The 72,089-nt window shown below is 38.9% G+C and overlaps 1 protein-coding gene across 1 annotated transcript; it reads left to right on the top strand.

Annotated features, from left to right (window-relative positions):
* Positions 1-32,935: 32,935 nt before the first annotated feature.
* Positions 32,936-60,057, top strand: HAS2 (hyaluronan synthase 2). The gene is made up of 4 exons (XM_033125761.1): positions 32,936-33,561; positions 45,503-46,129; positions 55,632-55,733; positions 57,156-60,057. Exons 2-4 carry the CDS (start codon positions 45,503-45,505, stop codon positions 58,083-58,085), a joined length of 1,659 nt encoding a protein of 552 aa, XP_032981652.1. The 5' UTR covers positions 32,936-33,561; the 3' UTR covers positions 58,086-60,057.
* The last annotated feature ends 12,032 nt before the right edge of the window (positions 60,058-72,089 follow it).

Below are 72,089 nucleotides of genomic sequence, written 5' to 3'. Positions count from 1 at the left end.
AGCAGGCGATTAGACGGAGATGTCTCTAATGCTGTGGGACCTGCAGAAGCAAACTAAAATCTAAGCCTGTAAATACCGCAAGCTTACAGAATCAAAATGCTAGGCACAACCAATCACAAACAGCTAAGTAGGCTTTAAGCTATAGCCAATCAAATAATTTCCTTTCTTTGCTTTCACATGTGAGTCTTTCCCTTGTGGGGAGTGATCCTAACCACTTCCGGTTTGGCCCTGCCCAACTGAAATCGATTTTTGCTCATATAAACTCTTCCCTTTTTTGATATGCCTCAGTTTATCTTTTCATACATTGTTTGAGTCTCTTGATCTAGCCATACTTGAAGAAAACCCTGGCTGAAATTTGCCAATACATATACAAGAAATTTTCCCTTTCCTTAAACAACTTTGAATTGGATTTTGTCTCTTTCACTCAAACAGGGCTGCCTAATACAGAAACCTACTAATAAAAACATAAAGTTTCCTTTGCTTGCTCTCTAAGCCCAGTCATCACTTCTCTCTGAAGTTTATAGGATTCCCACAGTAGCTCAGTCCTTTCCCTCGTCTGTGACTTTGCTGATTTATTCTCGGTAACATAACTAATCCATAACTATGTCACCTCCTCTTGTTTATCTCCAGGCCTCGGGTAAGAAGCCATTGCTCACAAAAAGCATTGGTGATGGTGCAGGAAGGGAGGGCAGTAGCAGGGAGTGTCTGTTCTAAATCAAATATATACTTATCAGTGTCTTCAAACTACACTATCCCTTAGGTCTCCTTCTGTCTGCTCTTCTCTCCGAATATATAGGTGCTTCAGTAGGGAGCAAAGTAATAAGATTCAGTCAATAATAATACCAGCCAGCACCCTAAGTTGTAATGTGAATGTTTTCCTAATAACGCCTGAGAATTAAGTCAAAGTAGCCAGAATAGGTTCTTGAAAATGAAATACAATTTTAAAAATAATAATAAAATAAACAAATAAAAGCAGCAACTTATTCACTTGAATAAAAATTTATGCTCTGAAGATATGATAAGTTTTGGAAAATGAGTAAGGCATAGTTTTCTAGAACAAGAAGATCCAAAGAGATTTTGCTGAATTTTTTTCTGTATCATGGTAGTTACATTCATGTTCCTACTCCACAACTAAAGCAAGGTGACCTAGAAGACATCTCCAGGCCATCAGTTCAACATGTCTTCTAACATAATCCCGTGGCATTAACACAGGGCATTGCCTTTAGAAGGATGTAAATCAGTACATTTAGTAAATGAGTACATATTTTCAGGAATGAAAGTATGAATGAATTTTTATGATGATTACTATCTCCTGAAAACTAATTATCCCTCTCTCATTTTTTTCCACATGGTACAAGGTCTACTGTTTGCCAAGAAAATTTTCCTAATCACAACTATTCAACCTGCCAGGACAATCCTTGACCCACTTTTCAGATTTTTATCTATTTTTATGACATAGACTTCTGTCCAGAGGTATTCTTGTCCAAAAGCACAACTTTAGCATCAAGTTTATGTGTAGCTATCCACCTTTTAGCTCTGTTTTAACAAAAAGTTTTAAAAGTTTATGCATACATGTATTATAATCGATAAAATATGGCATATAGCCAGACTGATTTCGTCGTTGCTAAGCTTGACCGATTTCTTTCCTTTCTGGATGGATCAAGAAATATATAGCACTCTGACATCACATGCAAAGATGAAATTCCTTATACCTTTCATCACCAGAGAAAGAAAAGCTACATAAAAAGTTATTTGCTAAATATTGACAAAGAGGAGCTTTAACAGAATATGATATAACACCACATAGGCTATTATATACCATTTTTACATGACCCAAATATCCCACTTCCTTTTTTCTGAGAACATGATCACTTTTACAATCCATGTCCTTTCAAATATGTATATCCATGTTTCTTCTGTCATCCAGCCCCAATTTGCTAAAATAATAAAATATATCTTACATTTTTTGCCCAAAATATGCTTACTGTAAAAGTGACAGAGGAGTCATGATGCTTCAAGTACCTGTTTAATTCAGTGGTTATATTTTTAAAGGTTTGGAAAAGATTGCTATATACTGCAAAATATTCCATTGTAAATTAAGTTTAAACATAGTGTGTGTGTGTGTGTGAGTGTGTGTGTGTGTCTATGTATGCCCATGTGTGCAAACTCAATTACTAAATGTCAAGCAGAAGGAGAAAAATGTATGTTTTTCCCCCATAAGTTGTTATTGATCATTTCAATGACTGAGGAGCAACAATTCTTTTCTCCTGGTGTCCTATATAATTTTCAGTGGCCTGAATTTTCTGTTTTTAGTAGGTGAAATATTTTATCCTATATACAATACATCTTTTCGGAAAAAAGCATTGTTTCATAAGGGATTAATATCTCAAATAAGAACTCATGCAACTCACTAGCAAAAGAAATAAATAATCTAATTTTTAAAATGGGCTAATGACGTTCATTTTTCCAAAGAAGACATACAAATGGCCAATCAGTTATGAAAAAATGCTCAGCATCACTAATCATGAGGCAAATGAAAATCAAAACCACAATGAGGTTATCACCTCACACCTGTTAGGATGGCTATCATCAAAAAGACAAGAGATAACAAATGTTGGTGAGGATGTGGAGAAATGGGAACTCTTGGTGGGAAAGCAAAATACACAGCCATTACGGGAAAAAATATGAAGTTTCCTCAAAATTTAAAAATTGAAGTACCACATGATCCAGCAATTCCACTTGTAGATATATATCCAAAGAAACTGAAATCAGTATCTTGAAGAGATATCTGTACCCCCATGTTCATTGCAGCACTATTCACAATAGCTAATGTGTGATGCCCGTTTCGAAATTTGTGCATGGGTAAATAATTTCACCAAAAGTTTTTTGAAAAGTGTGCCAGCCAAACAGTTTGAGTGCCAATGGATTAGCTCAGTTGAGTAATTATTACAGTCATTCACAGGAGCAGTTATTAGCACTTCCACTAAGGCAATTAATTACAATGGGAAAAGGAAGGTAAATACTTATTTATTCATCCATAAACTCTTAAAAGTAAGTCCTCAAGAAATGTTTGTTAAATAAACCTTGAAAAAGACAATGACGTCTGAGGCAGCTTCACGGCAGATGGCTCACTATCCTACACAGAGTAATTACCCTGGGAAAACATCATTTCATGTTTAAAGCAGAAATGAAATGTGTAGATTTTCTCAAATAGCTCAGCCTTCCTCTTTAGTCAATGCATTTGCTCTCTTTGTCTTAGCAATCTTTTGTCTATGTTCCCTAACAAGTTGCAAAGAGGACTGTTTAAAGATGATCTATCCATCATTTTTTGTCAGGTGGGATGTGGATAAGAAGGAAAAGGACCTAGAAAGGAAGTGGCCCTACTTTGATCATTTCTAGTTTAATGACTCAGTCTTCAAATAATGGAAATATACAAAGAGGATTTTAAAAGAAAATGGAAGAGAGCCTTGTTATAATAATTACTACCACTCCCTGTTAGTCACCGGTAAAGCAAAGGAATTCCTGACTGCCCCATGCCTACCTCTCCAATTGCAAATCAGCGAGAAAGCTGTGTTCCTCAATAAACTGCACGAGAGGGCCTTTGTTTAGGGAGAAAATTATCGCAGGAATAGGGGCATGGCCATCACTTTCCTAATATGCAAGTAGGATTGAAAAATCTATTATTGAAGTGCTGATATACTGCATGTTTGCTTATTAATTGGTCATGAATAGCAAAGGTAAGATTCAACATTTAGGACTTCACCTGGAAGACTTAGCAGTCATGAATTACTCCACATATTATTCCATGAGTGACAGAAAGGTTGCTGTTTTGGGCAAAATGTATGGTAAAGACTGGGAAGAATTCTTGTTCCAGTTTCCTAAACACTTGCTACAGGTGTCTGAAATCCTATCCTTAGAAAGCCATCCCTTTGTGTTAAAGAATAAGGCAGCACCTCTCCAAGCTTCATCTTTTCAAAGGCCCTGGGAGGTAGAAAATCATTAATACTTTATGATGCTAAACAATCTATCAACTTTTGACCACCAAGCATAAAGGTTAATCCTGAGGCCCACCTACAGTGTAATTGCAGAGAAGAAAAGCCATAGATAGAAAGCTGACAATGATTATATAAATCCCTTTATAAGAGAATCTAATATACGGGACAATTAGAAAGCTGACAATGATTATATAAATCCCTTTATAAGAGAATCTAATATACGGGACAATTGGTAAATGCAAAAAGACTACTCAGAGGCATGCTTTATTAACTTTTCCCTCTCTCATGAGGTATCAGTTATTGCATCTATCTGGAAACATGCAGTAATTTCTCCCATCTAAACAAACAAGTAACAATAACAACACATTCTCCTAGGACACTGCCATCTCCTCCATACCATTTCACTGTGACTTTACAACACTAAATTCCTTCAACAATGTAGTCTCTGATTCCCTTTATTCTACTTTCTCTCAAAATCATTCTAGTCCGACTACAAAGTCCCTGCCATGCCACAAAAGTATCCAGTGACTTACACAGCCCCAAGTCTAATTTTCAATGATACGTAATTAACTTATTTGATCTATCAGTAGCCTTTGATTCTCCCTTCCTTGAAATATTTTCTTAGTGTAGCTTTCCAGAAAAGCACTCTCTTGGTTTTCCTATTACCTCAGTGTCTAGTCTTAATTCCTCTTTTTTTTAGATCATCTTTATCTTGTAGATCTCTAAATACTGAATGTGTGGGAGTGGAATAAACTTTCCTCTATCCACCTAGGTTCTTTTATCTAGTCTAATCATTAAATCGACATGAGCCTGATAAAGCTAACAAAAGAAAATAACCAAATTTAATTACATATGTATGCATGGGAACCCCACATACATGAAAGGGGCAGAGACAAAAAGGGAAAGTGAGGTAGGTATATACGACACTCTGGGCTAAGGATGAGGAAAGGTGCCCTGGGGCTTCAGAGAAGAGCAGGATCATTCACAGGATTGTAAGAGAAGCAAATGTCCAGTAATTAGAGGTTTGCCTCACCCTATAGATAGGTCATAAAAAGTTGTTTCTGGTGATAACTCTTATTATGGGCAAGATCCTTAATATACATTACTCAAGAGAAAGGTAAAAGTTTATTTTGGGCCTAGAGGATCTCAACTACCTTCTGCTCAAAATGATCCACATGTCACGGTGGCACCTGTCAATAAGGCCTGCTCTGAACCCCATTAAAATGTGTTAGGCTTAATCCTATGGTTGCTTCTGTTCTCTCTGCAGTAATTCCTGAAAGATCTCATCTAGCTTTATGGCTTTAATCACCATTGTTGCTGACAACTCGCATATTTATATGTCCAGCTGAAACTTAGTGTGTTCATGAACAGACTTTGATTCTTCTTCCCCAAATCTGCCCTGAATCATCCTTTCAGTTGAAATCATGTTCGACTCCCGTCATACTCTCACATCCCATTTTCAATTTTCAATAAATCTTTCCATTTATAAAATTTATTCAATCCAGTTGAATAAACCTTTCAATGTATTCACTCTTTCAACTTAATCCATAAATCTTTACCAAGAAGACTAAATACACAAGGTCTATTACATTAAAGAGATTAAAGTCTGTATATGTGGAGAATCAGAAAACTAAATAAACAAGTATATGCAGTGTGTTAAGTTTTATGCCAAATGTATTAGGTATCATTAGGTTTGTTTGCATTTAAGAGAAAAGTCAATATAGCTTTTAAAAGATATAAATTTATTTATCTCTCATGGAAATAAAGAAAAATTCTGGTAGTAGAATGATACAGATCTGATATGGCACGTCCACAGAGTTCTCGGGGATCCAGGCTTCTTTTGTTTTCTATTCTATCCTTAGTACATGACTTCTATACTCAGGTCAACTTATAGTCCAAGATAGCTGTTGGATACATAGCCAGCACATCAACATTCTAGGCTGTCTCAAGCAGGAATGTGAAAGGGTGAAAAAAAAGAAAAAAATCTTCTTTCAGCCCAGTCAGCTCCCTTTAAGCAGCTTTCTGGAAGTCGCACACAGAACTTACACTCCCATTCTGTTGGCTACAAATTAATCACATGCCACATCTAGGTGCAAAGGATGATGGGGAATGTATTATTCTAGTGTATATGCAGCATTATCCCAAGTAAAATTTGGGGTTCTGTTACTAAGAAGGGAGGGGAGACTGGATATTGATTTTGCCACAAATACAGTGTGTTATAGGTGTTCAGAAAAGGAGTCATAAACCCACGTTTGGAAGGCCAAGAAAGATTCCAAGAGCAATGATTTCTGTACCCATCCCAGTTTCCCATGATTTAGAATTACCTATGTACATGTCTGTCTTCCCACTAGACTGTGAGCTCTGAGAGAGTAGGTAGTCTTTCCTCTTCGTTTTTGTAGAAAATCCCTGTAAGGGAGCTTTTTACATAGCAGGTTCTCAATATTTTTTTGGTGAATTGAGATAAGAGTGATAAAGTCTTTGGAAAGGAAGAGGGGAAGGCATGTCAACTTTGTTAGAACTTTCACTCACTTTCATCTTCATGAAAAATGCCCCAGGCTTTCCATCACAAAGGCAACTTATATAATCAATTCTTCGGAACGTTTATAACCTGGTCACCCTTAAAAGGTCTTCCTAATGGCTGATTCGCTTTTTACTCATCTGAATGAGCAGACCTTTCGTTCTCCCCCCCACTCCCACATGAACTCCCACCCTGGAGGTTAAAAAGCCCACAGCCTAAAAGACACGCTAACTTCAAAATCAGTCTAGATTATAGGTTTTATGTAGGTAAGGAGCAGTGTCTCAGGGTTGAAGGGACCATGGCGAGTCATCCTTTCACAGAACACAGTTCTTGGAATAGGTGTGACTGTAAAACCAACATTTGGACACAGGTCATCGTCATAACTGATCCCCAGATGAATCACATGCACTATTTCCGGATTTATGGGGTTATCTAAAGTTGAACATGGCAACGGCTACTTTAAAGATTCTAAAACCCAAACTAAGACAAATCCCAACATCATGGGAAAATTTAAGAGCAGCTGCTAACACACCTTCTCTTATTTCATCGCATTTGTTTTAGCTGCTTTGAGATTATACACAGAAAGAATGCCTCTGTGAGATGACTACTGATTTACCCAGAAATGAAACTCAAGCTCTAACAGCTAGTTACCTTCCTGTTTGGCTTTGTATTCTGTTACTAAGAAATAGCTGTCTATGTGCATGTTCATTGTGGCAAAGCTGATGGAAACTTGGCTGCCATGTCTAGACACTGGCTGAGCCCGGGTCTGGCTGGAGACCTGGTCCAGCTTGAACCAAGATTATATCTTGACCCTCTGAATTGCCTCTTCCCACTTTCCAATTCTGAGACAGCCTGATATAGGCATGCCGCCTGTTGCTTCAAATCTGACATGACTGCATTATCAGTTGGTCAGTTGGGTGTGGAGGAGAAAACGCAGACTGCACTCCCTTCTGATTCTGCCTGGTAGATACAGAGAGGTATGTTGGAATGCAGATTTCCGAGCTTCCTAAAATGTACTCTTAAGTACTTTTCAACAGACGAGCTTCTTAGAACTTCTTTTAATCTCTTAGGAAAAAAAGAGATAATTTTCTCTGTTACGTTTCCGGTTTTCACAAGTGATGATTTGTGAGGAAGCTATAAAGCCACAAAGTCCAACTTCCTGTTTAGGACAGTAGAACTATCAAACAGGGCAAACTGATAAGCTCGGGAAGTTGGGTAACCTAAAGATAACCAGGAGCCTTTCATTCATCTCTTCAGCCTGAGAAGCACTTTAAGCACAGCACCTCAAAGGAAGAAAGAGAGAAACTACCCTCGCAAACAAGGAAATGCTCCTTTATTTAGTTAGGTCTCCAGAAATCACAGGTTCAGAGCCTGAAATCCAGAACACCCACTTGGTTGAGATGTTCAGTCCTGTGGGAAATGGAATATGGAATCTAAGAGTCAAAGCATCACAGAGCTGTGATGGGCCTTAGATTTCTAATCCCACACTCTTGTGTTCCAGATGATGAAACCAAGACATGGAGCAATAAAGTCAGAGGTTTACATTCTAGTCCCAGCACAAAGATGTGTTCACAAATGGAATAATAGGAGGCAAATCTAACACCTACCTCAGTATCTCAGTAAACTCGGTCGTTTATTGCCACCTTTACCAGAAATAAGGCTGTGTGTTAACTGAAACAATTTCCTTTCCATTGGGATTATATCGGCTTAGTGTGGTCCACTAGTTTCCCTTGAAATAATAGCATCTAATAGTGCAGGATGGCCTAATGGAAAGAGTCTGAGTTTAATCCTAACTCTACTAATCTTTAGTAAATTAGACAACTTATTTAAACTCTCTGAGCCACAGCTTTTTCACCTATGAAATAAATATCATTCTCATCTTGCAAGGTTGACAAATATTCCAAATAACATACAGGAAGGGTCCAGTATGGTGTTCGGCATTGTTTGTGCTCCATAAATAGTAATTATTACTATCATTGTCCTTATTAAATATCAGGAAGACAAATTGCAGCTTGAAGTTGAGGGAGCAGCTCATTGAATCCTATCTTTGCGGAGAGTCAAATGCTCATTGCCAACTTAAACAGAAACTTCTTTTTTGTTTATAAGAAATCCTAGTTTTTCCACCTGGAAGCTCATATTTAAGCCTCCACGTAAGCTCTTGATTCCTTCAAGGAAGTGCCCCTCAATCCTTCTTGTCCGGAATGACACTGTGTCCTTGGACGCACGTCCCTCCCACATGTATATGCTGTATTCCACGTGGTTCTGGGGTTGCCATGGTTTCTAATACTCATTTCCAATCTGTAGTGGAATGGTTAAACTGAGAGGTGACCAGTTAAAAAGGAGACAAGAGGCACGGTCATATCAGACTTGAAGGCTTCCTATAACGTGGTCTCAATTTACCAGTCAAACCTTGTATTTTCCTTATTTCTGAAATAGGATTGTTATACCTACTTCACAAGTTTGTTGTGAGACTTACATGGACTAATACGTGTAAAAATATGTTGTTTTCAATGTATCAGGTGTGTGATACATATATTTATTCTTTATTCCCCAGGATATACTCCAGCATCAACACTACAACTCTGCCAGTCTGATTTGCTCGTCCTACATTTGACACACAGACATCTTTACCTCTTTCTTCTGCTCTTTTCTCAGGCAGATCTTCCTATCCTCCTCTACTTTTGAACCGCTTAAGTACATACAGTTGTAGCAAAATGTAAGGGCCCTTTTACTACTGGCTTTTTTTATTGCTGACTTTATTCCTCCATCTAAATTGACCTCCTGAAATCTCTTGAGGAACAAGCAGAGGTCCCAGGCAGGATGGACTGTGTCACTTTTAGTTATGTGTGTAACTCCAGTGCTGAGCCAAAAGCCTGGCATAAAGTGGCCACCCGCTCTGTATTAGGAGTTAAGCCTGTGGCTCTAAAACCTGAATTTGAGATCTAAAACTTTTCTTGCCTTTGGACTTCAGGCAAGTTCTGTAACCTTCTTCAGCTCTATTTCCTCATCTGGAAAGGGGAGATAAAAGTGGCACTGTCCTCAGTGGACTGTTGAGGATACAATGTAAAATGCATATACTAAGTGTTCAATGCATTTTACATATTGATTGATGGTTATAATTAGATAACTATTAAGCTATCACACGGAGATAAAAATAAACGACAAAAATGTACAAGTAAGGGGATAGTATTTGACCTGTAGATCAAGAGTTAGATGAAGAAGGGCCTAAGGACCCTCTGACTCTTACAAAAGGGCAACCCCTGCCTCTTTCTTTCCAGCATTTAACAATTGTATCCTTTCAAGATACCGATTGAAGGCAGAGAGCCCATGATTGTCTCCCTGGGTTCCCCCACCATCTCCCATCCATAGTCCTCCCCTCCCCACTCCTTCCAAATACAACAGGTGACATGTCTCCCCATCCTGTGTTCCTCGGGGAAAACTGCTCACACCTCCCTCACAGCACTGCGTGTAACTGCCTGATTGGCTTCTGTGGCTTACATCGGTTAGATGGTGAACTTCTGGTCAGTGAACTTCTGTGAATCTTTGTTTTTTATTTCCCAATATAGGCAACACAGGGGCGTCTGTCTCATCTGATGGGATCACACTGAATTGATTTCTTTGGAACTGACAGCAGCGTATGAAATCATTTGCCTTTGCTGCTTCTCACTTCCTTGTTAATTTGGCATTTTACTCTCTCTCTTATGGGGATTGTATGATCAGTTTAGTTTCTTGAGATGCACAATTAAAAAAAAAGTCAGAATTGAGTAGGATGCGGCTTCCTTAAAAGTTATCGTGGGCCGGCCTGGTGGCTCAGGCAGTTAGAGCTCCATGCTCCTAACTCCGAAGGCTGCCGGTTCGATTCCCACATGGGCCAGTGGGCTCTCAACCACAAGGTTGCCGGTTCAACTCCTCGAGTCCCGCAAGGGATGGTGGGCTGCGCCCCCTGCAACTAGCAACGGCAACTGGACCAGGAGCTGAGCTGCGCCCTCCACAACTAAGACTGAAAGGACAACAACTTGAAGCTGAACAGCACCCTCCACAACTAAGATTGAAAGGACAACAACTTGATTTGGAAAAATAAAGTCCTGTAAGTACACACTGTTCCGCAGTAAAGTCCTGTTCCCCTTCCCCAATAAAATCTTTAAAAAAAAAAAAAAAAAAAGTTATCGTAAGGGATTCAAAAGCAGTACTGTACAGACATTCAAACCAGTACCAAGAATCCACCCCACCTTATTCATAAAATTTCATAGTTTCTTTCTACTCTTTTCTTTTAGGAGTCAGTCTGATGAATTGAGCACAAGTGTTGGTTTAATCAACAAGCTGACTTCACAATTAAGTTCATGAACTCATCCTAGAAAAATTGCTGCATACCTCAATGCTGAACATCACTACGGTCACCTTCAAAGTACCCCCCTTGGGAAGCTATGCACCAATGCCAGTGCCTAGTCCACCCTTCAAAGCAATTTTGGGACTCTTTCTGGAATGGCCGTCAGAGATATATTATCCTTGATGTCCTGAATGCCATCAAAATGTCTTCCTTTTAATTCTTTTATCTTTGGGTAAGAAAGAAGTCATTGGGGGCTAGACTAGGTGAGTAGGGAGGGTGTTCCAATACAGGTACTTGTTTACTGGCTAAAAACTCCCTCACAGACAGTGCTGTGTGAGCTGGTGCATTGTCATGATGCAAGAGCCATGAATTGTTGGCAAAAGTTCAGATCCTTTTTGTTTAACTTTTTCACGCAGCCTTTTCAGCACTTCCAAATAGTAAACTTGGTTAAGTGTTTGTCCAGTTACAGATTCATAATGAATAATTTCTATGGGATTAAAAAAGGTTAACAACATCGTTGAAACAAGTTCATGGACTTCATTGTCAGACCTCATATGTACGAACTCCCCAACTCTCTGGATGTCTTTAATTCTTAAGGTGTCTTCTAGGAGAGCCTGGCCCTATCCATAGGCTCAGTTTTGAAAGCAAGCAGAATGAAAAGAAGGCTGCATTGTTCACATGGTTTGAGTTGAAAAGTTTTTAAAGGGCTTTTTAAAAAGAGCTTTTAATATGATAATCCTTTTAGGTAAAAAGCAATACTTGAAGAGAAAATGTTTAATGATTTTAAAAAATCTTAGAAAAAGGCTCTCCTATTACATTTTTAAAAAGTACTTCTACATTCAAAATATCTCAACGCACATTGGGATCATATTTTATTTTTTTTCCTGAAAAAAAATATAGACCTCTTCCTGATTTTTAATTGCCTTTAAAGCAAATAGACACTTTCATTCATTGCATGCAAACTGATATTTTAAAATTATATATATCAATTCTCATAAATTCTCATTTTTACATTGGAAAAATTATGAGCCACATTAAAATTATGAAAGTAATTGTAAATGAATTAATCACACCTTGAAAATGCCAAAGATTTGGAAGGCAGGCAAATTGCATGAGTCTGTGACCCTTCCGTCATTGTGGGTCCTTGGCCATCCTCTCAGTCTCTGTAAGCTTCCAAAACACTGGGTGAATCGTGGTACCATTCTCATAGGGCTGATGTGAGGATTAAAACAGAAAAAGCACATACAATGCTTACCATAGTGCCTAACCCCTAAAAATACACAATAAACATTTCTTTTTATTGTTAAAAGTAGATATTGCTTCTACTCTGTTTCAGGCATTGTACCAGGCCATAGTGGTATTGATGGAGAAACTGACCTAAAATCGTTCCCTGCCACGTGGAACTGACCTAAGATGGTGGCCCGAGCGGAGAGAGAAGTCCCCAGCCTCAGCCCCAGCCCACTTCCACATAACCCCTTCCAAGCCACACCCCGAGCCAATCACCAGAGGACACCTACCCCTTCCGCAACTGAAGGAAGTCCCCAAGCCATAAAAACCTGCTCAAAACCTTGCTAGGGGCTCAGTCTTTTGGGAAGGAGCCCGCTGAGCCCGCAGCGTAATAAGCTGACTCTCCTAACTCTCTGAGTGCCGCTTGGGGTCTTTTCCAGTCCTGGTGTCCGTAACAGTATAAAGATAAGAAAATGGTCCTGTTCTTACTCCCACTTTATGTAGAAGACACCAAGGAAACTGAGAGAATTAGAGCTATCTTCTGACTACTGACAACCAGGAAATGTGGGCACAAGAAGCATATAAAAATCTTAACGTTTCTGAAACTCCAGCTGACCAAAACATTCTGTTGATGTTAATACTTAAAAGGCTAGAGATTCTAATAGCTGTGGGGGAGGTAGAAATTTTCCTCTACCCTCCTTTAGTTCTTTCGACTGATCTAATAATTAAATGTACATGAGATAGATTAACAAGAGGAAAAAGACCAAATTTGATTATTTATATATATTCATGAGAGTCACATACATAAGAGGTTCAGAGACAAAAAGGGAAAATTAGGTATCTATGACTTCTAAGCTAACGATGAGGTAAGGCACCTCGAGGATTCAAAGGAAGGTTTGCGGAGGTGGGGAGGTCATTCTCAGGGTGATAAAAAGAGCAGACATTCAGTGTGGGGACAGAGCCAGGAGTGCAGTTTCCAGGCTCTCGGTCTCACGTGGAAAGGTGCTGGCTCAGGTAGTAAATGGCCATCGACTGTGATTGGATGGCCATCAGCTGTGGCTAGTTGGCCGTCAGCTGTAACCAGTGAGCCACTATTGGCCACTAATATAACTGCTGTGGCTACGCTGGCAGCAAATGGGGGCTAGCAAGAAGATGGTGGCTGAGCTAGCAAGTGCGGATTGCAGTTAGGATGGCGGGTTGCGGACAGTGTGGATCCAGCCTCCAGTGAGACTATAGTGTTGCCAGCAAGAATATAGCAGTGTGACTCCCCCATCTATGGCTCCGTGGGTGTTCCTTTTTGGCCTCATCATATCCTGTAATCTTATGTGGGGAGGGGAGTTGAGACCCCGCAGGCCGCTCCGCATGACATTCAGTAATTAGAAGTTTGTCCCACCCCAAAGATAGGCCATAAAATATTATTTCTGATGATAACTCTTATTATGAGCAAGGCCCCTAATTTAAATTCTTTAAAGGGGAGGTAGAAGTGTTTTTATAGGCCGCAGGGTCTCAACTGCCCTCAGCTGAAAATAATCCACATGCCAAAGTAGCACGTCTTGGGGAAGCTTATTCTGAACCCTTTCATTGCCAAAAGAAGTTTGCAGGCTTACACTAATCACATCGTCATGCAGGGTCACTGCTCCCGCTCCCCGCACAAGAACACAAGACATGGTGCAGCCAAAAAGGAACCGCAACAGAGCCATAGATAAGGGAGTAACACCACTATACTCTCACTGGCGGCTGGGTTGGAGACACAGGAAGCAGGAGCCACACTATCCGCAACCCGCTGTCCACTTCTCTCTGGCAACCAACCTCACTTGCTAGCCACAATCCACTGTCCACTTCTCTGCCAACCAACCAACCCGCCGGCATAGCCACGGCAGTTATATTAGTGGCTAATGGCTAACTGGTTACAGCTGATGGCCAACTAGTCACAGCCAATGGCCATCTACTACCCGAGCCAGCACCTTTCCATGTGAGGCCGAGAGCCTGTAAACTGCTCTCTGGGACTCTGTCCGCACACACATAACCTCCAGTTTGGAGCTCTGGTGGCCTGACGTTTATCGACAAGGAAGGTAGGCAACTTTTTCTTTGAGTGTGCTATCCTCAGTTGGTGACATAAACAAGTAGTTTTCTCAGCCTCAATTGACTTTCTTCTTTGTCTTCAGAGCCACTCCTATTTATCCTTCAAAGTCAGTTCAAAAGCTACCCCCTCTCTGTTTCTTTCTATTTGCTCACACACTCTAATTCCGCTGTCTTCAGTGTTTCTAAGGCATTCTATCATATATTTCTATTATAGTACCTATTTTCAAACAGTGATAGATTAATGTGCTTATTATTTAATTTTCTAAATATGAAATTTATGCCTGACCATATTGATATGTGTATCCTCATTAGAAATGTTTGTTGTTGCTGTTTTGGCATTCAACAAGGATTGTCTCTTGGGGTACCAGATGACCAAGTTGTAGGTCTGCCACTAATTGTGTGACCCTAAGTAAGTTGCTTATTTTCTAGAACTTAATTTCTTTAGCTACTAAATGTTAAAATGTAACCAACAAGATCTTTTGGGTTCACAAATTCTATGAGTTTGTAACATCAAGTAAATTGAAATGTGCATGTTTATTCTCCCTTTATTTAAAAAATTAGGAAACCAGAGCTCAGAGAGTTAAAGAGGCGTTAATTGTATTTAGGAAACAGCTTAGTATTCCAAGGAATGAGCTGTAGAGTTAGGGTGCCTGGATTTGAATCTTGTCTCCAGTGCTTGCTTGTTCTGTGACTTCAAGTGTGTGGGCAGAGTCCCAGAGAACAGTGTCTAGGCGCTCGGCCTCACGTGGAAAGGTGCTGGCTCAGGTAGTGGATGGCCATCGGCTCTGACTGGTTGGCCATCAGCTGTAACCAGTTAGCCGATTGGCCACTGATATAACTGCTGTGGCTGCGTTGGTTGGTTGGTTGGTTGGTTGGTTGGTTGGCAGGCAGAGAACCGGGTGGCGGATTACGGATCGTGTGGATCCTACTTCGTGTGTCTCAACCAGCTGCCAGTGAGACTGTGGTGCAGGAAGACACCTTGTTGGGGTACTGGCAGATGTTTGCTCCCTGTGTCTCCAACCCAGCCATCAGCGAGAATACAGTGGTATGACGCCCCTATCTATAGCTCCGTGGGTGTTCCTTTTTGGCCTCACCATATCCTGCATTCTTGTGTGGGGAGTCGGAGCTGAGACCCTGCATGACATCAGGCAAGTTGTTTAAACTTTCTGTGCTTCTTTTATTACCTATAAAATGAGTATGATAATAATATATACATGATAAGGTTGATATACACATTCAATTAATTAGCATATGTAAAATGCTAAGAACAGAGCCTGGTTCATAAGAAGTATTAAATGTCAACTCCCATCCTTACGCAGCATCTTGTTAACACCAGTTAACAAGATAGAGGGTTCTGGAACCAAGTCTCCTGGCTACACACACAATGCTTTTTAGACTATCACATACTCTCTAATAGAGACGTTTAATTAACTCTCAACATAATATACATATACAGAGAGATTGTGTCTATTAAAGATTCTACACTGTGGGAAGCATCTTACTATCTTTTCTTTTTAATTCTCACAATGATCTTATCAGTTGAGTGTTACAGATCTACAATACCTTACCGGTAATTTCAAAATCAAAGACGTTCTGAACACGGCAAGTGTTTCATAATTTATGGGATGACTTGACTTGAACTCCTTTGTAGGCAAAAGTCATACTTGAAATGACATCAGTTTATTTATAGGCTTTATTCCATTTAGTGTGAACATTTGTATGATTCACTAGAGAAATTTAATATTTTTTATAATAGAGTACCATCCCACATCCCCTGAGGATGTTAATAAAATGCATAGTGTTTGTACTGCACTACATTTTATCATTCAGCACTTCTAAATTCTACCTTTTTAAGGTGATGGAAATGTTTTATAACTATATTGTGGTGACAGTTGTATACCTCCGTAAATTTACTAAAATCATTGAATTGTACACCTGACACACGAATGTCATAGTATATAGAGTAGACCTTAATAAAACGATCTTCAAAAGGCCACTAAAAAAGAAATACATAATTATTAGGAATAATAAAGTTAATAAAGGGACACCTTTAACCTTTTAAGTTTAACATTACCACTGACTGGTATTTGCTGTTTTTGACTAAAGCTGGGCTTAGCTGATAAAGGTGATATCCATACAGGGTTTGAATCTGTAATGACATATTAAGAAGTATTATATTAGTTTTCACAAAAGGGAAAGGAAATCACACAAAAAAACGGACTAAAAAGAGTAGAAAGGGAGTTCATGAAAAATGAAATTGAAAATGTCCAAATACCACTTTTTTAAAATAATTTTTCCTGAGTTACCCCATTCTATCAGAATCCGTTTTCTCCCTCTGAGCTTCCACAGAATATTATGACTGTATAATGAAATTTTATAATACACTCTAGTCATCTGCATCTGTTATACAGAATAGTAAGCCCATATGCAGCAATGATAATTTTATTCATTTTTATATTATTCATGGTACATTAAAAATGCTTAAATAGGGGTCTAATGAATATCTGATTATATTGAACCACTTCCTCAATAAAAATTTATACGTTGAAAAAATGTTTTTCTTCTAAATTCCAAAACACATCTCAACCTGAGTTTTGATGAAGGAATTATATAGGTCATTATTATCACATCAGTTTTACAAAAACAGAAACCAAAGGTTGGAAATGTTAAGTTACTTGCTCAGGACAACACAGCTATTAAATGGTGGAGCTGGTATTCCAATCCATGTCTGGAAAACTTAGAATCCAAACCTTTATCTGCTTCTCTTGAAGATACTTATAATTGTGGGTACAAAATTAACAAATAAGGAATTTTGATTAAAAAAGACACAACCTTTTGTAATATCAATCAATGTTAGAGAAATGTAAAAATTTTCTAACAGAATTGGAAATTTAAAAATTTGGGGGGGTTAGAACATTAATCAACGTACTTTCTTCTCTTCGGAACATACCTGCTCTCTCAAAATACTCAAAACTGTTGTCTTTATTCTTTTTTGGGGGCCACTCTCTTCAAACTCTATGTGTGATCTGAGCTAAACTCCACTGATCTTATCCAAAAGGCCGAGAAGTGATGCCTAACTTGAGCTAAACTCAATACCCAGAATTAGGTAAGCTAGTAAAGAGAAGAACAAAAATGGAAATACTCATTATCAATTGGGCTTTTTTTTGTTGTTGTTGGTCAAGCTCTTTAACAAAAGAATTATCTACCAAAGCTCATCTTCTGATACAATTGGATCCCTCACCATGATCTGAGACCACAGGATGACCTGTCATATTTGAAAAGCAATAAATACAGTACAGTTCAGTTTCCTGGGAAAGATCAAATGTTTTGAATTTGACTTCCTCTCTATCCCTAAAAAACATTTCAGAAGGAAAAGACTGATGGCTTCCTCATTGGTCTTTTTACTTTGTATTTTTTGTTAGTTTTTTCTTTTCTTTTTTTTTTTTTTTTTTGAGCAGGCTGTGAAAAGTTGTTGTTCATTAATGAAACTCAGAAAGTAGTCAAATCCCTTTGAAGTTTAAGACAGCATCTGTTTCACTGTCCAAAGAGAGTAGAGAAATTAACATCTCCATCACATGGGTTTCAATGTAATTCAAGTATTGCCACCCAGAAGTTGCAGGTGCAAGGATATAGCTAGCTTTTTTTTTCATGAAGCATATTTGTGTGTGTGTGTGTGTGTGTGTGTGTGTGTGTACACACATACGTGCAAAATAAGGACCAGGTCTCATAAAAGGCATGTTATAAAAGATAAGTTACAAATGCATTGATATGAAGTTAAAATTGCCTTTCGGGTAGATTTTCCTCAATTACCTGCTAAGACCATTTAGAGTTCAGTCAATAATGATCGAGGTCCTGTTGTGCAAAAATGTCTAAACTTCCTAAGGGACAACTTTTCCAGTTTAGCTAACTGAAAGGACTATGTTTAAAAGAGAAATCAAATTCAAGCAGCATATAGAAGATGCTATCTTTCTTATTCTTCCCAATTAAGATTTTAAAAGTTAAATTGGATTATTAAAAATAATGATAAATATTATGTTTTAATTTTGCATATAAACACCTTAATTTGTCAGTCTGTTGTACAGTTATGGTATTTTGGGGAGGGGATGCGTAAGTCAACTGATCTGTGCCATCTATCTTTCATAAGCCTTGTTTGTAATACAACTTCTATAATTTCCAATTTTAGTTTCCTAACAGTGAAGTGAAAACTCTAGAAATGCTTGGAACATAATTTCAATGCAGAAACTTTCAATATTTTTAATAGTTTCTTATTCATACGTTTATACCTAGCTTGATAGCAAGTATTTCAAACATTGTTAATTTTTATGTATCCATTAATTCACCCCATATTACATTAATTTCCCAACAGGCACTATGATTTGTTAATGTATGTATAATTTAGTAAAGTAAGTAATCACAATAATAGCTGTCAAAAATGGAGTAAGCTTCTACTTCTAAGAAGGTAGAGTAGACACATTTTTCCCTATTCCTCCTACTACTAAGTACAGCCAGAAACCTGGGAAATTATACATAAGACCTTGAAAGGTGGACAAAAGAAGGTAGAGTAGCTAGAGGACTTGAGATCTCAGTAATGACACGGTGGTAAGTTTCTTGTGGTATCTTTTTGTGTCATATATCTCAGACATAGAGGTGAAGCAGCTGGCGAAAATGCCAACACATTCAGACAAACAAACAAACAAAAAATCCTCCATCGAAACCATCTCTCTTTAGCCAAAGGAGTAGGAAAGGGCAGCCTAGTAACATGGACAACTTGTAGACAAAAATTGCTCTACTCCATGGAAAACACTGTGATGATACCACTTCTAGCAAATGTTCAGGGCCAGCCCCAGCCTAGACTTCCAGGTTGTAGCAAGGTGCTCCAACTCTTCTACCCTCCTGTCAAGGGGATGCCAGAGAAGACTGAGCAGGAAACCAGTACTGCCTGCTTGGTGGTAATGAGGCCTTCCTCTGTTGAGATGATGTAGGGAACCAGGACCCCCACTCCATCTGCCAGTAATGAGGCACCCCTGTACTTCACACTAGAGTGATGTCAGTGAGACCCTAGTGGAGGTGTAGGACTTTCACCACTGTCCAAGAGCAAAGAGGCTGGCTATACCCTTCCCCAACCCATGGTGTCAGTGGAAGACAGAGCAAGAGTAGTAACACACTCACTACCCCACCCCAGCCAGGGAAGTATCAGTAGAGGCCTAAAGATGAGCCAGAAATCCCACCTGCACCAAGCAGCAATGAGGAGATAACCCTCAAATGTCAATGATGGCCAAGGGGAGAACCTGGACTTTTAGTCTATCCTGGTAGCAGTGAGGTGATACATCTTCTTCCCCTACCACAGTGATGCCAGAAAAAAAAAAAAACAACTAGAATAGGGTTTAAATAAAATCCAGAGTCTCATCACAAAACACCCCAAATGTCCAAGTTTCGGATGAGAATCAGTCCTCATATCAAAGCCAGGAAAATTTCAAAATGAATGAAAAAAGACAATCTGTAGATACCAACATCAGGATGGCAGATATGTTGAATTATTTGACAATGCCTTTAAAACAGTTACTATAAAATTGCCTTAAGGAGCAATGATATGAGCACTTATGGACACATTTTTTTAAAATGGAAAGTTTCAAACAAGAGAAAATTTCAAAAAAGAAATAGAAGACACAAATAAAATGGAAATATACATTTTAGAATTGAGAAATGCAATAATCAAAATAAAGCCCTCAAATGTAAAATTTCAACAGCAGAATGGAGGGACAGAGGACATAATCCATGAACTGGGGAATAGATCAATAGCTATTACTCAATCTGAAAAAACAGAAAAAATACAGACTGAAAAAAGGAAAAAATTAGCAGAGCTCCAGGAACTTGTGGGACTATCACAAAAGATCTAAAATTTGTGTCATTGGAGTTATGAAGGAAAAAAAAAAAAGGGCTGAAAAGCACTTTGTGCCTTCTCCCCAAATATCAGTAAGCACAAGCCTCAGCCATCTGAGAGGATAAATTTAACTTATTACCCATGTCATGACTAATAATTTTAAATGAAGGCTAGGAGTTCTCTGTTTATGTCTCTCTGTTTGTTTATGTGTGTTGTGTGGTATTTTCTGCCTCCAGGAGGTATTGCTAATTTGTAAAAGAGCTCTTTTTAATTGGCTTAGACAAACAATCAGTTTGTAACAATTCTCAAAAATATAATAGAAACTAACCCAAATGTAAATGGAAAAGTTTACTTTCATGTTGGAAAGTTCAAGGCCAGAACTAAGGAATTGGGCCTTTGCTGAGTTGACAATGGAAAGTGGTGATATTTTAGAATAGGAGAATGGTATACTCAGATTGCACAGGGGAACGATTTAGCCTTATATGGATGTCCTGGCATGGCCCCTGGCAGTGCCATCCTTAAATCCAGGTATAAAAAGCCCTTGTTCTGAGCCTATTTCCAGGCCAGCATAAGGTTCTACCCTGGGTTTAGAGGTCAGGGGCCCAAGGAATGGTGCAGTGGTGCCTGATTTTTAGGAACTGTGGATGAGCTTGGATGTGCCAGCTGGTATCTTTAACGAATGTGTGCAAGGCCCATCACATAATGGAAGGTAGCCAGCAGTGGGAAAAAAAACAAAAGGAAGCGTTGAGGACCAGAACAGGAAACTGGCACTAGAATGCTGGTGGCTGGCAGTATGTTCTTATACTAGACACATTGAGGTACTAGAGAATTCTCAATTTGAAACTCGACTTAGACATTTTTATGAAGGTATATTTGTCAAGGTAGAAATAACTAATTTTATTGAATACTTTAGCAACTTGATTTATGAATATTAGGCTAAATTTAGCCCGCTAAAATTCAGAACTGCTAAAACCCAAAATTCAACCAGTAAATTTGAAGGTCTAATGTGCTTTTTAAAGTGATACCTGAATGGGACAGCATCCCAATTAGCTACTAGAAGAGCGCTCTGAGAGGTTTTACAAAATGGAAGATTTTTATAGGAAGAAGGGTGGGTTATGGAGCTATTAACAAGAGAAAAGAAAGGATTGTTTTGGAGCCAGGACATCCTTTGGCGGATGGGGGCGAAGAACAAAAAGGTTTTTTTTATCATGCAGATTGCCTCTTCTTTCTATGGGGAATGGAGAGGGTCCATATGAAAGATGACCTTACTGATGCTTGGCCAGAAAATTCCAGACTGGTGATTAAGATTACATTTCTGGGAAAGGTTGAACTTGCAATTAGATCATGTATTAAATCTAGGTTTGATATCATGGGCTTTTAGCACAAGCCATGCTCTTTTGGGCCTGTGTTTTTATCTTTAACAAAATATATGGCGTGTGAGGGCTGGCCCAGTGGCTCGGGCAGTTGGAGCTCCGTGCTCCTAACTCCGAAGGCTGCTGGTTCGATTCCCACATGGGCCAGTGGGCTCTCAACCACAAGGTTGCCGGTTCAACTCCTCGAATCCCGTAAGGGATGGTGGGCTCGGACCCCTGCAACTAAGATTGAACACACACCTTGAGCTGAGCTGAGCTGCCTCCCAGGTGGCTCAGTTGGTTGGAGCACGGGCTCTCAACCACAAGGTTGCCGGTTCGACTCCCGCAAGGGATGGTGGGCTGCGCCCCCTGCAACTAACAACAGAAACTGGACCTGGAGCTGAGCTGCACCCTCCACAACTAAGATTGAAAGGACAACAACTTGACTTGGAAAAAAAGTCCTGGAAGTACACACTGGACTCCAATAAAGTCCTGTTCCCCTTAAACAAAACAAAACAAAAAACAAACAAATCAAAAAACATGTGCCGTGTGTCTCATTAAAAAATATATATATATGGCATGTGAGATTTTTTTAGTTATCTTGCACTGAGCACTGTACATGTCAATAGCAAGACTGTAGATGGTCCATGGTAGATGGCTCAATAAAATTTTGGTGAATAGGGGGCGGCCGAGTGGCTCAGTTGTTTAGAGCATGAGCTCTGAACAGCAGAGTTGCTGGTTCAATTCCCGCATGGGATGGTGGGTTGTGCCCCTGCAACTAAAGATTGAAAACGGTGACTGGACTTGGAGCTGAGATGCACCCTCCACAACTAGACTGAAGGACAACAACTTGACTTGGAGCTAATGGGCCCTGGAAAAAACACACTGTTCCCCAATAATCCCCAATTTAATTTTTTTTTTTAAATTTTGGTGAATGAATACTTGGCAGTAATGAACACAATGACTCAAAATGAGGAAAGATGGCAGAGAGGAGACCAAATTGACGAGAATTTCCAAAAAAAACCTCTTCTGCTATATTCCATTTCAATATAGTAAGTCAAACAGTATAAATTCAGTTATTTGGAAGAGAGTTGGGTAGCCACATTCAAGTTATTCTATTTAGAAATTTAAATTAAATTAAGACATGAAAAATAGCAAATGTGTCCTTCTCTTTGTCCTAAAAGCAGAGGCATAAGGATTTATTTTTAGTTAACTATTTATTTTTGGACATCCCTACCAAAGAAGCTTGCAAGAAGCCCTGACTCAAGAATACTTGATTCAATCTTCCATGAATCACTGACTTATTGTGTGTGACCTGGAGCAAGTCATTTGACCTCTGTGCACCTTAGAGCATTCAGCTGGAAACTTGGGTGTAATGGCAGAGTGTCCTGAAAACCAGGTGCCCCACCTAAGTTAGTTTCCCTGGGTAAATACGTTATGGAAGAAAAAGAACATTCAATTCTTTCAAAGAAGTATTTTAAAATTGACTTTTCATTCTTCTTAAACATAGGACTTTCTATAATTTAGGGAGATTTGGTGAATACTCATATAGCAAATTCCTTCTGAAGTACATACTGCTGGTACTCAATTAGTACATTAAATGGATTTTATTTAGAAAGTTTTTTAAAAGCTCGAGCTTTTAAGTCTTCAGAAAGACTTGAACAGTTTTGTTGTTGTTTTTTAACTTTTGAATACTGAGTGTAGAATGAACTTAGAGTCAGGAGGCTTTGCTAGAAATAAATGATAAAGATTTATTCAAGGGCCTTAGGGTTTGCAAAGTGGCAATACTAGTAGGCAATACCCAGAGTGTTCTGAAGAAGAAAGAAAAGCTAAGAGTTCTTATAGTAAAGTATGTATTCTTGAGAAGATTAAGTCTTACATTTTTAACCTCTGGATTGGTCAGACATGGTAATCCTCAAGACAACTGGTGGTCTGGATAATGTGTGTCCAGCAGCCATATATGAACACTCTTTCCTCAGTCTTTCAGGGGGCAATCAGAGGGCTATTTGGAGGATTGATCCAGGCATGGACACAGGACTGGAAAGTTAAAAAGTTTAAGTTCCCAGGCTAGTTAAAACAAGAACAAATTTGTTTCCCCATGCCTCAAGTTACTTGATTCTAGTAATTTAGCAGCTTGACTATAGTGACTCCATTTTATTTCTTTACTATATTCCTGATGAGCATAATCTATAAATATATAGTAGCAAGAAGGCCACCAGAACAAGGGAAATGGAACATCTCCATAGCAACGAAGGAACTGAGATCTTAGGCATTTGTTTTTCAACCTAGCAATGTTTTCAACAACACCAATAATGATGGTTAACATTTATTGTACACTTACCAGAACTTTAGATGGATAATTTTATTTACTTGGTATATAATCATACCACGTAATATATACGTGGTATATAATCATACCACGTGAACTTCCAAGGTATGATTTTACTACTAGTCCCACTTTACTAGAGAGAAACTAAAGATTAGCAAGAATAAGCAATTTGTCCAAGACCACACAGTTAATAAGTGTAGGGGTGACCAAAATAGGGAGTTTAGTCTAAAGCCTTCACTTTTATACTAATATTGCCTCCCCTGTGGTAGAAATCACTGGATTAATATGCCAGCAGATAATCTATTGATTATATAAACTTCAACACGTGAAAGACAAACATGAGGTCTGACAATTACATTCACGAACTTGTCCCCATGTGCTTACATTGGCAGCACTGTACACAGTTGGGTAAGGTTTCATAACCTTGGTATATCAGTGTCTCACAGCTGTGTTTGTATCAACGTGTGGCGGTGTCTTGCTGAGTGGCATTCATTATTGTTGTTGCGTTTTTGTGTGCCATCACGAGAATGTCTGAGTTTGAATTAGAGCAACTAACAAACATTAAATTTCTTGTTAAACTTGGCAAGAGTGGAAGTGAAATTGGGGACATGTTAGTCCAAGTTTATGGGGATAATGCCATGAAGAAAACGTCAGTGTACAAATGGATTAAACATTTTTCTGAAGGAAGAGAATGCATCACTGATGAAGAGAGGTCAGGGTGGACAGTAATGAGCAGACCTGATGAAACATTGCAAAAATTCGTTGAATTGTGCATCAAAATCGTCGGCTGACTGTGAGAAACATAGCAGACCAAGTAAACATCGATAGAAAAACAGGTAGGAAAATCTTAACTGAAAATCTTGACATGAGAATGGTGTGTGCAGAAATGGTCACGAAGGAGCTCACCGATGAACAAAAGCGGAGGAGAGTCCAAGTTTGCCAAGACCTTTTGGAAAGGCAAGACTATGTTTTTGGTCATGTTATCACTAGTGATGAAACATGGGTGTACCAATACGATACTGAAACAAAGCATCAAAGTACACGATGGAAGTCAGCCAATTCTCCACGACCAAAAAAGTTCCTTCAGTCCAAATCAAGAGTCAAAACGATGTTGCTAAACTTTTTTGATATCAGAGGGATTATTCCTTAAGAATTTGTACCAACTGGACAAACAGTTAACCGAGTTTACTATTTGGAAGTGCTGAAAAGGCTGCATGAAAAAGTTAGATGAAAACAACCTGAACTTTCCACCAACAATTCATGGCTCTTGCATCACAACAATGCACCAGCTCACACAGCACTGTCTATGTTGGAGTTTTTAGCCAGTAAACAAATAACTGTTTTGGAACACCTTCCTTACTCACCGGATTTGACCCCAGTGACTTCTTTTTTCACCCAAAGATAAAGGAAATACTGAAAGGAAGACATTTTGATGACATTCAGGACATCAAGGGTAATATGACGGATAGCTCTGATGGCCATTCCAGAAAAAGAGTCCCCAAATTGCTTTGAAGGGTGGCCTAGACACTGGCGTCGGTGCATAGCTTTCGAAGGGGAGTACTTCAAAGATGACCATAGTGATATTCAGCAATGAGGTGTGTAGCACTTTTTCTAGGATGAGTTCACAAACTTAATTGTCACACCTCATACTGTCATTAAACAGAGAAATTCTTTGGAATTCACAATTGCATTTTGCAAGAAAGGCATGGTTACTCTGTTGGCATCCAAGTAGATTTATGGACTAAATTCTAATTTTAAAGGGCTATGAGTAAAAAGCCCAGGAAAGTAATTTCTTCATCTACAATATCTCTAAAGCAAAAGTTCTCAAGCTTCAGAGTGCCTAAGAATTACCTGCGGAAGCTTTCAAAATAGGCATTTCCTTATGACTCACCAGTTATAAGTTCTGTTAAAATCAGTGTGTGGTTTGGCCATGCAATCTATTTTTAAAATCAGCCAGGTGATTGATACCGATGCTCCCCTAAATCCACACTTTGAGAAACACAGCCTTAAATTTCTTTTACCTCTGATACTTGGAGCCACCTGGCATTTCAAAACAAACAATGAGGCGACTTCCTAAATTGTTTCATTAGAAGCCCAAGAATCTTGCTGTGAACAAACAACAGGTGCTGTCTGCAAGAGGTGAGTCAGGAACAAAATCAAAATATGTCCTGGTTCTTGGCTTAAGCATAATATATAAACGGAATCATTGCGTACTACATCCTAAGACCCATGACAATCTGGGTCAAACTCTGAAAACTTTGAAATACTAGAAAGAAAATGCCATGGGACAGGACATTCCTGTAATTCAGAAAAATGTAACTCCTTTGACTATCACAATCGCTTGCTTTTATCCCCAATTTACCCAGCCACCCATGGTAGGCAGGATGTGACTAATGAAATGCATGGAGTCACACTTCTGAATGGCATTTTTAGGACTGAGAGTGGCAGTACCAGCCCTTAGGTGCCATTGAAATGGTAATTCGGTCTTGGAGTTAAGCCTCTCTTGGATAAAGGTAAGAAGTCTCACTTTATTAAATTGGCTTAGGGTTTTCCTCCCAAGGATTTCACCAATTGTGTGTATTTGAAGGCAGACTTCGTATACTGAAAGGTTGGAATAGTTTGAATTTTCCTGTCCTCCTACAAATACTAAATCAGGTTTCAATGCCTGAGGAAAGGGAAATGTAACGGATTCTTGAAAAATCTTATATTCCCAGATTCTTATTCCCCTTGGATTGCCTTCTCCAAAATGGCTGATTCCCTTCATGTGAGATCCCCTTTCCCCAAATGGACTTTAAAAAAATTAGTGTAAGTCATTAGAGAAAATAAAAGTTTTGCTTAGTTTTCCTCTGTTTTTTCTTCTTTTTAAACTTGTAAGCATATGATGTGGTTTCTAATTAATTAGGAAGATTTAAGCTTTCATCGTATTTCCCAAGACTGCATAATGCTTCTCTTGGGAAGGGAATTTTTAATCTGTCCTTGAACAGGTTTTGAGGAAAACAATCTGAATTCCCTGAAACTGTATGGAAATTTTTAGTGTATATTCACTTTTCTGATAAGAAGGTCATTTAAAAGAAATTATCAAGAAAGGATCCCTCTACCTGGAAAAAATTTGACAACTACTTCTGCTAATGAGAAATAAATTAGTTTCCAGAAATAAAGCATATTTTTTATAAGGTTTTAAGAAATTGGAAAGTTTGTTAAGCTTTTGAGGAATCACATGAAATGCCACATAACCTTCAAGGAAGTTTATTTAAACAATGTAGTTACTGAATCTCTTTCTACAATCAAGACTATTAGCAACCGCTTGTGGACAAAGACCAACATTTCAAAATCTCCTTCATCATTGCAATTGAGACTATTAAAATATCAAAGATCAATTAGATTACAGACTTTCACCTTCAGTAGCACTTCTGCTTTTATTGATTTGTCTTGTAAAACATAAACCCTTGTTGACAAAAGCTTTTGGCATTTAAATAAAGGATAATTAGGTTTGTCCTTTTCTGTAATCTGGGTCAGAAAAAATGCAAGTGATAAACATGTCATTTTGGCTATGTAAACTAACTTTTCCCTCTTCAATCAGAAATACATAGATCTAGAGATAATTCTTAAAATGTACATAGTTCAATAATCTGAAAGTAAAGTTCCCACACATTTATTTAGTGATTTAAGGTAAATTTCCAAAATATAGGGTTTTCTTTTTCTTTTAAAATAAATCATTCAGGTGGTTGTATTTGTGGGTTTATTGTCAATCAAATCATAATCACTAATCTCAGGTACTTTTGAGTTATCCACTTTATGGTTTAGACTAAGTCATAGTATTTTAAAGTTAGTTTTCTAATTTATGGAGAGATGTTGAAAGACAATTAAACAGAGAATGTCTGATGATGACTTTTGGCCGTTTCTTTTCACTTGGATAATTTTTAAAACATAGCTCTAATAATATTCAGAATCCACTTTGAAACGATCAATGATTGATAAATTTACTCTATCTGATATAGCAAGATCTTCAAAACCTATAATGAGAAATAAAATTATCCTTTCTACCTAAATCAATGAAGTAACAAGTACGTCATTTGATCTCTTCCAATCTGTTCATTCTACTTTCCTGGGTGTCTGATAGATGCTTCAATATCTCCTTCTATCCACATCTTCAAATCTAGTAACAAACACAGCCACGCCATCTTTAAAACTATGTCTGAATTAACCCTAGAACATCAAGAGGTCAGCCTTGGAATTAACACTAAGACAAGTAGCCCTCTCTCTTATGTGGCCCTGGAAAGCCCTTTGCTTTCTAAACTGGGAACTGGAAAACTAAATTCCAAGTCAGTCTCCTTTCATCTTTGCACAGCTCAGACTCTTACAAAATTCTACCTTTTGTGAAGCTGAAATATGATGTGTTTTACCCTCACTGATGTACAGTCTTCGGATCATAGAGAACAGGCTAAATCTCACATGTCTATACAAGCCCTATGTTTTCCATTGCCTGTCAGGTTCTCTTGAGTCTTCTCTGTGTTATTCTAAGAATTTCTATTTCCTATAATCATGCTTCCTATGACAGCTTTACTCTTGATAGTCCTCTTCTCGTGGCTAGAGCTCAATGTTAACAGTTTGTCTGCGTTCTTCTTAAAGTAAAACACCCAGATTTGCCTACGGCTATATTTGGTACGTTTGATATAAACCTGTATTTTCCAAAGTGTGATGTGTAGACCCTTGGGGACCCCAAGACCTTTTTAGGGCATCCACCAGATCAACACTATTTTTATATAACACTAAAAAAGTATCTACACATTTTCCTTTGTTGACATTTACACTGCTGGTGCAAAAGCAATGGTGAATAAAGCTGCTAGTACCTTAGCATGAAATACGGCAGTGGCACCAAACTGTATGCTTTATCCCCTCACACTCACAGGGAGATAAAAAGCAAATTTCATTTAAGAAAGTTCTGGATAAAGCAGTAAAAACTATTAATTTCATTAAATGTCAACCCTTGAGAAGATGTCTTTTTAATATTCTGTGTGAAGAAATGGAAAGTATACAGCTTGCTGTCCACCAAGCCACCTTGGTTGTCTGGAGGGAAAGCTTTCATGTGATTGAGTTCTGGGCTGAGCTGGCCACTCTTACCATGGGGTACCATTTTTACCTGAAAGAACAACTGACAGACAAACTATAATTCAGACTTGGGTATTTGGAAGCCATTTTAGTTTATTGAAAAATGAATTAAGTGAACTTGAACTTTGAACATATATATATATATGTTAGTCTTGGTTGAAGTATGCATATATATAATATAATTGGTTGAAGCATGTATATATATAATAACTATATTATATTGAAGTATGTATATATATAACTATATTATATATATACAATAGTTTTATATATATAACTATATTATAAATAGTATATATATCTATATTATATATATATACATACTTCAACCAAAACAATAATTGAATGAACCAGATACAAAAATCAGCTGACTTCTATTAAGCCAGATAGCAGAGATTTGCAAAAATGAAAAACAATGCCATATTTCATAAAAACATGTCAAGTTGACAAATCACTGCATTTATTACTATTTTACATGAATTAATAACTACTATTTAAAAACTTTTCAGTCAGCTTTTATTTTTAATATGGTAAATATTGATAGCTATATCTTTTAAAAACAAGTTTTTTGAAGTCCTCAAAAAATTTTAAGAGTGAATAGAAGTCCTTTATGCCAAAAAGTTTGAGAACTACTAATACAGAGGATTATGAAGGTATTAAATTCTTGTTCTGCATACTTTGTCTGTCATACATATGAACACTTGTGTTGTGGGAGGGAGGTGTAGGGGTTAAAAAAATAATTTTTTTCCAGCCACTTTTTAAGTTCTATCTGGGCTAATAATCAAATTAACAGACAGATTAACAGGAGAAAATAAAATTTTAATAAGTGTGCATGGGGCATTCACATAACATGAAAATTCCAAAGGCAGGCATAATAGGGTATATATATATATATATATATATATATATATATATATATATATTATATAATTAATATTATATATATGTATATATGTATATATCTTGTTAGACAAAGGAGAAAGGAGGAGTGATAGGATTTTAAAGGCAGTAGTCTATTTACAGATAGTTGAGGAAGACTGGAACATACTGGGAGGCAAATTCTTGCTTCAGTGGGCCACAGGGGGTGATCTAGTTACCAAGCCCCCTACCTGGAGCCCTTTCACCCACCATACTGAATTCAAAAAAGGCTAAAAGGAATAGCCTAAGATTTCCTTCCTGAAGCAGGCCTTTCCATCTGAATCTCTGAGGCAGGAAAGAGAGGAGAATCACAGGTTCTTTCTGAGTTTCTTGTTTGTTAGTGACCTAAAATCAATACCACAAAAAGCAGGCTCAGGGTGGCAAAACTTTGGTTCCCTTCAGCAACAACTAACTGCTAGCTCACATGGACTTACTCCTACTTCTGAAGTTCTGTGCTCTGTTGTCTCGTATAGTTGCAACCATAATAGGTATAGATTGGATAAGGTATGTCTTAGGATATCAAAACCTGAAATATCTGCCATCTTTTGATCCAAACAGCTCATGTTTAAAATATAAGTTATAATTTAAATTAATTGTGGAATGTTATTCAAAGTGGCTGGTGCCATAGCTTGTCCGCGAAGGTGGATCTCACGTCTCCTAATTTGTTGCTTATGAATCAGCACTAGATGGCTTGTAATTCAGAAAGGAATTTTGATTAAGTGTGAGGTTTGAGGTGTAGCCATGGGCACACAGAATAAGTCAATCTATAAGAGACAGTGAGGTCAAATAAGAGAGTACAGGATGAAACCTTAGTTAAAGCTTATCAAGAATCATTCAAGCAATAGGAAGCCAGGAGAAAGGCACTCAGGTTTTTTGAAAACCTAAAAGGAACCATTGCATTACAGTAGGAAGCTCTACCTAAGCATAGAGCTTAGGCACTGTGCTAGTCTCTTAACATAATTTAACACTTCTATCATCATAACAGCTCTTATAAAGCAGGTATTTTCTCATTTGTCAACTAGGAAATAAAGGTCTAGAGAGGTGAAATAGACTTCCAGGATCACATAAACACATCCCACACCACATAATCCCACATCAAAGGTGGGATTTGAATTTCAGGCTTCCCCCAGAAAATGTGGTAAATACAATATTCTGCCTTCAAAGAATTTTCACCTCTGGCTTTAAATTGTGCTAGTTGCTTCCCTATTCTCTTTTTGGGGGGTGGGTGGGTGGGGTGTGGGGATAGAAATGCATGGATGTGTACTTAGCTTTTATATTCATCCACAGTCAGGGAACATTTTACTTTGGCTCTATGGGCCATGAATTACAAGTACAAGGGGACAAACAACAAATGTGTTTTTGTTTAATAAAGAAACCCAGTTTTTACTAAATGTTCTCATTGCTTGAACTATTAACACAGGAACAGTTAAATGCAACCAAGTAATAACCCTCGATCCTGCATTACATATAATATTCATGGAAGTTTAGAGCTGAGGTTAAGTGTCCCCTTGGGGTTCCACAGCTAGACACTTGACACCCACAATTTCCACTGTACCCCTAAATCAGTTTAATCCACATGATATGTAAGAATATGTAAGTTAGATAATATATTTTAAATTATAACTGAGCATTTAAAAACTACCATAAAACTAAAAATCAAGAAGTAGGAGTCTGATTGAGTGGGATGCAACTGTGCTCTGAAATTTAAGCCAGTTGCTCAACAGTTGAACCACCTAAGTCAAGGTTCAAACAAAGGCTGAACCCTTGAAGGTTTGTAGGGGGAAATTAGTAAGTGGGTCTCCCCGGAGCGGTGTGAAGTCATCAGGCCAAGGTAATGATTGCCAGAGGTGTAACCGCCCTGTCGGGGGTGGGGGTACGGAAACGCGTAGTACTTTGCAGGTCGGCCCCTGGGGACTGGGTAGGCTTACTACCTGGTATTTCAATAAAATACTTGACCTGTAATCACATCCCCGCAACACCACTCCTGCGCAACGTGTTGAAAAGCATCGCTCTCAGTTTCCTCAACTTTTCTGTTTTGACTTGTTCATTATTGTCTAAGACATGTGTTAAAGAGCAAGAACCCAGTTTTCAAGGCTTAATAGAGTTCGAAAGAAGTCCATACCTTAGAGGAAACTTGGAAAGGAAATAAAGAAAGAAAAGAAATCTCTTTTACCCTATAATAATTTCAGCGGTATCTCCAAAGACCAAATTAGTTATTTGTAAATTCACTCTCATTTTTTCCTAAACAGTGCCACCTACTGTCCATTTTAAGTCATCAGGAGGCTTGTTGACGAGGACCAAAGAAAAATAAAGGGGGAAAATGTAACGGAGGAAACGAACTCTTTTCAGCCTTGGGGCAATGGAAGCAAGATGAGAAAAGACCATCTCGTAGCAAAAATAAGTATTTTGACTTATTATCGTTTTAGAAGGTTCGCAAGACGCCAAAACTATTTAAGCCAATCCCTTAGAAATGGCTTTTTTAAGCACGCTATTTTCGAGTCCTCCTGAGGATTTTTATTTTAGTTATAATGCTTGCTGTTTGCGTATTTTTACATTAGGGGACCAGGCTAAAGGAAAAAATACAATTTCCCCCCCTACTTTTTCCGCCCACCCAAAGTGGAAACGTGTGTAAGGGGGACTTGGACATTTGACATAAGAAACTTCTGAGTTGGAGAGAAGAAAGGGTTAACAAGTGGTGGATGGACCAGTCGCCGACTTTTTCGTTGCAGACACACACACACACACACACACACACACACACACACACACACACACCTCTCTCCCAGCTCTCTCAACCTCGGGTGGTTACTTAGCCTAACCATCTGGCCTTAAAGCAAATTACTTAAACACCAAGGGGAGTTGATCCCCAGGAGGGAATCCTGGTAACTCGGACAGGAGTTCAGGGATGTCTACAAAGCATGGTTTCCCGGCTCCACCGCTGGAGACAGGAGGGACTCAGGTGGTGGCCAGCTTGTGTGCACTGCATCTCTCTGCACACGTTAGCAATCACGTTAATTGAATTCATTGGAGTTTAGAACCGGCCTCGAGCTCAGAAAGGGCTTTGAATGGCCAATTTCTCTCTCTCCCTCTCCTCCTCCCCGCCTCCCGCCCGCCCGCCCACCCGCGCTCCCAGTTCCCTCCCCTCCGGGTTCCCCAGTCCGCACCTCCCTTCTCCGCCCTATTAAAACACCCACCAGCTCTCTAGTTAAGACCCCCTTAAGTTGGAGGAGGCAGAAAGGCAACAACTGCGAGGAAGGAGAAGTCAAGACGTCTGGAAAGAATTACCCAGTCCTGGCTTCCAGCAGCCCATTGAACCAGGGACTTGAATCAGCCCCAGCCAAAGACTTTCTCCCGATTCTGCGCTTCCTGGGTTCTGCTGAGTCTTCACCCGTCTTTCTTTCTTTTTTTTTTTGACACGAAAAAGAGAAGAGACTACGATATCAGGGGAGAGGGACTGGAACAAAAAAAAAAAAAAAAAAAAAAAAAAAAAAGAAAGAAGGAACAACACACAAAATAATAATAAATAAGAAAGTTAATTTATTTTTAAAGCACAAATTTTTCTTTTAAGAATTAATAGACTGAAGTGCAACGGAAATATCAAAAAGAATAGTAGTGAATTTTCCTTTTAAAGTGGGGGAGAATCAAACCTTGAAGACGCCCCCATCCTTTTTAAATGTTGTTTTTAAATTTTTTATTTTTTTTGGCCGGTCGTCTCAAATTCATCTGATCTCTTATTACCTCAATTTTGGAAACTGCCCGCCACCGGCCCTCCGGGACCACACAGACAGGCTGAGGACAACTTTATGACCAAGAGCTGAACAAGGTACGTTACACTGGCGCGATTTGGTGAAGCATGAGGGTCCTCGAATAGGCCAGGGAGAGGGAAGAAATTATCAACGTAAGTGTTAAAAATTTTAAAGTTAGTTTTCGACAGAAAAGTTTGAGATCAGAAAATTTCCAACAGACTGAAAATCAGGGTACTTCGGACCACTGTCAGGCTTAGCAATTTATCTTTTACCATCCCTGTGGCGCTCTCCAGAAATCCGCTGCCTTGCTAGGAACACAGGTAAACTCTGCCCGGGAAAGACTGCACGTCCCGGGACGTACTTTTCCATTCCGCATCTTCCGGAGCCGCAGAGGGGCTCCCGAGTTAGGAAACACGAATTTCGACTGTGTAAAGAAAATGTATTCCGCATAGCCGCTTCCTTCCCCCTTACCTCCTCATCCCTTTCCTTCTTTTTTCCCACACTCTCGATGTGGGGAGGAAAACCCTGGAACAACGCAGAGCGTTTTACTTCCAAGTACTTACTGCTTCTTACTTGTAATGCAAAGGGTTAAAGCGATCCCGGCTCCCAGCTTCGGAGAGCTGGGACCCCAGAGAAGGAGGGCCCTCCGCTACCTCCTCTCAGCTACCGGCCTCGCTCGGCCACTCCCCCCTCTTTCTCCGGCCTCCCCTCTTTTGCACTGCCTGCACCCCCATTAAAATGTCAGGCTGGGTCTGTCCGGGCTCAGCTGGGCTCCGGAAGCCTTATTCGGGCCAGGGGTCCCTGACGCCAGCGGTGGCTGTCGCAGACCCCAGCAGGAGGAGGGCGCGCATCCCTTCTCCGCTCTGGGCCCGCCAGCCCGCCGGCCGCCCGGGGGCAGGGCGTGCTTGGGGACCGCGCGATGCGCGCCGGCAGCTGCAAAGTCCCGGGAGCCAATTCCGACGTGGCACCGAGCACGCTGGCGCTTCTTTCCGCAGCTGCAGCGCCAGGCACAGCCGGGTGGGGGGCTTGGGGGCGCCGTTCCGAGCGCCCAGTCCGGGGTTGGGGGCGGGGGTCCGCGGGAGCCAGGGGTGAAGGTGGGAGGCGAGCCAGAGGCTGGGTTGGGATGGATAATCAACACCTTGGGCAGAATTCGTCACGCTGGTTCCCGCCCAGCTTGAGCCAGGACTCTGAAATGGGTCCATGTGAACCGGAGGGCGGGTCTGAAAGAAGGGTCTGTGTGAGGGCGAGAACTGGGAGGCGAGGGAGGCTCTTTCCTCCGGCCAAGGAAACGCGCTGAAAGGATAATTAAGGCTGGAAAGAGGAGCTGGGAGCGGAGAGGCGGTGCCTGGGGAGGAGGCTTTACAAGACCCGGCTCCTATTACACAGCCTTAGGTGCCAGCTTCCCCCGCGCCTCTCCCTCCGTTCCCCAAACGCCGGCGCTCAGCACTGGGACTCTTCGGCCCCGCGCGCCACCGGAGCGAGCGAGCTGCCAGAGCCGAGCTCCCAGGAGGTGCGTGTAAGAGCCCTGTCGGCCCCTCCCTGCCCAGCTTCCCACCCCTGGTAACCGTTGCTGCCGGTGTCTCCCGAACAGCTGCTCAGAAAAGCTACTCTCCTCCAACCCACGTGGCTAGCTTGGGGATTGCCTTTGACGTCACGCTCAGCGGGGAGTGTGACGCAATAGATCGGGAAGCGCTGATTGGCCATGAAGGGCTTCCCCGAACTCGAGGTCTGATTATATAGAGTTTCAGCTCAGTGTCAAAGTTAAGGTAGTTCTTGGTTGGGCTTTGCTGAAGACAGTGCTGCGGTTGATAAGAGAGAATTTAACTACCCATTGTAGGTTTCAAGGTCCCCCTCCCCCCGATTCCCCCCCCCCTCCCGGCAGATTCCTCATTACAGAGAAGGCATATGATAATGTATCCTTGGAGGTGTTAATAAGGATTATGAACTTTTAAAAAAGGTCATTTTAACAAAAAATTTAAAAGGTCAACACATTCAAATATGCTAATGAAATGTTTAAAATTAAAATGTGTATTTATGTAGAATTGGCTGGAACAAATATATGCCCCACAAACTATTTGTAGATACAACATTAAATTTTACAGAAAAGAACTCCTAAATGCTAAACTTTTTCATTCCAATGTCTGCAAGTTGACACATTCATTATATTAATTTTTACTGCATTTTTCTAGAGGCTAAATGAGATTACTCACACAACCGAGGTAGAGTTTGTTTAATACCCATCATAAAAGGTTTTCTTAGTATTTTGACTATTCTTTTACATTTTTAATAAACGTTTAACTTTTTAAAGTACCTGTTTTAGGATGTATGTTATGTTGTATATGTGTTTGCAATTGTGGAACAAACCAGAATTCTAAATAGACATTTGTGGAGTACAGTATTATACTTAGGATATTATCCCTCCTCTTTTTCATTTATGTATTACTTGAGTTGGGTGAATAGAAAAATGTATTGTAGACGTTTTGACAAATATGTATTCTCTGAGTGGCTTGTATTGTTCCTAGAACTGAATCCTCACTTTACCGGAGAAAGTTATGCAGCTTACAAAAATTCAAGGCCATAAATTGGTGGCTAGTATCAAATTACAATGTCACTCACCACAAAACAGAGATGATACTTGGCCAACTACCTTCCTGGAAAAAAGGAATTGTGCAACAAATGAATATGAAACTTACTAGAAAGTAAGGCAGATTGGGTAATTCAATTTATAGAATAATCCCACAGTGTTGACTTTCATGAATGCTTCCTCACACATGGTTTCCATACCAGGTGAGATTTCTGTCAAAACATTTTTTCCCTTGAATTTTTAAACACACACCTTTCCCTGATTCATTTACTTTCCATTCATTGGCACTGTGCGGTAAATGGTTATCTATGGATCAATGTGAAGATCCCTTTTGGCAAAGTCAGTTACATTTTAAATCTAAGGACAAGTAGTTTGTTACATTATTAGCTTTCGTGACTTTCACGTGTGGGAGCAATGAGTTAATGAAATGGGAGAATAGAGCATAAACCCCACTGGCCCTCCCTGGGTTCTCTTTTTATCCATACACACCCAGACTTGTTCCACCAAGAGGCTGAAAGGACAGAGCCATCGGCAACTGGTATGACAGCTGAATGTGGGGACAGCTCCCTGAAGAAAAATCACTTCCATCACCCCAGCTTAGTTTTAATCTTTTCCTCTCTAGCAGCAATCTGCATAGAATAAGTAACATCCTATTGCATATACCTTAAGTTATCCAAGTCTATTTTGAATGTTATTTAGGTGGACATACTATATGCTGCCTTGCTCACAATCTAGAAAGATGTCACTGATACGAGTCAAAAAAAAAAATATATATATATATATATGTATATATATATATATATATATATATAACAAGGTCATACTGTTAAGTATTTTATTTAAAGAAATATTTATGAATGAATGCCTCTTAAATGCATACAGCTGTACTGCAGATTATTAAAAATGAATAAGATGCAGTTCACATTTTAATGGGATTCATCACACAAAAAGTGTACTCAAGTCTTCAAATAACCATAGTGTAAGGCAAAATAGGTTCTGGCCCATAAGAAAAGTAAAATAATAGCTACTGTTTATCACATGTCTAATATGTCTTAGACATTGAGTTAGACACTTTCCATACATTGTATCTAACATCCTCACCCCACCCCTGACCTAGAAAAGAAAACTTTATAAATAAAGGATCCTTGCCCAGAAAGATTAAGCAACTTTATCAAAGTCACAGTGTTAGGAAGATGTGTGGATGGAATTTAATCCAAGAAATAGTGACTACTAGAATGCCTTTGAACTGGACATGCATGCTGCAGCTGGATTAGTCACGTTTTATGGAGTCTCAAATAGACAAGAAATCACATTTGATTCAGAGAGATCAGGAAAGACTCATGAATAGACTTGGCGTTGGCACAGGGTTTTGACCTAAAGACATCGTGCCCAAGAGCCAGTGGAGGAAAAGACAGAACTAAGATTCCATGTCAAGTCTTTTTGTAATGTTTCCCTTTGCCACACTGAAACTTTTGGATGAAGTTCAGCTAGTGAAGTTCAAGAACCAATAGGGCAGTTAGGAGAACTGGCATCCTAGGAATAATTGACCCATATTAATGGTGCAAATGAGGAGAAATCTGAAACCTAAAGCTCTAGATCCAGACACAGCTGGGGTGACCAGGCCTTTGAAAGCCTTTATCACCTGACCCTGCAAGCTTGGCTCCAGCATCTCTGCTAGGATAACTGCAATGAGACTGGAGAAAAAGGCCCACTTCAAAGCGCAGAGCATGGAAACCAGAGTGTACTCTTTCCATAGGTCAAGCTGAGCTGCTTCAGTAAATTATCTTAACTGGGCATTCTGATTTCTGGACTTTTAAAATCTGTGCTGACTGATCTGGGTGGGATTTACTTTGAAAGGAGTCCTGTGTAATATCCTTGGTTTTCTTGATCTGTTATAAGTAATCAAACATACTTTAGACACCGCTACATTAATCATCCCTCCCTCTCACGCCTGAATTCAACCTTTGTAATTATGGACTACTTAGCATTTGACGGAAAGGTTTAGATGTTTAAGTGAAGGAAAGATTTTTTTTTTTCTTTCTAAATTTTACCTAGAACTTAAAATTGGGCACGAATGAATCAAACAATGTATGGTTTATAGTTTTACTTAATCCTTGAGCTTTCTGTTAGGAAAAAAATTGTGACCAGTTGCTTAATTTTGTGCAAATATCTATAGTGCATATGTGCAACACAATTGCTTAATAGCAGGTTATCTTGAAGGATCATGCCGAAACATTAAAACAAAAAATTACCAAAAATGATAAAATGCAAAAAAGAAAAAGTCCTAATGTTCTGATAAGATAGTGAAGGAGGAATGAGAAATGTCTGTTTTGAAAAATAAAATACGTGGGGAAAATTGTGTCTGAGGATAAATTTTTATTAGGGTTCAACTAGTTGTACCAAGAGGCTTGTTAGCTGCCCCAAAGTTACACTTCTGTCTAGCACAGTAAACTGGTATCATCTCCCACATCTATAAGCATGTTTTTATTAAAAGGTGTAATAAGGTGTCGAGGTCAAGATCATAGTCTCCATAGTCAATCCTTGGTGTGAATATCAGCTCCACCATCAAGCCTTTGTGTATTTTTCTCTGAGCCTTAGTTTCCTAATCTGTAAAATGGAGCAGACAGGAGCTCCTAGGTCTGCTGTGAAGATTAAGTGAAATGTATTAAAGTGTTTAGCAAGATGTCTGGTATGTAGAAAGTGTTCGATAAATATTGATTATTATTATTTCAGCATATAGATGCTAAAGACAATTTCCTAATCATATCATCATAGGACATTATGATATTTTACAAATCCAATTTACTTAAGTTAAAAATAAAAAACAATTTACCCATTTCTCCCACCTCCAAACCTCCCACCTCTGTCAAGCACCAGTCTGTTCTCTGTATCTGTGAGCTCAGCTTTTATTTATTTATTTACTTATTTATTTGATTCCATGTGTAAAAAATCACACTGTATCCTCTCTCTGACCCATTTCACTCAGAACAATTCCCTTGAGGTCCATCCATGCTGTCACAAATGGCAAGATTTCATTCTTTTTTATGGCTGAATAACACACACACACACACACACACACACACACACACACACACACACCTCTCTATCCTTTTATCTATCAATGGACACTTAAGTTGTTTCCCTATCTTGGCTATTGTAAAGAATGCTACAATGGACATGGGGGCACAGATACCTTTTCAGGTTAGTGTTTTTGTTCTCTTCTATTTTCCTTTTCTAACTTTGTTTTCCAAAGGTCTCCTAGAATTGATCTGGTACTCAACCCTCCGCCCCCATTATCTTTAGATACCTGAGCAAGAAATTATGGAACTGTTTTTTTTTAAAAGAACAAAAACTGCTGAATGAGAGGCACTCTGAGTGGCTCAGCATATATTCACTGCAGTAAAGATAGGGGAGGGACCTGTGCTCCGTCAGTCTGCACTGACTGTCTGAGTCCAGATGGACTTACTCATTTACTCAGAATGTATTGTTGAGTATCTACTATGTGCCGGAACCTGTTTTCATTTTTTGGTACAGGAATGCACAGTTGATTGAGACTCACAAGTCCTATAGCCATAGAGTGTACATAGTGCTATTTAGAAAATCAAGCAGGGTTCAGGGGAGAGAGTGACAGGGAATGAAGATAGGGCAGCGTGGGAGGAGTTACTTGTGAAGGATTGGTAAGCTAAGAGGTATCTTTTGGACTAATGTCTGCAGCCTTTCTCAGATGCTGACTCTACTAATTTGAATTCACTTCAGCTTCCCCCAGATCCAAAATGAAAGGACCCCTTTATGAAGCTATGGAGACTCGGTTCTTGCCACTGCACTAGGGCAGTGAGATCAGCTGTTATTCTCTCTCATCCAATATTTGCCCTCTGGTTAATACGAGAAGGTCAAGGGGATGGAAATGGCTCTGATGCCCTGTGATCCATATCCCATAGAATCCTGCTTGGGGTATATAATCTAACAGCAAGTCTTGAATCTGCACTGTGGGTGGAACCACTGGAAACCCAGTGCCTTTTTTATTGTAAAATAGGATTTGGGCAGCACAGCTGTTGCATAGATGGACCCACCAGCTTCCTTTATGACAACCTCATTCCATGTGCCTTTTGGCTATACCCGTAAAGAAAATTATACGAGCCCAGATATCTTCTTGAGTAGTGGCTGGTTTTTGTCTGTACCTTAGGGCATGTCAATTCATCATTTTTCATAACAGCAGGAAAACAGTTTTCAAAGTTCTTTTCTAATCTTTTTTTTCCCCATAACTTTTATTGGGGAATATTGGGGGACAGTGTGTTTCTCCAGGGCCCATCAGCTCTAAGTAGTTGTCCTTCAATCTAGTTATGGAGGGCGCAGCTCAGCTCCAAGACCTGTTGCTGTTTTCAATCTTCGTTGCAGGGGGCGCAGCCCACCATCCCATGTGGGAATCGAACTGGCCACCTTGTTGTTGCGAGTGCGCTCTAACCAACTGAGCCAGCCGGCTGCCCTCTAATCTTTTCTTCTACAACACGTTTTACTTATCCAGAAACGAGAGGATGCTGCCTATTTTGTGATGAGGGTTCAAATCTATTTAGCAAATATTTACTGAGAATATTCGAATCACCTGGCATTATGCCAGCTTGTGGATACTACTCCTTTGAGCAAGTTACTTAAATACTGGGTCTTGGTTTCCTTGTCAGATGCATATGTTATTTGTAACACGATAGTAACAACATATTTACCACTTAAAGTTATTAAAACTAAGTAGGATCATGCTATTCAACGAAACAAACAAAACTTGCTCCACTGCCTGGAACCTAATGAACGATGAGTAAATATCAGCTGACATAACAATGATGCCGATATGATATTGATAAAATTACATCCATTCATTCAGTAAATACTTACTACCAACCATAAGTCAGGTTGGTAGTCAGTAAATATTTATAAAGACTATAACTCAGGTTTTTGTCCTTGGGACACATGAGTGAAAAAAGATTTAAAGAATGTCTGTTGGCTCTGTGGAACCTACATTATAGTACCTCAAGCCATTCTTTACCACTTGGTTTGGCTCAGAATTCTGTGAAGAATACTACTTAGTGAATAACTGTTATGAGGTCCAATAGCAACTGAAAAAAATCAATGAATAGGGGAAAGTCTACTGGTCCAAACCAAAAAAAATCCAAGCTTTATATTTTAAATATGGAAGTTAGATTTCTAAATCATCTTTCTATCCAGCAGTAAGGTCTTATGATCTAGGATGAAACTAACCAGATTTTCCAATTTAACAATAAAGCCATATGTCTGACAAGGAGAGTTTGCTTATGAAACAGAGTGTTTGAATTGGGGATTGTCTCAGAAAGTCTCACACATATGGTGCCCATATCTATGAAATCACCCAAGGGAAATTATAAAGAAACACATCCTGTGTGTCACTCCCTGAGATCAATGTACTCCCTCAGTTAAGCTGGCTCTGAAATGTGCCATTTGCCCTTTGGCCTAGACTGAGATGCTGTGTGTGTCACACTACGCAACAATGCGGTATCGTGCAGAAATAGAAAGGTTTGATTCTAGCCACATCACTGCAAATTACTAGCAACTTTTCCCAGGCTTCAAAAGGACATTCTGTAGACTCCTATGATGTAAGAGGGTGTTCCCACTTCAGCTGTGGCCAGCAGATGCTATGTGAACACTCTCCGTCCACGTGCTGATAAAAGCAAGGAAAATGTGAATAATGGAAAAAGAATAGCAGGCAGTTCTTTTGCTGGCTATGGTGATTTTAAACACAAGTGAAACACACACTTCAGCTTCTCCCTGGCAGAGGGTTTTAGTCCCCTTGAAAATTTTCACTCTTGTGCGAATGACTCACGTCTCAGACACAGACAAGTTCCAAGTCTGGTGCTCCCAGCACCTTTAGGCAGTGGTTAATGCACCCTTTGGGAGTTTTCAGCATCCCGCCAGCTGTTTTCATTAACAAGGGATGCTGTGCTCTCTTGCCTTTCACTGAAAACTCAGCAGTTCACCACTCCCCTAAGCCTGAACTTTTCCATTTGTGCTGTGATTACCTTTATCAAGGCTCATGTGTTACGTATTATGGTGTCCTACATAAGTGCTAGAAATGGAACACACTTTTTTTTTTTTTTTTAAGGAGGGCGCAGCTCACAGTTGCCCATGTGGGGATTGAACCGGTAACCTTGGTATTCTTAGCACTGCACTCTAACCAACTGAGCTAACCGGCCACCCCTTTTGGGTGTGTGTGTGTGTGTGTGTTTTTGGGTGTGTGTGTGTGTTTTGTGTGTGTGTGTGTGTTTGTGTGTGTGTGTGTGTTTGTGTGTGTGTGTTACTTTCCTTGTTAGCCGATTCTTTAAACTACATTGCATTTCTGGTTTTTAAAAACACTTTCACAAACACTGATTTTGCTCCTCCCTGCAGCCTTGGGTGGGGTCAGGGACAAGTACTACCATATCATCTCTATTTAACAAAAGAAAACAGTGTACACAAGCTCAAGTCCTTGTCTCCAGGCTATGTTGCATGACCTAGGTTTTATATATATATATATATATATATATATATATATATTTTAAGATTTTATTGGGGAAGGGGAACAGAACTTTATTGGGGAACAGTGTGTACTTCCAGGACTTTTTTCCAAGTCAAGTTGTTGTCCTTTCAATCTTAGTTGTGGAGGGCGCAGCTCAGCTCTAGGTCCAGTTGCCGTTGCTAGTTGCAGGGGGCGCAGCCCACTATCCCTTGAGGGACTTGAGGAGTTGAACCAGCAACCTTGTGGTTGAGAGCCCACTGGCCCATGTGGGAATCGAACCGGCAGCCTTCGGAGTTAGGAGCATGGAGCTCCAACTGCCTGAGCCACCGGGCTGGCCCCAACCTAGGTCATATTCTTAGGGTACACTAAACGCAAAATTCATGATGGGTAAACAAACAACAACTCGAATTATTTCTTGATGTCATTAGAGTCTAGGGGAGGAATTCCTGACTGGTGGCTGGCTCCTCCCATGTGGCAATTCAAGGACCAAGCTCCCTCTAATTGTGGGCTGTGCAATCTCCTAGGACCTTGTTGATCTGAGCATCAAGGCTATGGAAGTCAAAGAGATTGAAGGAGGCCCACTCATTTCTCCCTTTTAAAAGTCTCTGTTGAAAGTGGCCCATCTGCAGTTTCCCAAGGCTGGACCACCACGGCCACATCAACTAGTCTGTTCTCCAAAGTCCAAAGGAAAGAAAACAATTGGTGAGCAGCTACACGAAAGTATGATTCAGATTCACTCAGGACCACTTCAGTGTATGACCCCAGGGATGAGAAGGTGAACGTTGCCTCTTGGAGCTGCTCAACCAGATGGCCACAAGTAACAACCAAGATCATACTAGGTGCTATGTAGACATTCAATTTGAAGCCTTAATGTGGAATAGGACAATATAGATAGCATATCCAGCAAGAGATTTTGCAGATATAATTGCTTAGCCAACGTTTCCATTGAAAAGAGATTTACTTAGCTTTCAAAAACTAGTTGAATTAAAGAAAAAGATTAAGTATTCATTATCTGTAAATGTGACAAAAACCCTGAAGTTGCTGTGAATGATTGAAGACGGGGACACTGCATTTGTACCAATTATGTCCCTTATTATAGTTCAGTCTTAGAAGAGGAGGAAAATAAGCTTTGGGGGGAAAACAAAACCGTGATCATTGTGATTTATAATAAAAAAATATACAATTGAACCCTTGAATAATTCAAGGATTGGGCTACCCACCCACTCAGAAATCCCCGTACAATTTAAGTTGACCCTCCACATTCAAGGGTAGAAAATCCATGTATAAGTGGACCCACACACAATTCAAACCTGTGTTGCTCAAGGGTCAAGTATATGTCTGGCCTAGAGCTCCTAAGGTCTTTGGAGTTTCCTAAGTGAGGAGAGCCATGGAGGTGTCTTTTGTTAAGTTAATGAGGTGACTTGGAAAGCACCTAAGGATGAGGGAAGCCTGGTTGCCAGTGGAGCCAACCATGTGATTGGAGGATTGAAACTTCCAGTCCCACCCCTAGACCTCTTGGGAGACGAGAGGGGTTGGAGGTTGAGTTCAGTTGCCAATGGCCAATGATTTAATCAGTCGTGCCCATGTAATGAAGCCTCTATAAGAACCCTGAAGGAGAGTGTTTTGAGAGCATCTGGGTTGGTGATCTGGAGAGAGTAGCAAACTCAGTGTAGGGAAGCTCTGCACCCTTCCCTACACATTGCTCTATGAATCTTTGGCTGTTCCTGGGTTACATCCTTTTATAATAAACCAGTAATGTGAGTAAATGAGTTGTCTGCGTTATGTGAGCGAATTAACTGGACCCAAGGAGGGGCCTTGGGAAGCTCTGATTTATAGTCAGAAGTACAGGTGACAATCTGAGCTTGAGACTGGCATCTGAAGGTGGGGGGCGGAGGTTGGAGCTGCCTCATGGCACTGAACCCTTAATCTGTGGAATCTGACACTATCAAGTAGCTAGTGTCAGAATTGAGTTAAATTGTAGGACACATAGCTGGTGTCCAGAAACCTCCTCCCCCACACACATTGGAATTGGGTCCAGAAACCCAAAAAGAAAACTGAAAAGAAAGGTCTACCAGACACTACCAGATGCTTTTATGGTCCTCCTAAAGTCCAGTTGTTCAAAACCTTAATCAGGAGATACAAAAACTGTAGTGGGGAGTACAAAATTGGCTATGAGTAAGAGCTGAAATGTGTTTCAGGTTTAATATGATAGCTTTTAAAAGGATGGGAAACTTACCTATTGAAGTTAAGCATGATGCTACTTTATGACATCTTTGTACAAACATTTATTGTGTGCTTACTGTGTTCCAGTAAGGTTCCTGCTCTCCTGGATCTAACCATCTGATATTAGTGATGGTGGATGGAGGGGATGGCCCTTCTGAACAGAATACTGCAATTTAGAGTTGCAGGGGCTTTGATAGATGACTGTGGGATATCCAGGCATCAAGCCTTTTCATGTCAACAGAGACTTTGGAAATAATCGAGTCTAAACTCCCTCAGTTAACAGATTAAAACAATGGAGGCCCAGAGAGGTAACCTATAAAGCTTACACAGCTAATTGATGCAAGAGCTGATACTAGAATCCAGGTGTCCTGATCTCCAACTACAGCTGGCTGCATGGAGAAAGGGAGTGAGCTGAGGGATTTGCACTGGAGATGAGATGAAATTACACACGAGCAATTGAGCAAAATCTCCTGTGGATGTTTTCCTGGTCGGTATTGGGGGTGAGGAGACAACATGGTGTAGGAAGAAAGGTTGCCTTGATCACTAGGGGAGTTCGGATTTACACCTTCCTAGCTCTGACGACATACGTAGACCTCCCGGATGCTCCTGTTCTAATACTGTTCCCACGATACCATGTATCTAACAAGTGTGGGACAAGAGTCGTTCACCACTGTTTTGTTTGCTTGTATTACAGATGCATTGTGAGAGGTTTCTATGTATCCTGAGAATAATTGGAACCACACTCTTTGGAGTCTCTCTCCTCCTGGGAATCACAGCTGCTTATATTGTTGGCTACCAGTTTATCCAAACCGATAACTACTATTTCTCTTTTGGACTGTATGGTGCCTTTTTAGCATCACACCTCATCATCCAAAGCCTATTTGCCTTTTTGGAGCACCGAAAAATGAAAAAATCCCTGGAAACCCCCATCAAACTGAACAAATCTGTTGCTCTTTGCATCGCTGCATATCAGGAAGATCCCGACTACTTACGGAAATGTTTGCAATCTGTGAAAAGGCTCACCTACCCTGGGATTAAAGTTGTCATGGTCATAGATGGGAACTCGGAAGATGACCTGTACATGATGGACATTTTCAGTGAAGTCATGGGCAGGGACAAATCAGCCACTTATATCTGGAAGAACAACTTTCACGAGAAGGGTCCCGGTGAGACGGAAGAATCACATACAGAAAGCTCACAACATGTCACCCAGTTGGTCCTGTCCAACAAAAGTATTTGCATCATGCAGAAATGGGGTGGAAAGAGAGAAGTCATGTACACGGCCTTCAGAGCCCTGGGACGAAGTGTGGATTATGTACAGGTAGGTTTCCGAATTGCTGCCAGGGCAAACATACATTTAAATAAAGCAGCTTTTGTATCTCTCCAGTCATATGCTTATACCCCATCCGTGTCACTTCTGAACACAGTACTCCTTTCAGTTCATTTGAAAACAGCATGACTGTTGAAAAGCACATTTTGAAAGAGAGGGAAAAAAATCTTGTAAAACTGTTAAGACTATCTATGAACATGCTTAACTTGTGCAGTGTTATTGGTGGGAAATCAAGATTATTTTGAACAGGAGACCCTTCCTTCTTTTCTCTCCCTTTCCCTTCCCTTCTCTGCCCCCTTGGTTCTGCCAAGTCAAATCCAACGTCATTTTCCACACTCTTAAAATCTCGAGGCTTGTAAGAAAATAGTGTCTGCCGAGCAGAGGGTCTTGAGAAAATCTGCAGCAGGCCCAAGGGAAGGCTATAAAATGCTTTTCATGGAGACCCAGCAAAATGGGGGTGATGAGGACAATTTTGATTGAAAAGGGTAAGGAATTCAAAACTGAGACAGAGAGAGAAAGAAAAGGAAGGAAAATGAAAAAGGGAGAAAGAAAGAAACCTTCCCAGAGTAAAACCCAAAGTAATGTTTATTTCACTCCCCAAACAGCATTACCTCACTCACTGCAACTTGACCTTTGAAAGCGTTTGTGATGGTGTTTGCTTGCATGAAAATTAGACAGGCTGGTCTCATTAATTTCCTGACTGCTCACTCTAGGGTCTCTTTCTCCTCTCCTAGTTCTTATTGAAACTTTCTTCTTTAGGATGTTAGTAGGATCCCTGTGAGTTTTCAAGGTGTAAAAAATTTTCTCAGAATACTCCTACTTTAGTTAGATTTTGGCCATGGAGAAGGGAGAAATGTCTCTGGTTAAAAAAAAAAAGAAAGAAAAAAATCCACTGGGACACTTGTCCCTTTCTCTTAAAAGTGCAATCCTTCTTTTCAGAAGCCCCATCCTATACCTTGGGGACTTTATTGCTGCACAGTCATGCCCAGGTGGGTCTGTCTGTAATGGGATGACAACGGGCGCTGGCTTTAGAGTCAGTTGACTGAGGTTCTAATACAGATATTACTCCTCGCTGGATGACTGAGCAGGACCTCCTCCAATCTCACAGGGGTTTGAGGTAACAATTTCAAAAAATGTTAAGTGTACAAAAGTTACAAAGGTAGCAAAAGTTGTTAATGATGGTATTGTCCGTATTATGAAAACATTTGCTGTTAATTTTACTCAAAAATTTTTGTCCAGGTTCATCATGACCACAGGGCTCATTTTGGTTCATCTAAAGAGTTTTGAGGCAATTCTTCAATTGGTACCAATCTGCATAGTTACTGATCTCTGTTTTAGGGAGTTTATAGAGTGTCAACCCCAAGTTTCTCCTAATTTCTACAACTTTCAAAATTAAGGTAGTTTCAGTTAACTCAGGACATTTTTACCTATGAATATAGTGCCATTTCAGGCCCAGAGGAGGGATGAAATGACCTGTGTAAAGGAAGGGATGACTGGGGAACTTACAGAGAGGATTTGAAGAAGGAAGCTCTGGGCCTAAAATGAGAAACCATCTGTTTTGATTTTTTTGCTTTTAATTCCAGTTAAAACAATTGTTGCATTTGTCATTTCTAATCAAAACAGTGATTTTGTGGGTGTTCTTTTTTTTTTTTTTTTTTTTGCTCCTCCCAAACCCCCTTTTCTCATCATTCTTGTTTTGAATTTTGTTTGTATCCTTGACAACTTGACATTGTGCCTGTCCAGGAAAAAATAATACAAAATATAAAATACTGGAGTAGGCTTTCTGCTGGAGCCCTAATTAGGCTGGAGAGCTTTCCTTTCTTCAGGCTGAAGCCTCTGGATAGACTGATGGGAGCAGCAGCTGGTAACCCTCCTGGGACTCTCAGTCTATTCCAAGTGCTCAAACAAGGGTGAAAAATCTTGTGGCATTCTGTAACCAGAATGTAATTCCACCCTGCCATCGCTTATCACATTCCCCAACATTTAACGATGTGTGCCCTATAAAAATGGAAATGTTGTAAGGTTCAAACTAATACACTATCATCTAACATCCTGACTGACCCAGGATCTGAGGGTTTCAGAGAAGAAGCCACAGAAAGACAAAACAGAGCCCGGAGGAAGATGTTGGCCACTCAGCATTACAAGCAATTGAGAGACCGAACTTGGAGCTCAGGTTGATTAGGGAAGGAAGGAAGCAAAGTTCAGGTGCTAATACACAAGAGGAAATGGGGGCTACAGGAAGAAATTGACCATCTGGTCACATATTTGCTAACCTGGCTGGAAAACACTGCTTCACTGTGCAGAGAAATGGCCAAAATGATTGGTTTCCAGTTGCAGCTGGGTCTTTGGCACCAGTCAGTACTCTTTTTACTTGATCCTAAATAGATGTCTTGCTTATTGCTCTCATGACCTATTATTTCATACCTTCACCACTCTTCCAGCTCCCTACCCAAACTCCTCCCTGCTTAACTACTAACAGATGACCTTGCCTCTTATGAAAGAGAAAATCAAAAGTACTGGTTCTGAATGCCATCAAGATCTTTACTCTCTCCTTCTTATAGTGTCAAGGATTCCCAACCTCACGTCCTATCTCCAAGTTAACCTTTCTACAGATACTCCTGGGAATTTGGGTTGCCTCCCTCTGGTCTCCTGCAGAACAAAGCTTTACATCAATTACTACCTCTCCCTCGATCTCTTTCCTTTCATTTCTACCTCTCTCTGACTATTCCCTTAGCTTTAAAGTCCTTCAAATAATTAAAGCTGACATGGAATATGGGGAGAAGTTTTAGTCTAGGAGAAAGCCAGTTGAGTGTGGTAGCAAATTCATCTATGATGCTAGTGGCTGCTTTTAGAGATGGAGGAGCTAGAAAAACAGAAGAAAAACAATAAACTGAGAAAAGAAGATGAAGGAAGTGAGAAATAAAGAGCATGAGGAAGATTTTCTTAGTTTTGAATCAAAGCATTTCTGGGCAAACTTTTTTATTTCATAGTAGGACATATCTAGAGCTGTCTGGATATGGCTTAATTAAGGTAGGGCATAAGTCTTATTTTTTTTTTACCTTTGAAAACAGTATTTATAATAGCATTTTATTAATCAAAGTAACACGTTTATGGCAGAATGTTTTAAAACTATAGAAAAGCACAATGAGCTAAATTAAAATGAGCTGCATCACAGACATGACCCATAGATTATCAAATTTAATATTCTCCAGTGTATACATTTCTATTTTTCCCTTATTTTTAAAACAATTTTTGGGATTATATTATATTGACATTTTTGTGGGTTTTTTTTTGTACTTAACAATATCGGAAGACTTTAAGTATCCTTTGATGTCTAGATTATATAATTGCTTTATTCATATCTCTTATCACCGAACATGGATAATAAGTGGCCAACATAAGTGGTCACCATTCTGTGCGACAAAGGAAAAACTAATACCCCTGATGCGTACATTAGGGATTTTGCAGGTAGAAAATACACAATAAGTATGAACATTTTCTAAAGGGAAGAAGGTAATTTTATTATTATTGTTAATTTAATCTGGCAGCATCCTAGTTACCCAAGATTCTTTGAGCAGCAGAAAAGACTAAATCATTCATAGTAAGAGTTCCTCCTTGTTATTCACGGATTCTGGATTTGCAAATTACACTCTTCACTAAAATGGATTTGTAACCCCCAAATCAATACTTGCAAGTACTTTTATGATCATTTACAGATATGCAGCGTGGCAAAAACTTGGATTCAGTCTAGGTGCATGTTCCTAGCTGAGGTCAAACAAGACCATGCTGGGCCTTCTTGTTTCAGCTTTTATACTGTCACCAAGTAACTTCTTCATTGTCTATGTAGTATCATATTTTTCAAATTTTGGTGATGTATCTGTTTAACATGGCTCCAAGTGTAGTAGTGCAAGAGAAGGCTGTGATTGCCTATGGAGAAAATGTTAGAGCTTTGTTTAGGCATGAGTTACAGTGCTGTTAGCCATGAGTTCGATGTCAATCACACACACACACACACACACACACACACACACACACAGTGTATAATATATATATATATATATATATATATACACACACTATATACATGTATACTATATATTATATATACTATATATTGTATATTTAATATACTATATACACATATATAGTGTATTAAAACAGAAACAAATAAAACAAGATTAGGTATTGATCAGCAGACAAAATTGTTGTGACCCAAGGCTCGGAGGAACCTAACCCTGTATTTCTGCTAGAAAAAAGTTTTTGCTATTTGCTAATTCAGTGTTCACAGAAACTTTGTAGAACATAACTACTGAGAGTAATGAGAGTCCACTGTATGCAATATTTGATTGGTTCCTGTTCTGTATAAGAAGCCTAAGCAATGGGAAATATTCTGAGCACCGATGTTGAGAGTGTTATATGTCTCTTTGTATCCTTCATTTTAAAGGATAAGATTAAGGGCACACTGAAATAGAAATGGGGAAATACGAATTCTAGACGGAACTCTGTTGTTTACTTGCTAGAGAATGAATGTTCTCTGAAATCGCTCCCAGCTCAGGACTCTAATTCAGGACTGTAACATTTTAGTTTCTTTCTAGTAACATACTGTGTTTCCCCGAAAATAAGACCTAGCTGGACCATCAGCTCTAATGCGTCTTATGGAGCAAAAATTAATATAAGACCGGGTCTTATTATATTATGTAAGACCCGGTTTTATATTATATTATATAAGACCCAGTCTTATATTATAGTAAAATAAGACCGGGTCTTATATTATAGTAAAATAAGACTGGGTCTTGTATTAATTTTTGTTCCAAAAGACGCATTAGAGCTGATGGTCCGGCTAGGTCTTATTTTCGGGGAAACACAGTAGTCTAATTATTGTAGATCATTTCAGACACATTTGAATTTGTTCATTGTGATAAGAGATTTTCTAAAGGTAATCAATTCCCATGTTCTTTTAGAGATTCTACTGGGTCATCTATTTGTAGTAAGGGTATGTGTTTACTTAGGGAGCATAAAAATGTAAAGACTATTACCTAAGACTAATGGCGTACTTCTACAGTCCCTTGTAATTTACAAGGTACTTTATAGGCTTTGTCCCATCCAGTACCATGATGATGGTAAGTGGCTTGTTCAAGGTCATAGAACCAGTGAGATGTGACTCAAGACTTAATTGAGGCCTCTTGATTCTGATGGCATTTCTTCTTATCATATGCAAATCTTGGCTAAAGAAAAACATCTAATTTATTAATATTTTATATTTTTTATGCAGTTACTATTTATAACATGGAAATGGAGATAACCTTTAAAACAATCTATTAGAATTACAATTGGGGCCTAGAATATATTAATCGCAACTTTTTTAAAATTTACTTTTTATTATTTTTACTTTTTTTTTTTTTAATTTTAGGAAAGAGGTCCGTGCTCCTGCAACCAATTATTTTAGTCCCAAGGTTGGCAAACTTTGCTTGTCAAAGGCTTGGTAGTAAATATTACGCTTTGCAGGCTATGCGGTCTCTGTTGCAAATTCATCAACTTTGCTGTTTTTAGTGTGAAAGCAGCTGTAGATAATAGGAAAACGAATGCGCATGCCTGAGTTCCGATACAACTTTATTTATGAAGACTGAAATTTGAATTTCATATTTTTCATGTGTTACAAAATAGTCTTTTGATGTTCAACTATTTAAAAAGGTAAAAATCATGTTCAGCCCAGAGGCTGTATCAAAACAGGTGGCAGGCTGGACTTGGCCTACAGAACTAAGTTTGCCACCCACTGTTCTTGATAGGAAAGGAGAAGCACTGAACTCTTGGCTAGGATAGTGAAGGAGGAAGAGCCATGGTCTGACATACTTTCGTTGATGATTTGTTGTTAAGAATGAGGTGGCTGGTTCCTCCCAATAAGCTCTTTTTGCCTTTACATTTTCCACTAATTTTAGTCAAAATTTGGTGACTTCGCTTCACTTCAGAATCTCCTAGTGAGAAATCTTCGGACTGGTGATTATGTGGTTTAAGCAAATTCCAGTGACAACATTCAGTGTGGACAGAAAAACGTTCTGATTTGTTCTTGAACTGCTTCTGGTGTGCAAATCATGTCCTGTAAGTTTCTCTCCATGTGAGGTTTAGCTCTGTGTGAACTGGTGGGTATCCTCCCACAGCTTCTTAGCTAGAGCTAAAGAATCAACCAGCATTCATGACATTACATATTTGTTATTAATTGGTGAGGAGACAATTAAACATCTTGCTCCTGCTATACTGATTTTTACGAGGAGCTAAAGTTACTCTCTTTGCACACTAAAATGTAAATACTATTAGGTTCATGAACATACATGCTTTTACATACTTTCAAAGATTCTGGCTTTCTAGTTGGCATATTCAATCACCAAATAACATCCAGAAATTGAACTTCATAAAGCTCTTTAAATCCACTGTAACAAACCCCTTCCCAAGATGTTTCTCAGAGCTTTCTCTTCTGACAGTTAAACTCCCTATGCAAACAGTCTCTCTCAGAGAACTTCTGGTACTTTGCTGTCGGAAACTGGGGAGGGGCAGGGCTAATTTAAATATGCGGAACCTCAGAAGTTTGGTTCAAGTTCAGTCATTTGTAAGGGGCAGTTCCCTTGGTCTGCTTATGCTCACAAGCAGGCGGAGTTATTTGAACATTAATTCTAGATTGCCCCCTTCCTGTTGTTTTTAGACTTATTTTAGCTTTCTGGTTTTACCTTTTCCAGCTTGAGTCAACAGAAGTGGGTGTGGCCATGAACTCTCAGGATGTTGGATTCTAAAGGTGGACTGAACTTCTGCCTTTACTTTCTCTACCCTCCTCACCATCCTGCCTGCTCTGTAGCCACATTCAAACCAGTGATAGACAAGGCATGGCAGAGGCAAAACATCGCTTTGGAGGAGTTTCTTTAGGCTTCTGAGGCTTGAGATGCTTGGGTAGAAATCCAAGTATTAGTAAAATCCTATTTTCTACTGTGAGAAACTAATGCCTAGCTGCTGTCAATTTTTTTTCTTTCCCTAAAAGAGACCATGCTGGACCAAAATAGAATGCGGAAAAATAAGAATAAGTAAATAAACAAATATATTAGTACCTGGGTTTTTACTTAGAAACTGGATGCTTCTAAATAAGTTAAATAAAATAAAGAGGAGTTAACCCTAAAATTGATATAGTTAAATCCAGAGAGGCGATAATTTCATTTTTTATAATTGGATACCCCATATATTCCAATAATGCATTTAAACTGTTTTCACAAACATGTACACACAACAAAATGTATACACATTTTAAGAAAGGAAAAACCTGTATTAAAATCATAATACTCAATATATGCCAATAACAAAAGATGAATACAAGTCATGTGTATACATTTTTTGGGCACCCCCAGTATATATACTTTTAAACAGATATCACAAATTTATTATTATTCTTAAATTTTTCTTATCTGTATTACCCCATTATAGAAAGATCTAAATGTTTCATTTTAATTTTTTTATTAGTTTCACGTATACAAAACAACCTAGTGATTAGACATTTATATACCTCACAAAATGATAACCCCAATAAGTCTATTACCCATCTGGCATATAGTTATTACAATGTTATTGACTATATTTCCCCATATTGGACTTTATATCTCTGTGACTATTTTTTTTAAATTACAGTTGACATTCAATATTATTTTGTATTAGTTTCAGGTGTACATATAAATATATTTTTCCAGAAAAAAGTAGCTATTTGTAAAATTTAGACAGGCACATTTTTAAAAATATTGAGATTCCCTAGCTAATTATGTGAAGGACTCATATATATATATATATATATATATATATATATATATACACATCTGTATCCCCTTCAACTCTGAGAGTTTCTTTTACAAATTATTTTCTTAGTTTTTTGTTTCCATTTAAAACTGGTGTATGAAATCCCTATTTCTATAACGCAGTTGAGAACTGTAAAGCTAATTCCTTTTGATATAAATAAATAGCATACATCTTGATTAAATCCATCCAGTACAGCCAGAGTTGATGGTAAAATAATGAGAATTGCAGATAACACGTCAGTCGCTGCCAATCATGTCATTTATTGTTTCCATGGGGATGTTAAACTGGTTCATTGCATGTCAACTTTGAACACTTTATATCTACTAGGGCCTTGCTGCATTCCCCAGAAAAGAATACTATGTCTTATTAGTGTCAATCAGGGAGAGAGAGGGAGCAGTACTTTTCCTACTGCTGATTTCTCTGATCATGTGGAAGCACCTCCATCCACAAGTATAACTCACCTGTGGGAAAGGTAGTAGCCTTTCCCAGTTGTCTCACTTCTCCCTAAGAGAAGTGACTTAGTAAACTGATTGGTGAGTATGGAAGGAGTAAGGGGTCGCCCAACTCCTGCTTCCTCCTTCCTTCTGGGAGTGGGCTACCACCAAGGTGCAAGCATCTGTCATACCTTCTGCAGGAAGGGGCTGGCCCCTTTGGATGCTATTGAGAATAGATAACTATCTAATACTGGGGAACATAATTATGAAGCCCGCTACTCTACAGAAATAAGCCCTATTCTCCACATCAGCTTTATGAGTATACAGGTGCGATTTTGGTTTCTCATCTCCTTTATTCTATCTCATTTTCCAGTTGGTTCAGAAATCAGCCTGGAAAGACAAGTACTGATTATAACTTTGTCCCATTGGGCCTCCCGTAGAAATGCCTGTCGCGGGTTCGTGGGTATAGACTAATCTGCATAATTTTCTTGAAGTCCTAGTTGATTTGGTTTCATAATTGCTTTTTTTGAGTCATATAAGCATTGTACCATTAGCATTTCTAGGACAGCTTAAGATAATGTATATCTGCTTTTATATTCAAAGGGCTAGATGAAACAATGCTCTAGAACAAAAACATGATCTGAGGGTTCTGTTAGTTCCCTTTTTGTTGCAATGACATCTGCCAAGGTCATATGGACATCTCACTTCAGAATTATATAGCCAGCTATAGGAGAATTTTCTGTCTTTTATTCATCATATTAAAATGGGAGGGGGGAATAACTTTTCAATAAACCTCCCTTTTCATACAGTAATAGCAGTTTTTCTATCATTATTCAGACATGAAGGACAAGTTGCCTAAAAGCCTTATTTAAGCCAATTGAGAAAAAAAAAAAATCTAGGGGTGACCAAACCAAGATGTTTTCCAAATCCTAGGAAACTGGGATATTACTACGACATGAGAACATCCATGGCAAACTGGGACAAGCTGGTCACCCTATAAGACATACCTAGTGCATACCTTCCAGCAATGTCATGAATTTAAATAATGAGCTTGCTGTAAACAAGCACTTTGTATTGGCCGTGCTATGTAACAAACTCTGTCGTCCCTGTGATACTTCTTATTGAGGCCTTGTGACAATAAGGCTGAAGGCATAATGTGCATGCCCAATTTTGACTGTACAGAGCACACTCACAGTTCTTCCATTCCTTTAACTCATTTTCTACTTTCTTTGCAGGTTTGTGATTCAGACACCATGCTTGACCCAGCCTCCTCTGTGGAGATGGTAAAAGTTTTAGAAGAGGACCCCATGGTTGGAGGTGTCGGTGGAGATGTCCAGGTGCATATGGCTTCACGTTTTTCCCGAGTCACTTTTAGTAGCACTCTTGTTCATTGACTCAATGAACATATATTTACTACCCACAAAATGCTGTGCCAGGAATCATTTTTGCTGCTAGAGATACATAAGAATGTGCTTTTAACTCACTTTGTTGCCTCTTCTGTCAAATTGAAATAATTTAGGATTTCTTTGCTTATCCTGGGATATAACCCATGTCTGTAGTGCCTGATTTAAGTTACATATAACATACTGTAAATGTGTAATGATTTCCACCAGACCTTCTTGAGCCATAACTTCATGTTCTGGAAGAATCTGATGTTGGAGTTCATTTAGTTGCAAATGAACTAAAAAGCTGATCAATATGTGGTTGATAAAAAATACAAATTGGAAAACAAAAGGAACAGAAACTGCAACTCAAATTTGTACTAATAAGAAAGGCAGAGAAGCAATGAATTAATAAGTGGGTTTTCCAATTATTATTTATTTCTCACTGATTATTATTTATTTCCCATTATTTGCTATCAATGGAGAAACAATTAGTGAAGCAAAGATTAATGAAGGCAATTTGCAATTTGTAGAATGGCAAACTGAATATGTAAAAATATGTCAATAATAAATTGAGTCCTTTGCTAGTGTGAGATCACATTTTAGCCAAAGGTGAAAAGCACATTGAAATTTTACTTTAAAGTTTAGATGTTGTGTTGCTGTATGATGCATTTTGTGTATACATGATGATAGTGAAGGCAAAGAAAAGACACGACAATGGATAAAAAATAACCTGGTGATAAAAATGAAACATGCAACATCCAGGTGAACACTGAACAAAATTGAAACAGGGCAGAATTTAGAAATATTGCCAAGAAAAAGCTTATAATTTTGAATAATCTTTACACAGAGCATTATTTCAGGATTCAAGTTTTCAGGGGAGGCCAGAGCAAACCCTTTTATCAGTGGCATTGCAAAAAGCGGGGGAGAAGGAAAATTTATAGCCAAGGGTTGGATGAGTTGGAAATGAACCAGAACAGGCGGGAACAGGCCTTAAAACCTTCAGATCTTAGACGGTAGAAAAGAGTGTCTGGGGAGAAGAATTTAGGGATTGAGAACTAAAACCTAATTTAAAAAAAAACCCAACAAAAACCACCTCAGTATTATAATAAGAACAAGAACAAAAAGCATAGCTAGAAGAAGTCAGAGAGCGATGAATTAGAAAAACATGTCGGAGTCCCAACACATACACACAATTTATCAAATTAATCTAGCAATATAGATTCAGAGAAAATAAAATATAATCATGTCTACAAGAAGAAGGGAGCCAAAATAACAAACCTCTAGATAGTTAAGTAACCTCACAACAGTACAGATTTTGTTGGTATTTTAAGCTAAGGTTTATCTTTTATTTACTTATTTTTTTCCTTTTTGCAGATTTTAAACAAGTATGATTCCTGGATCTCCTTCCTCAGCAGTGTGAGATACTGGATGGCTTTTAACATAGAAAGGGCCTGTCAGTCTTATTTTGGTTGTGTCCAGTGCATTAGTGGCCCCCTGGGAATGTACAGAAACTCCTTGCTGCATGAATTTGTGGAAGATTGGTACAATCAGGAGTTTATGGGCAGCCAGTGCAGTTTCGGGGACGACCGGCATCTAACGAACCGAGTGCTGAGTCTGGGCTATGCAACAAAATACACGGCTCGATCCAAGTGCCTTACGGAAACGCCTGTAGAATATCTCAGGTGGTTAAACCAACAGACCCGATGGAGCAAGTCGTACTTCCGAGAGTGGCTGTACAATGCCATGTGGTTTCATAAACATCACTTGTGGATGACCTACGAAGCAGTTATCACTGGATTCTTCCCTTTCTTTCTCATTGCCACAGTAATCCAGCTCTTCTACCGGGGCAAAATTTGGAACATCCTCCTCTTCTTGTTAACTGTCCAGTTAGTAGGTCTCATAAAATCATCCTTTGCCAGCTGCCTTAGAGGAAATATCGTCATGGTCTTCATGTCCCTCTACTCAGTGTTGTACATGTCAAGTTTACTTCCAGCCAAGATGTTTGCAATTGCAACGATAAACAAAGCTGGGTGGGGCACATCTGGAAGGAAAACTATTGTTGTTAATTTCATAGGACTCATTCCAGTATCGGTTTGGTTTACAATCCTCCTGGGTGGTGTGATTTTCACCATTTATAAGGAATCTAAAAAGCCATTCTCAGAATCCAAGCAGACAGTTCTAATTGTTGGAACGTTGCTCTATGTATGCTATTGGGTCATGCTTTTGACTCTGTATGTGGTTCTCATCAGTAAATGTGGCAGGCGGAAGAAGGGACAACAGTATGACATGGTGCTTGATGTATGATCTTACATTGTTTGACATTTGCAATCACACATGCAGACACACAAAACCTGAGTTCCTCTAGGGACTGTCCAATATTGTGGCATCAGATAATGCCACCAAAGGAGACATATCACTGCTGCTGGGACTTGAACAAAGACATTTATTTTGATTCTGCCAAAGTAAAGTGATACACCAAGAAGAAGAAACTCAGATTTAACTTGTTATTTCTATGAAAATGGGAAGAATTCTTTGTTTATGCACTTTTTCCTTACTGTACATCTGCCTACCAGTGTTTTGCCCTATATACCTCACTAGCCATGCTTTATGTGGGTTATCATGGAAGAAAAGGATTTTGGAAACTCAAGGAAAAGTTCTTACAACATATACAACCTAACTTATGGACTGTGTTGATAGCTAATTTTTTTTTTAAAGGATTTTCTGTTTAACTCTACCAAATGAAATGCCAAAGGAAATTTTAAAGGCCGTTGGCTGTGCTGTATTTTTATATAATTGTACTGTGTTTTAAAATTTTGTATGCCAATTTTTAAAACAAATTCTGCATATTCTATATTTTACTTCTCTGCCAAAATACACCTGTTCTTCCTCCTTTTAAAAATAAAATAGGTTCTAAAAAAATTCAAACTTATAAAAAACCTACCCAAAATGTGAAGCTTGGTTGACTGATGTTCATGATAGAAAGAATAAACTGTTTTTCTCTCTCTCTACCTTTTAAAATCGAATAGTTTATTTCTGTGAAAAAGTATTTAAACGTTCAATATTTTAACTTTTTTTCATTCTTTTAGAAAAGGCCAATATACCTGTCACACTTTGGGAGTAAAAATACATACTTATATGTACAAAAAAAATAAATCATTGAAAATCAAGGCCAAAGGGGTAGAAAAGTGCAATTTTTTCATAAGATTAATAAAAGGGAATGCTAGTCCTCAAAAGAAAACACTGGGCATCCAGCACTGGACCTAACATACGTATCAAAGATGAATAATCGATGGAGATTTTGGCAGTGTTTTCCCAGGCTGAGTAAAAAAGGAAAGTGGAAAAAATTATCTGTATAATTTGGACAAATACAATGTAGTTCATCATTTTGTTCTGTGGCCTGAATTCACCAGATCCTGTCTATATATTTAACATTTTATACCTGTCTTTTTTTTTTTCAGTTTACCAGTTCACTTTACATGTTAGTATGAGGTTTCCATGTTTGAGTTGGATAAATTATAATAAATATAAAGCATTTAGATTCAAAATAGCAGATTCATGTTCTATCCTTTTACTTTCTAGGGAGGATTTTTTTTTCTGAATTATACAGATAATTTCTTCATCTCTTCTGTTCTTGGCCTACGTAGATATGTTTACATAGCAGAAATGATATCAAGGTTTAGTTAAGTGTATCAAGAATTGGCACATAAAAAAAAAAAAAATGATGAACCAGGTACCTGTAGTCCAGCTAAGCTTGCTTCTCCAGAGCCTTGGTTATCCAGTTTGACCTTTGACACGACCCATCTTGTCTTGTAGCTGGTGCCATGCAGACCTGTGTTAAAAACAATCGAACACATGAGTAGTTGCAGAAAAAGTATTGTGATGAAGCAGAGTCATGCGGAGAAGGGTTGGACTCTGTTTCCTGCCTTTCTGCTTCTTTTCCATGCAGACCTCTATGTTCCATCTATCCTGCCTAAGAAAAAGCTGCACGTTCTACCTTCGGAATACAAAAAGGTACATAACATTCTGCGGCTTGCTGATTGGAGAGCTTGTGGGAAACAAACACCATGCCAAGAAATGAGACTAAAACTTGAGTTTGCCTTTTTAACTATTTATGTTCTAAGTTAAGCTTTGATAACATTCAAATGTCAAATTCGCTCATTCTTATAAAAGATTGAATTAATTGCCTGTATTTATTTTAGCAATTATTCAATGTATTTCCAGTATAGGATGTAGAGTATAATTAATTTTTTTTGTAAATAAAATATTTTTGATAAGATGATTGTGTTTTTTTCTAAGGGAAGGGGGGAATTTCAAACAAAACAAAAACTTCTGTTTTCCTTATATATGGATTTAAGTATGGGATATATAGAAAAAAACAACACATGGTTGGTCAAGAATAACAAGTAATTTAATTTCACTAAGAAGGTAGAAATCCTCAAAATTGGTGTGGTTGGGGAATCTAGAAACTGGAAACTAGTCTTAACACAATCTTTGTCTCTAATCTGATTCTACTTTACCTTAAAAGCAGCCAAATTTAGGCAAAGTTTGTTTTATTACAGTCATTTATCATAGCTGGAAAGAGTCACAGATTTTCAGAAAAATCAGAAGCAAATTTGTTATAGTATTTACAAATAATAAAACCTTAAAATAACAATCCAGTACTGAGAACAACAGTTAAATGAATTATGGCATTTCCCAACAATGGAACATCGTTACCCATTAATGTTCTCAGAGAATAGGGTATTAGAGAAATGTTACATGAAAAATATATATATAATCAATTTGTACGGTAACATCCCAGTTTTGTAAAAACATGTTTAAATGTGGTTATCTACGATTGGGAATATGGCTGATTTATATTCTGTATACATTTTTGTATTCTCCAACTACCATAATCATGTATTGCTTTTATAACCAGAAATAGAAAAATAAATATTGCTTAATAAAAAGAGGGTTGAGGCATCTAATAGCATTTCCTGGTTTGAGGAGTTTTGGTGGTAAGTTTTCCATTTTACCACATATCCCTCAAATTTATTTTATTTCCCAATTCTTTTTATTGGTTCCTAAGAATCCTTCACTACTGTGGTATAGTTACATTATCAAAAAATAACTATAGCCACTGAACAGTATTGACACTCTAGACACTAGAAATAGCAATGGTTCTAGTCCCAATAATTCACTGGTAAAGTCACTTGGTGCTATATTTGAGGTCAGCAACCTTAATGTAAAGAGCCATCCATTGTAGGCTGTCCTGGCCATATGGTCTGTCGTGTGACAACTCTGCCATTGAAGCACAAAAGCATCCATAGGCGGTATGTAAATGAATGTGTACCTATATTCCAGTAACACTGGACACTGAAATTCGTATTTAATATAATTTTCACATGGCACAAAATATTTTGATATTTTTCAATCATTTAAAAAATTTTAAAACTTGTTAGTTCATCAGTGTTATCAAAGTGCTTGATGAGTCAGATTTGGCCTGCAGGCCAGAGTCTAATGACCCCTACTCTTTAAAAATCTATTGGCTTCCTTGTATTATTGTTCACCGACAACTAATTCTGAGCACATATCATTTGTCAGATACTGCCAGAAGTACATGTTCTGGACCCTCTATTTTAGTTCTCATATCAGTCCCATTGGGGTTCCTTTATTTGTATTACCATTTTACAGGCGAGGAAGCTGAGGCTGAAAGAGCTTTTGTACCTTGAGATCATAAAGCTAGCTAACTGTGGTGGAGTTCAATGCAGGCCACCTGATGTCAGACTTAACCCTTTAAACGAATGCACGCATTGTTCTGTGCCCCTGTCCAGCTGCATCAGCACCTCCGAGGAATTGGTTAGAAATGCCAACTTCTGACCCTCCCCCAAACCCACTAATCAAAATCTCAGGATGGGACAAAGAATTTGTGTTTAATCAGGTCCCCAGATGACTTTTACCCACATTAAAATTTGAGAAGCATTTCTAATTTAGTCTCTTAATTGTTCCCCTCAGACTAAGTATAATTTCTATGATAGCTATTACAGAACAATTCAAATATTTGTATTTTCCTATTGAAGTTTTCTACTTTTAGTATCACCTATGGATATTGGCTGATACCTGGTTTTAAGTTTACTGAACACCTGTTAATGAGCAAGAAATCAAGAGGTGTACATTTTCTCTGAATTCAAAGGGCTTGTGATTGGGTAAGAGGGTAAGACAATTACACAAACACTAGATGCAAAGTGGAATATGAGGTGTAAAGAGTGGCATGGGGATATAAAAAGAAGGAATGAAATGTACAATCAGCACTGTAAAGCTAGGCTTCAAGATAGTGTGGGGTTGGGGTGATTCTTTATGGATGTGCAAATTTGGATGGGAACTAAGGAACTAAGAGGAATGATTTTGATACGACCTTTAAACAAATGAATAGGTTTAAGGTGTGTGCGGTGTTTAGCCAGGAGTTCAGACTTCACGATAGAAGGTAAATTTGAAGGTGGATCAGAGAAGACCATCATCCACTGGGAGAAATACGAGAATGAGGTGTTTAAACTAAAGTTGATAGATCACAGTACATGCCGATATTTTTGAATAGGGTGCCACCATTATTGGATCGTCCATTATTATAAACTGAACTAACTTTATGGTGGTTTGCATTTCAACATCCCGCGTAAACAGTTATATTTAGAAATAAGATTTGGTTCAAGTGTGCTTATAATAAACTGGTCTTGTTCGTCTGGCACTTGACTACTTTCATCATATTCACTCCACGCCTGCTTCCTGTTTCACATCCTCAGTTAATGAATGTCATTATTTCCTGCCAGTTGCCCAAACATTTATTATCTTCAGCTTCTTTTACTTGCCATGTAACTAGCTAGTCACCATAACCATGTGATTCCACCTTTACCATGTCACTCAAATTCATCTTTCACCCTCTGAAGACATTCTGTCTCTTACCTGAACGGTTCAAAACACCTCCTAAGTGCCTCTCTTTTCTCCTTCTCTGTTTCATCCACTGGATTCTCTACACTTCTGTGAAAATGATCCTTCTAACGGTTAACTCTGAATACAGTCAACTCTTCATATCCCTGAGTTCTGCATCTGTGGACTCAACCAACTGGGGTCGAAAATATTGGGAAAAAATGTTACATTGTTGCTGAAGTGCACTTGTATTAGGTTGGTGCAAAAGTAATTGCAGTTTTTGCAATTATTTTTAACCTTTAAACCACAGTTACTTCTGCACCAACCAACTTTTTTCTTGTCATTGTTTTCTAAACAATACACGATAACAACTATTTACATAACACTTGCATTATATTAGGTGTTACAAGTAATCTAGAGATGATTTAAAGCATATAGGAGGATATGAGTAGGTTATACGCAAATAGTATGCCATTTTATATAAGAGACTTGAGCATCCTAGGATTTGGTATCTGAGGGGGTACTGGAAACTGCCTTCTGGACACCGAGGGATGATTGTACAAAAGTTTAACTTCATCTCATTGTCAACAAGTTAAAAGCATTAAATCTTTAAGAACATACTCAAACCTGATCATCTATTTATGTCCCTTTTTGTAGGTCTTCATCTTGCTGTTTTTCATGGTCTTACTAAACTAGACTTTTTCCTGCTCTCTCTTGCACACGTTTTACTCTTCTCCTTTATTTTGTGTTCACATTTTGCTTTCAACCTGAAATGGCTTTCCTCCTCTCCCCACCACCCAACTACTTGTCAAAATTCTTTTATATCCTTCATTCAAGGTATAACTTTACCACTATCTCTTTTCCAAACAACTCAAAGAGATCTCTCACTCCCCTTCACTCTCATAATATTTCGTTTTATCTCTGCCACGCAGCCCAGGCTTTTTCTTCTGCCTGCCTGTGTTATGACTATCTGTGCACATGATATCCTGGTTAGACGAAAAGGTTTTTGAGCCTGAGGCTATGTTTTCATCATTTCTGAATCCTTCATGGTGACTAGTACAGTCAGCTGCTTAATAAAATTTGGTGAATAAACAAACAGACACATCAAAGAATAAGGAAGGAAGAATAGACTCAAGTAATGAATCTCCTTTCAGGAAAGTTTACGGCATTCTTGGAGCTTTGCTGCAGGAAAAGCTTTGGGGTGTGAGGCCTCTATTTTTTTTCTGCTTTGGGCAGTGGGCTGATGCCTCTGTCCACCAGAAAGAAAGTACCTGGCACTGTCTCCCAAGTTAAGGCATTCATTCAACAAATGGTTTTGGAGTGTGATTATTTAGCAGACTTTGCTGGCATTTAAAAAGTAAGACATTATGTCTGCCTTCAAGGAATTCTTTTAGTTCCTCTAGCAAGCCATGCTCCTACCTTCCCGTGGGCATTTCCAAGAGCTCTTGCCAACCCCACTTTCTTCCCACCATCACTTTTGCCTAGTTAACTCCTAGCCTACCTTTCAGCCTGTTCCGTCACCACTGCCTCAGGGGTGCCTTGTACAACTATCACGACCGGGTTCATTCCTCTACTGCATTCTCTTAGAGAATACCTTTAATGTTTATTGTTTATTTTCATCTCTGTGACACCTTGTTAATATCTGTCTCTCTCCTTAAAGAATAAGCTTAAAAAGGGAAGGAAACATGTGAGATTGTGGTGGCATTGCATCCTCTGATCTTAGTACACAGTTCGTCAGTGGGTAGAAGCTCCATACAATTCTGTGGACTAAATAAATGGGTGAGGGAATGAAACTCCCAGTACAGGTTGACAAATAGAGTCAGAGTGATATAAAAAAGTCAGACTCTTAGCTTTTCATTTATAAATAACTCCTTCCTCCCTGGCTAAGCTTATTATAAATTATGATAGGAAGAGAAGGTAGAGATTGTGGAGTGTTCATCAGTTTAGGGAAAGGAAAATATGGGGAGGAGATTGTCTTTCAGTTGTGAGAAAAGTGGAGTGGCAGTTCACTTAAATTCCTATAATGAAGATGCACAGACCCTGACAAAAATTACAGTTTTAATTCACTAATTTAAGTGTTAAATGCTACGGTTCCTTTTTCTGTTTGTGGTTCATGGTTTCCTTGATGTAATTTGGATATGTATTGTTGACACATGGTCCCATGTTATTTTGTTTCCTGGAATATAAAACTAGTCCTCTCATCGAACAAAAGCATTTCTGATACTGTTGTTTTGTCTTCCAAATATAAAATATATGTGTATGTATGCTTAACGATTACTTAAATGCAGCACATGTGAAGCCTTTTTTATACGTGCACATCACACATCTTTTTGGAGCCACCTCTTATTTGTCATTTAAGTCTCAACTCAGATACCAGCTTCTCCAGAAATCTTCCCTGCCACTCCTGCTATCTGTGTGCCACAGCACCTTATACTTACCTATAGCTATCTCTCTTCCACATGGATATTGTGTTACTATCATCGTGTTCTAGATTCTGAGATCCTCAAAATGTAATATAAGGAGGGCCTCTCACATAGCAGAAGCTCCATAAACATCGGTTGGGTGATGCTAAATGTGTTTCTATAAGAAAAAAATATTTATAGTACAAGTCTGTGCATAGAAATGTATATATATCCTCACTTATATGAATTCATTCACTCATGTACTTAGCTGATTTTCAAAAATACTTATTAGGTGTCTACTATATACCAGGCTTTGTGCTTGGAAGGAAGAACTGTTAATACAGTACGTGTTTGCGATATCATTACTCCAGGAGCTTGAAAGTTTGTCCACGACACAGAAGACTTAGGCATGTGTAAGAAACAGAGCACATCAGGTTCTGTACTGCAGAAATCCTCAGAAACCCTCAATGTTCCGATGAGCTTTATGAACCTGCAAGAGGCCCATCGCATCGGGATACCCGTCCATCTCGATGACTATGGTCTCCTTTCCCCCGGCACATTGGTTAAGATTTAGATTAACATCATTATCCTACACTGCATAGCTTAGGTAATGGCTGGTATATAATTCCTGACACTACAAGTTGAATTTGTTTTCACTCAAGATCTAAAAACAACACTCTCAGCTTAACCTCCTTATTACTTGAGTAATCAGCTCCAGGTGTGGAAACCACAGGGTGAGGGGAGAATCCTTCATTTGGCTCAGTCTCTGAGCTCCGGAAACAGGCTCTTCTCAAAGGAATTCGATTTACCCATTTGCTGAGCTTAGGCAAACCGGAGTGACTTGTGTTTAGCTCCGCTATTCGGGGCGACCAGGAGTTTAATCCTGATATGTTGGGGAAACATACAATGAGTGGGTGAGCCTAATCTTTGAAACAACTTTGGCAATGTATGAGAGCACTGACTGGAAAGAAGCACAATTGCTTTATAAACTAAGGGCAAAGGTTGCATTTTATTCTCTATCTTGGATGGAGTTGGTTGTTGAATCAGAAAGTCAAATGCAATCGTTTTAATCAGGTCAGGATAGAATCACAGTACCCATGGTCACTCTCAGAAAGAAGAGAAGCACAAGTATATCAAAGACATTACACATCCCACCTCTCCAGACAACACATGATGTGTTTCTACAATTAGAAAGGAAAAAAAAATCCTGAAAGTTTTAAAGGAATACAAATCCTGGAAGGAGGATCTTTGGGAATCAAAGCTGAATGGCCATTTTCAGGAAGCTCTTAGCAGAATCATGGTGAAAAGGAAACTTAAAATTCATTTAGTCCAACTCACATGCCTCAAATCCTTGCTGGAATGAGTCAAGATATAAAGAAAGAGACAGAATAGAGAAAGTCCAGGCTCTTTATCTCAAAGGAGTAAATTGCAATCCAGTTACTTTTAGAGCCTTGCTCAAGACTTCACAGCTCGCTACAAACTCTGGGGTCTTTTTTACCCAGACGTTTTGAGCCTGCTTTATAATGTAAAAAACCTCAAATTTGCAATTTCTGGGCAACCCGACATATTGAGACTATGCTTAAATTTGCTCTCTTCAAAACAAGTTGTAAATTACAAGCTCTCAGGCTTAGGTCTTTCATATTTGGATTTTAAATAAAAAGCCACCCTAAGTAATCTACCGGAGTACCTGAAAATTCCAGCACCATTAAGAAATACCACAACGTCAAAAATGAAGTGTCTATGGGGTGGCCGGATGGCTCAGTTGGTTAGAGCGCGAGCTCTGAACAACACGGTTGCCAGTTCGATTCCCACATGGGCCAGTGGGCTACACCCTCCACAACTAGATTGAAGGAGAATGACTTGGAGATGATGGGTGTCATGTAGGGTCTCTGGTCCTGCTCCCTGCAAAGAACGCAGGATATGGTGAGGTCAAAAAGGAACACCCACGGAGCCATAGATAGAGGAGCAAGACCACTATATTCTCAATGACGGCTGCGTTGGAGACACAGGAAGCAGGAGCCACACTATCTGCAACCTGCTGTTCACTTCTCTGCCAACCAACCAACCAACCAACCAACCAACCCCTTGCTAACTGCAATCTGCCCTTGCTAGCTCAACCACAGCAGTTATACTAGTGGCCAATGGTTAACTGGGTACAGCTGACGGCCCGAGCCAGTACCTTTCCACATGAGGCCGAGAGCCTGGAAACTGCTCTCTGGGACTCCATCCCCACAATGGGCCCTAGAAAAACACACTGTTCCCCAATAAAAATTGAAAAAAAAAAAGCAACAACAACAAAAACGAAGCGTATAAAGTTCTTGCCCTAAAACAAATTGTTGCCATATTACCTACTTTGAACGCGCATGAGGCCAGAACAAGTTTGGAGCTCTGACTCAGTATGTATTTGGCTTTGGTTGCAGAATTACTTAGCTGTGTAAACTTGAAAAAAATTACTCTTCTTTGAGCTTTATTTTTCTCATTTGAATAATAATGGGAATGACACTCACCTCTCAGAGTTATTGTGTCCTCGAGATAGTATATGAAAGTGCCTAGGAAAAATACTTGCCACTTAATAGGAGCTTAATAACATTTTCTTCTCTTTCTTTCTCCTTCCTAAACAACAATCTTCATTAGTGTTCCCTTCTCTTTTTGTTTTTTTTATTCGTTTGTTCCTTCCTTCCTAAATTTATTTATTTTTTTTTATCTCAGTGGACCACGGGACCAAAGGATGGGACACTTAACACAAATAAATACCAAGGGGGTTTATTTCTCGAAAATGCATTTTAATGGACCCATTTGTTGGATTTTATACAGCCTTAGGACTTTTTCTAGGAATAGGTGGCCTTTTACTCCTTTAGACGTAGAGCAGGTAAACTGTCGTAATTGATCAATATGTTCTGACTTCCAGAAGAATACAACTCAACACAGAAAATTTCATGTCTGACGAAATAAGTGCTTTGAAATGTCTAAAATGTGTTAGGTGGGCCAGTAGGAAAAGCATGGCGCTGTCGTAAGATGAACTTGAGTCCTGGATCCACTGTGTTTTGGTTGTCTCATAGTAGAAACTCCAATTTCTTCGTTTGTAAAAGTATAAGAACACCCTTGCTACAAACTTCATAGGGCTGCTGTCAGGGGCAATAACAATAATAGAAAGAAAAGGCCATTGGAAATTTTGGAAAACTTTTCAGATCTGACTTCCAATTATTAGCACTGAACATTAGAAGGAGACAACCACAGTTTTACCATGGCAGAGGTCAGCTTAGTAATCTGAGTCCTAATAAACACGTCTCTTCTTCCTTATTACAAACACCCTGGCCATACCACCATCATCTTCTGTCAACTGTCAGAGACATCTCACTTTCTTTCACTCTTGTTCTTTTTCCATGGAACAGTCAGTGTGAGATTGTGTCCCTTGTCTGCTTAGAAGCCTTCCAAAATCTTCTTATCTCAGGATACCGTGCTCCATGAGGTCCTCTAAAATCTGCCTTCTCTCTGTTTCCATGACTTGTTGAATTTCTATCTGTGTTTCTTACTACACTGCACACTGACATCCTTTCTATTTCTCAGCCAAGAGAAGTGTGTTGCCACTTCAGGATTAGAACCTGTTGCTCTTTATTCTGCCTAAAGCACTCTTCTCCAAGAACTTAGCATGGTGGCTTTCTTCTTGTCACTTAGGTCACCTCTTCCGAGAGGCCTGTCCTGACCATGCTATCTAAAGTGAGATTGTCATTTCCCAGTCTCTTTCTATCACATTATCCTGCAATTTTTCTCAAAGCTTTATATATTACTGGAAATTATTATATGTATTTATTGGTTTACTTGATTGTGGTCTCTCTCAGCACCTGGAATATAAATAATATCCAGAGAACAGAGACAGCCTGTATCTCAGAACATAGAACAGTGCGTGGCATATAGAAAGTGCTCAGTGAATATGGCAGAATACATGCAAGTGTAAGATATTGGTACTGAATGCTCAACTTTTGTAACACTTCTATCTGCTTATCCAAAACTGAAAAACAGGACAGAGAACATTAGAGAACATCAAGAGTTTAAAGAATGGCACATTTGTAATTCAAACTTAGAAAGGACTCCCTCTATCCCTGCTATTCATTCTTACAAATCAAGAACTTACCCCTACAAGTTAGACTCAAGAAAATATTTAAAAAGGTATGGCTTTGTTATGTATAGACTATGAAACTAGAGTTTTCTTCCTTTTTAAAAAACGTGTTAATCAATATTTCATGAATGTGTATTTAAGCACACAGACCAGGGTTTTTTAAATCTTTCTTTGAAAGATGACATTTGTTTATGTCTGAAGATCTGGAGAAGATAATTTAAGGAAGGGAAATATACTAATTCTGCACGCAATGATGACCACAGCTATTGTTTGTCCAATTTTCAACCCCACCCAGGAGAAGTCCCACCCAGCACAGCCAAGAATCCAGGCACTGGATGATGATTTGGGGCTAGTAATCGTCTTCCCTAAGTAGATTTTTGGCAGAAGAAACATAGCTAGAGATGAAGGAGTGTAAAGAGGCCTGAAAAAACTTCCATTTACCTTCCAGGACCATGCCTGAGGCTGCTTACGTTGTTGTGACCCTATTAAATGGCCACCTTCCAAATTTTTCAGAACTTTTCTTCTGAGCATATTGATCTGCTATTTTGCTACATGGACAGAAGCCCAGCCTGGGCAAGGGCCAATTAAGAAAGCATCACCATGAGAATGATACTATCTGGCCGGAGACAAATAAAATGATGCCATAGGTATTATCTATCTTTCCTTTTCATGCTTGAGTCATTTCCTTCATAGACCAGATACGGGCAGTCTACAGAACTAAGATTGGGTGAGAATTTGGTTCTTCAGAGTTTATCTAACCCAGCTGAACTTCTGGAGTCAGAGAAATATGAGCTCTTACAGTTATAGCCCATCCTCTCTTTTCTTCTATCATTGTGAATGGAAACATATGGACCATTTTTTTTTACTCTAAACCAACTGATGAAATCTTTTTTTTTTTTTTTCTGTTTAAACTAAGCTGACAGATGTGAATGATACAGCATAGAAAGGCTTAGATTTGGAGTAAAAATTAGGAGATAATCATTTTACTTCAATAAGGACCAATCCATGTACTTGTTAATTTCTTCATGTTTCAGTCAAATTGTCACATTACCCTACAAGTCCCAGGTGAAATAACAATCTCCTCTCTGAAGCCTTTCTGGAAGTCACTAAGTAAGAGTCAACGATTCCATCTTTTATTTCCAAATGACACTTGTATTTGGCATTATGACACAGTAATAATGCTCTTAATATACTATATTTAATTATTTAAATTTTCTCTCTCCCTCTCTCTAATAGGCTGTGATCTGCACAAAGAGGATTATATCTTACTCAACTTCGTAAATATATTACACCAATATGAAATGCTTATTGACTCCTCAGGACTCCGTACTTGTTTAGCAAATGAGTAAATAATTTATCTTATTTATTATAATTTAGCAAAAAAAAATACAGAGCGCATAGATCAACATAAAGTAAATATTGGTTGAGTGCTTACCAAATGACAAGCAGTTTTGAGTGCAAGATTTAATTTAACACTAAGAAAGCTCATAAAGTAAGTATTAAGAACCCCATTTTAGGGGCGGCCAGATGGCTCAGTTGGTTAGAGCATGTGCTTTCAACAACATGGTTGCCAGTTCAATTCCCACATGGGATGGTGGGCTGAGCCCCCTACAACTAAGATTGAAAACGGCTACTGGACTTGGAGCTGAGCTGCGCCCTCCACAACTAGATTGGAGAAGGACAACTACTTGGAGCTGATAGGCCCTGGAGAAACACACTGTTCCCCAATATTCCCCAATAAAATTTTTTTAAATATGAACCCCATTTTATAGATGAGGGAAAGTCCAAAGTCCATTAATACACGAAGGCAGAATTCGGCACATACGTGTATTTATTTTCTTCAAGTCTGATGCTCTTTCTAGTCTCTCACAACCTCTTCACAATTGCTTTCTTCTATACATTCTAGTGGCATTAAATTAAATCATACCTCAATAAACACATTTTTGCAGTGTGTTAAAATAATGGAGTCCATATATGTTATCCATATATGTTACTTTGATTACTGAACATCAAGGATACCTGTATTTCTAACAATATGTAGCTTAGAGAACCTAAAAGATGAATGAATCCAGGGTTAGAGTGGTTAATAGCATGGGTTTTGGGCTAAAGATGTGAATTAGAATCCCAGCTCTTCCGTTTACAAGATGGGTGCTGCTGGGCAAGTCACATACACTCAAAGAACATTACCTATAAAGCACATTTGTGTGAGGAGTAGTGGTCCCCAGGCATAACCTTTTGAAGGTAGGTGGGTCTAGAGAGATTGTCTAGCCATCGTCATTTTTTATCCCTTCACCCACTTATATTTCAGAGGAATAAATTGAGAATCTTGAAGGCCCTTGATTTGAACTGCGAAGCAAAGCAAGCTGGTGCCATGGCCTGGACCTGAATTCAGGTGTCCTGAAAATACAAATCGAAGAATCCTGACTGCCAAGCTAGTCATAACTATATAAGCATAACTCAGAAGACCAACAAAGCAAACCTGGGCAGGAAAATCCCTTGTGGGGCAAGATGGCTTAATCAGTTCCCATCTCTCTTACTTCAGAAAGCAGTCAAGAGATTCCTTTCCCAGACAAGATAAATCCTTTTTCTAAACAGGACTGACACTAGAGTTAACAAAAGCACGACTAGAATGACCTCACCCATCACCCATGAAACATTTTATTTTTGGAGCCAACGTTTAAACAAATGAAACGTTTCATTTTAAGTTCATTATAGATTCACTATGCCAGTTGTTAAGAGCTAATACAGAGAGATCCTATACCCTTTACCCTGTTTTCCGCATTCCCCCAATGATAACAACTTGCAGAGCTATATTACAATATTACAATCAGGAAAATGACATCGACACCATCCACCAATCGTATTCAGATCTCCCCAGTTTTGCTGGTA

This window comes from Rhinolophus ferrumequinum, chromosome 14 (assembly GCF_004115265.2).
Source record: "Rhinolophus ferrumequinum isolate MPI-CBG mRhiFer1 chromosome 14, mRhiFer1_v1.p, whole genome shotgun sequence".
Lineage (NCBI taxonomy): Eukaryota > Metazoa > Chordata > Mammalia > Chiroptera > Rhinolophidae > Rhinolophus > Rhinolophus ferrumequinum.
The sequence above is the reverse complement of the archived record's forward strand: the minus strand, read 5'-3'. Positions and strand labels throughout refer to the sequence as shown.

What these genes read in the sequence shown, in the direction of transcription:
- HAS2 (XM_033125761.1), top strand. Translation starts at nt 45,503, where the DNA reads ATGCATTGTGAGAGGTTTCTATGTATCCTGAGAATAATTGGAACCACA. An exon ending in GAAGTGTGGATTATGTACAG is followed by an intron (nt 46,130 to 55,631) that starts GTAGGTTTCCGA and finishes CTTTCTTTGCAG; the next exon opens with GTTTGTGATTCAGACACCAT. An exon ending in GTGTCGGTGGAGATGTCCAG is followed by an intron (nt 55,734 to 57,155) that starts GTGCATATGGCT and finishes TCCTTTTTGCAG; the next exon opens with ATTTTAAACAAGTATGATTC.